This window comes from Hoplias malabaricus, chromosome X2, assembly GCF_029633855.1.
Source record: "Hoplias malabaricus isolate fHopMal1 chromosome X2, fHopMal1.hap1, whole genome shotgun sequence".
Taxonomy (NCBI): domain Eukaryota; kingdom Metazoa; phylum Chordata; class Actinopteri; order Characiformes; family Erythrinidae; genus Hoplias; species Hoplias malabaricus.
Window position 1 is genome coordinate 3,816,932 of NC_089819.1, and position 72,089 is coordinate 3,889,020.

Sequence of the window (72,089 nt, forward strand, 5' to 3'; positions counted from 1 at the left end):
TGCAACAGGAATCTTCCTTAAGTCTTTTTCTTGTCAAGTGTCATAAATTTCATGTGATGTCACTTCCAATCAGGAGCAAGAGATGCTCCAATCCTCAATCCCTGAGGAACAATCAGGCCTTCAAACGAGTTTCCTAAAATCTGATCAAAAACCAGTGGCGCGAATTTGAATGCTCAGTCAGTTAGAGTTAGAGTTCAAGGAGAATTCTCAGTTAAGGGAGAGCCCCAGCTCTCTTGAGAGCTCTCAGTTCAGAGAGAACTGGAGCGAGAACTCAGAACTTTCAAGCAGGACTCTTCAGAACTTCTTCTCAGTCTCTTCTAACAGACTCCACTCTCTTATGGCTCCCTCCTAAAACTCTTCAAGCAGGATCCAGGCCAGAACATAGAAATAAAATTTAGAGAGAGAAGAAAAGCGGAGTGGTGGAATGAAGGAGAATTTTCTCCAAGCTCAGCTAAGAGAGCCCAGACGTTCCATCCTGAAGTTTTTGTTTTATTTCTAGTAGAAAAAGCTATAGTTAAGGAAAGGTATAGTTTAAATCCAGCAAAGTTCAGGAGACCTCAGACCTTTGATCTTTGAGTTTTAGGATCAGCAACGGAGAAGACCACATGCTCCCTCAGAATGATCTTCTGAGCAAAGGCCCAGGAAAGACCTGCATGGACATGTCTCTCACAAGGAGGCAGATCATCGATGACAGAGAATCCCCACAGAAACCTTCAGAACGCCACCAGCTCCGATGGCGTGGTCACTGTATCTAAGACCGTGTTTCTTAACAAAGCCAAATGGGAGAAGAGGAATGGCTGCTGCTGCAATGCTACAAGGCCATCAAGACATCCTACAAGCTATCTCCACTCCTCCAAAGGTTTATCCAAAGGTTTGCCCTAAAATAACCAGACGTTATCTTGCATTAGTTTTTGTCAGCTGGAAATGTGTTCTTTCCAGTAATCTTTTTGTCACTACTGTGCTTTTGTTGAAATAGACCCACTTCTACTCATTGTGCCCTTCCAAGATCCTTAGAAATGTTCTGGTCCAGGAAGTCTTGCAAACTGTCTTAAGCCAACATTGTGGATTGGATAGTGATTATATTCTACCTTTTGAAATCATCAGCAAAAAGAAAAATCCAGCTCCAGGTTGAAGATTATTATTGGTCATTCACTATATAAATATACATAAATATCAAATTATCTGGAGAACATAGCATTAACACACAACCGATTCATGTGAATGATCCACCACTTAAATCCCTGCTATATAGTGGTTATGTGGGGCCCTGAACATTGAAGAACAAGATGACCTGATTTTTATTTATTTATTTTATTTTACTAAAGAATTAAGCCCTTTCAGTGTTTCTCCAACAGTCCACCTCCTACCTCCTTTCAGTACCTTCTTAACGTTTTTCTTGTTTTCTTTGCTGAATGCACTTCAACTGTAAAGAAAAGACACACTGAGAAGGAGTCTGCGTGCCAAGTTTGCTGTTCATTGGCTTTTATTCTCAAAGCATTCCATGGTATGTGTTCTGATGTGTATATTGCCTAGAGCCAAGAGTGTTAGTTGAACTGAAAAGGCCTAGGCAGCCACAAACCTTACTCTTTGTTCCACCCACATTAAATCTGGATAAAGTAGAAAGGTTTGTTCCAGCTCAGCTTCATTTCAGTCTGATAAGACATCATTTAGAACATGAAGGACTGTGGTTGTTTTATATAGAGATTTGCTGAATGCTGTATTTGCTCGCAAATTTTAATGATACTGTGCTCACTTAAAATTACATAAACTGTACATTGCTAGTTTAGAAGATATCACCATTAAAAAAATGATTTTTTTTTACATGAAGGAGCAGATATTTTGGCTCATATTTTAGATTAATTTTGTGTTGTCAATTGATATTTTTTTAACTATTTCTTCAGTTTTCTGAAATTAATCACAATTAATTGCATTGTCCTTAAGACTAATGCATTTAATAATGGATAATTAAATGTAAAATATAAGAATCAATGTAAGATCACCACAGTGAAATTATCATTTATTTGTGTTATGTCATTTGTCTAATGATTAAAATAATATAATAACAGCAATAAATCTGAAATGCTAGTACTTCGTTGTAATTATGGGAGGGAATAAAAATCTCTTAATTTGCTGATTAAAAATTTCAGGGATTGCTTTAGCATCGCACATAGAATCTTTAATGGAGAAGGTTAACACTCCAGAGCAGCTTGTGGCCTAAACATAGAAAGATTACGTGACAGAAGATTAAAGAAGGCCTGTGTGTGTTTGTGCATGTGTTTTTGCAAGAGAGAAAGAGTGAAAGGGACATATACAGATGATATTTCATCCATATTTCAGCATAAATTAATAGGAGTATATATATATATATATATATATATATATATATATATATATATATATATATATATATATATAAAACCCCTAATAGGCTATTGTAGTGTACTATGATGAATATATATTACCCTTCCTGGATCAGGGCCTTGTCGTGGTGGAAGGGCTTGTGTGGTCTCATAACATCCAGGGCTATGTTGTTGGGAGCTGTTAGCTCCCAGTAGGGTCTCCCTTGGCGAACCTACCCCTGGAGCCAGGCCTGGGGGTAGTGTCCAATGGCGAGCGCCTGGTGGCCGGGCAGCCCACTTAACCCGGCCGGGCTCAGCCCGAAATGGCAACGTGGGAGGATCATGTGGGCTCACCACCCGCAAGATCCAGAGTAGGGGTGCGGTGCAATGCCCATCGGGCACAGAGCGGAGGCGAAGGGGCGTCCCCTGGCGTCGTGGAACTTGTCAGCGGAAACTGGTTCTTGGTACGTGGAACATAACCTCACTGGGGCGAAAGAGCCAGAGCTGGTGCGTGTGGTTGAGAGATTCCAGCTAGATATAGTTGGGCTCACCTCTACACACAGTGTAGGTTCTGGAACCAAACTCCTTGATAGGGGTCTCTCTCCTACTCAGGAGTTGCACAAGGTGAGAGGCACCGGGCGGGTGTGGGGATACTCACAAGTCCCCGGCTGGTGCCTGTACAGCTGGAATTTGTCCCAGTAAACGAGAGGGTCGCTTCAATGCAGCTCCGGCTTGCAGAGAGGAAAACTTTGACTGTTGTGTGTGCGTATGCACTGAACAGCAGCTCAGAGTATTCGGCCTTCTTGGAGGCAGTGAGTGGAGTTCTAGAGGGGATTCTATGCACTGACTCTATTGTTTTGCTGGGGGACTTTAATGCTCACGCTGGCAATGACTGGGAAACCTGGAGAGGAGTGGTTGAGAGGAACGGACTGTCTGATCTAAACCCAAGTGGTGTGATGTTGTTGGACTTCTGTGCTAGCCATGGTTTGTCCATAACGAACACCATGTTCGAACATAAGATTGCTCATAAGTGTACTTGGTACCAGAGCACTCTGGGCCAAAGGTCAATAATCGACTTTGTGTTTGTGTCTTCTGACCTGAGGCCATATGTTTTGGACACTTGGGTAAAGTGAGGGGCTGAGCTGTCAACCGATCACCATCTGGTGGTGAGTTGGATCCGATGGCGGGGAAAGCTGCCAGACAAACCTGGTAAACTCAAACGTATAGTGAGGGTGTGCTGGGAAAAGCTGGCAGATGACTCTGTCCGGATGGATTTCAACTCTCACCTCCGAGAGAACTTCTCATATGTTCCGGAGGAGGTAGGGGGAATGGAGTCTGAATGGACACTGTTACGGACCTCCATCGTGGAAGTGGCTGCATGTAGTTGTGGTCAAAAGCTCGTCGGTGCCTGTTATGGCGGCAACCCAAGAACCCGTTGGTGGACACCGGGGGTGAGGGAAGCTGTCAAGCGGAAGAAAGAGGCTTTTTCTGTCCGATAGTCAAACCTAGGATTTTGGAGGAACAATGCAGATTTCGTCCTGGCCATGGAACTATGGACCAACTCTTTACCTTTTCACAGATGATTGAGGGGGCGTGGGAATTTGCTACTCCACTCTACACATGCTTTGTGGATTTGGATAAGGCATATGACCGTGGTCCCTGAGAGATTCTGTGGGAGGTGCTCCGGGAATATGGGGTGCCAGGGTCACTCCAGCGAGCCGTACGGTCCTTGTACTCTCAGAGTTTGAATTGTGTTCACATCCTTGGTTGTAAGTCAAACTTGTTCAGTGTGGACATTGGACTCCGTCAGGGCTGTGCTTTATCTCCACTCCTGTTCCTGATATTCATGGACAGGGTGGCACGGCGTAGCCTGGGGCAGGAGGGCTTCCGTTGAGAAGCTCAGGAGGTGGTATCTCTGCTTTTTGCGGACGATGTTGTTCTTCTGGCTTCTTCGCACGGAGGCCTCCAGTGTTCACTTGAGCAGTTTGCAGCCGAGTGTGAAGCGGTCGGTATGCAGATCAGCACCTCCAAGTCTGAGGCCATGGTTATCTCCCGGAAACAGATGGCATGCTCCCTTCAGGTAAGGGGTGAGAACCTGCCCCAAGTGAAGGAGTTCATGTATCTCGGGTTCTTGTTCACGAGTGACGGGAAGAGGGATAGTGAGATTGACCGTAGGATAGGTGCAGCATCTGCAGTAATGCGATCACTGTACCGCACCGTTGTGGTGAAGAGAGAGCTGAGCCATAAAGCAAAGCTCTCAATTTACCGGTCAATCTACGTCCCCACTCTCACCTATGGTCATGAGCTCTGGGTAATGACCGAAAGAACAAGTTCGCGGATACAAGTGGCCGAAATTAGCTTTCTCCGACGGGTTGCTGGGCATACTCTCCGTGATCGGGTGAGGAGCTCAGTGACTAGGGAGGAGCTTGGAGTAGAGTCGCTGCTCCTTCACGTTGAGAGAAGTCAGTTGAGGTGGTTTGGACATCTGATCAGGATGCCTCCTGGACGCCTCCCACTGGAAGTATACCAGGCACGTCCAACTGGAAGGAGGCCCCGGGGTAGACCCAGGACACGCTGGAGGGATTATATCTCCCGGCTGGCCTGGGAACGCCTTGGGATCCCCCAGGAGGAATTGGTGGATGTTGCGAGGGACAGAGACGTCTGGGCTTCTTTGCTCACCCTGTTGCCACCGCGACCCTGAAATGGAAAAGCGGAAAAGAAGAAGGTGATGATGATATATATTAATTTTTAATAAAATAAATTTAATTAAAATCTATATGGTCAAGTTCAGAGACCTTGCCTCTTCACACAAGCCCAGATTGGAATCTGAGATAACACCCAGGATCGTAAACCACACTACAGGCCACTCCAGGATGGTTTATGACCCAAGGTCTCATAGAGTCAAGAGAGGAATCTTTGGTGATGGCAGAGACACTCCAAGGATCAGTTTATGCTCTCTGTAAAACTGCCTAATCAAGAACTTCTCAAACCATAGAATTAAACCTTAATCCCCATTGGTTTAAAACAGTTTGAAGTGGTTAGACAATCAAAACGGGTTGAATTAATTTACATGTGTTTAAAATCATCTTTTTATATGAACTTATGTAGGAACCAAGGTTGCCACATACTTTGTGTGTTATTTGGTTAAGAATTATGAATTAAGGATTATCAGGGGCAGAGTTATGGCGATGTGCACCCAAGGAGGCGGGACAAACATGCAGCAGAGCGCATATGTTTTCAGCGCCTAACAGACTCAGGCACCAGGAGAGAGACTCAAACGGTTATGTTTCACAGCCACAAGCTCCACAAACAATAATCAAGTCAATAAACATGTTTTAAAGCTTAGATGTCTTTTGCTAGTTACATTTCCCCCACTGAGGGCATTTAAATGCATCAGGGGGTGTGGGGGAAGTTGCCTTGCTTTACAGCCAATCAGAGTGCAGCTCTCACCTTTTAACACGTCAGTCATTTAAAGGAACACTGTACTCGCTGAGAAACGTGTAAACATCAGAAATAAAATCAGTATATTGGAATAAAACACACCATACCTGAGGGTTTTTACTGTTTGGTGAGGGGTAAATGGCCACTTGGTGAGGGACAGGAGACACAATTTTAAAAAGAAAAAAGTAATGGGACTCATGAACTCTTCAGTTCATAGTCACTAACATTTTTTTTTTCAAAAATAAGACAAGCGCCTACATTTTTACTTGTGGTTTTCATAAGCTTTTGACCACTTCATATATATTTCAGGACCTCTAAATGGTTTCTTTTACAAATTTGAAGGGAAATGCCACTAGTTTATTCACTGCCTGAGGAATGGGAATATTGGCTTTACATATCGGCCATCGGCCACTACTGCTGTCTAAAAATCGGCCATCAAAAGACCCATATTGGTCGATCACTTTTTAAACCCTGCAGAGCGGTGATTGGCCAGAGCCATCATTCACCAAAAAATGAAAAGCTCATTCAAATCCAGCACAAACATGCTGCTTGTTAAATCTCTTAAGTTACAGCAGCTTTCACATTTGTTTTTATTGGACTCACAACAGCAGCTCATAACTGTACCTTGAGGTGTTTTGAAAAGGTTTATTGTCCTTGAGCCGATGGCCGACAAAAATTTCCAATGAAAGCTGAACGTTCAACAAGTACAATTGATCTATGTTTAGTCCAAAAACTAAAACAGCATGCGAATACATGATGAGTAAACAGCACCTACATTTACTGTTGTCATTTTTGTGGTTTTCAAAGCCAGCGATTCCTGTTAGAGACGCGAAATGCGACAAGCTTTAAGCAGGCCAAGCCATGCCGAGTCGAGGCGAGTCGTGTAAAGCCGGACCCATGAAGTGGAAAAGCACCATTATTCGCAGACTGGTTAGCTCCTTATTCACAGATGCAGATTCAGTGAACCATGGTAAATGAAAGGGAGTGTTCGATGTGTACATAATGCTGCGCACATTTCTTTTAATGTTTCATTAACAAATGAATAGCACTAAATATAGGAAGTCACTAACTGTTTACCCTCCCAACACAAAAACAAGCCAAAAACATGTATAAAATCTTTTCTTTCTTCCTTTACTTAATCACTGACTAGATACAAGATTTTGTATGTGTGGCATTTGAGCTGTATTTAGGATGAAAGAATTATGGTGTCCGAGCCTGATAGGACACCACATATTTATTTAACCTACCTGCTATTTTTTATTTTATTTAATTTTTTATTTATTTTGTTTAAAAAAATAAATCTAAATTAATCAATTTAAATTTTTAAATCTTATATCCCATACAATATATTAAAGTATTTTAAACTGCCAAGACATTCTCCATCAAATAAACAAAATAAACAGCGATTAAATTCACTGAATCTACATATGCAAATAACGAGCTGATTTCAGTCTGCGAATAAGGAGCCACATGAATGGGGAGCTGCAAATAAGGAACCAACTTTAGTGTCATAAACCCTTGTAATTTTCCACATTCATCACTATGTAGTGAGAGAATGAAGGGAGTGACGGTGAGTGTACAAGTGTAAATGGTGTGGAACAGTGTAAGGGGATGGTGCCACTAATGGATGAGTGGCTGGACTGGTGTTTGAGAGGTGGGAAAGTTGAAAATGTGACTGAGAGGGAGAGAAGGGACTTTTTTGTTTGCTGTTGGTGTGTGAAGAGACGGGGGCTTGAGATGTGCGGCTGTAACAGAATGGGAGGTGTTGCTCATGGTTGTTTCTGGCTGCTGATTGTGGCATTTGCCCTTGTGCCTGATCTTCTCCCTCTTGCGAATATTTTAATAATAAAGTGAATTATATTCTATTTCTTTGTGTGTGGTTGCTGTAGTCTCTCTCCAGACTGTACTGGGTAAACAAAGGTGGTGGCAGCATTGCTCTATCTAAGTTTGGTATAACTGCACCCAAAGTTTTTTGTTTTGGGAAGAGTTATTACACTATCAGTGATGCCATTTTGACATGAACATAGTGAGAAAGAAGTGTTAGTCTTGGTGCTTACATGATTAAGTTCTGCACTAACTGCCTGCTACCGAATGCTCAGTTCAGAAGAGCATAATTCTTCGGTTGTGGTGAGAAGAGAAATGTTTCACATAGTCATCATTGTTGAGGTTATGTGACCTCCTTGGCTCAACACAGAGTTATCTGCAGGTGCCATAAGATGTAACATAATTTTAACGTTATATTGATACTCGTGGGTGAACCGGCATATCACTTTGTAACATTAGCAAATTTAAATTACAAAAAATAAAAAATAAATCTCATATCTAAACATAAAGGTAAATTTAACAAATAAAATAAAATGTTTTGTTGTCAGACATTAAGCCAACTACGTTCCGGATGGTCAGTGCCTGTCAGTAGCCCTTTTAAACAATAGCAAAGCAGAATCTGCCTGTATATTATGCAAACATTTTATTACAAGTTTAAAATAACTATTATTTATTGTTCATTAAATATAATAAGATCTGAAGTGAAAGAGTGCAAGTCTTTAGTACATATGTCCAGTCAAAATGTCATAGAATTAATTGCTTATTTAGACGTATATTTGTCTTAAACTCTAATAATAGTTTGTTAATCTTATGGTTAATCTATATATTAATTATATAGTCCCTGGTACACTAGTGTGTGTGTGTGTGTGTGTGTGCTCACTGCCACAAATGGCTTAAATGCAGAAGACACGTCATTGTACAATGACAAATAATTGCACGTTACGTTATATAATGTGATTTTTATGTATAAATAATTACTTTGAAAAATTCATCTGTGATGTGTTGAGAATTAAATGTAATTTCTCCAGGACACGGTACTAACATAAATTCTATCTGAACGCAGGGTCGTAGTTCCCTGTGTTTCAACACTGACCTGTTGCTGTCAGCACGGCTGCAAAACAAACCACTGGAGGAGGGACTATGACTCCATTGGCTGCAACACTGAATGATGAACAGATTATCTGGCTGCTGATTGGCTAAATAAAGGTAACGGCCAAAAGGTGAAAAGTGTGTTCTCCGTTTAGGAGCCATGCAGAATCTGGCCCTTACTCCGGCTGAGAGAGGGGTGCTTCTGTCAAACCATCGTGTGACCTCAAATGTACACAACAAAATGTGTCCCGTATCGGTTCAAAATGGAACAAATCTTTTAGTGTGCAAATATGGGACGATACCGTGTATTACAGGACGGTTACCAACACTATTCATGATCCATCAACAAGTATGCTCCTGTTCTCTCTGCCGCGATATCTCTCCTGAACCTCGACTCTCTTCTTCTCCTCCCCATGTCACTAATGTTGCCCCACACTTGTAGACGTCTTTTAATATTGTGTTCTCAGCTTTTGCTAACTTCGTACATGTTTTTGTCATATGACTCAGTGGCCCACTGCACATTTTATGAACTAAGTCTACCTCTCCTTTTGTACACTAATGATCTACAAATAGTAAATTCTCTTGGAACATCAAGGAGAAGGCAAATTTTAATGCTGTATAGTGGGTATGTATTGATCTCCCTAGTTAATACACAAATTTGCATTTTTTGCATAATTTCATTTAGGGTGCAGTGGGTCGCTTACCCTCTGTGGGATATTATCCGTTTGGTGTTATTCGTATTAAGGACGCAATGAGGAACTCTAGCACATTAGGTGAGAATATGAGTAGAGAGAGGGGAGCAGAGAAGTGTCAGATAGCTGGTGGTGGCATGTCAAGCTGAATTAAGGAAGTTCAAATACTCTACAACAGCCCTTGACTCACTCACTAATAGAAATATGACACCAGCCGATGCTCCATCAATGAGAAATGTTCATACGTTTATTTACATGTCAGGGACTGGGGGAAATACAGAAAAAATCTACAACGCTGAAGTTGGCTTCTTATTCACCAGATTTTTATTCTGATTATCTGTTCCACTTTAAATGGAAAAAAGCAACCCACGACTACCAATATATGTAAGTATCTTTACTGAAAATGTAAAACCAAAATCTCCTATAACATGCAGACCTGGCAACTTTTACATGGCATGAAAATGTGAATGTAAATCAGCTACTTTTTGACTAGTCATAATAATAATTTAAGATATCTACAATCACATTCTGACTAATCAGAATTATCATTGAAGATATCAGAAGTACAAAAGGCAAATAAGTTCAAGAAATTCTTAATTTATTTGAAGATAACTTAAAAGGAATTTTGACTAGTCAAAAATACAATTTTGTGTTTATATCTAACTTAGTTTTGATTATTCATTACTTTCATCCAAGATATCTAGAATTTAATTTCAGTTACACTTTAGTTTCAGATATCTTAAAATATATCATCAGTAAGGAGGAGCTCACACATTGTTTTGGGCCACTCTGACTTGGACATCAACTGCTGACAACAAGTTTTCAAGCTGACAACATGGTGTTTCAAAGACGTTGTTCAAGGCCAAACAAAACACAGTTTCCTGTAGTGATTATGTAGGAATGTTTGTGCCTGTGGCACAGGAGTACAACAGCCTCTGATTGCCAAACTGAACAGGTTCTTCTTGTTAAAAAACATTTTTTTTTTTTTTTTGACAAGATGACACATTATACTGCATTGAACTCCTGCAGTCTTTTGAATGTTCAGCAGGGAATAAGACACACAAAAAGGGGAAATTAAACGATGTTATGTATAATTCTATAGGCACATTGTCAGAAAAACTGTCATTTTGGTGGAACCCCCTCAAGGATACATATACAGTCCTTTAGGGAGGGAATATTATTTGTAATGTGCAATTGCAGAGAGAAAAAAATATCTGCTAAAGTAGTGGAGTAAATGAAGCATTGGTAAGAATTCCTGCTTGCGTTTGCTTTATTCTGTCACTGACACAACATATTGGTGACAAGGAATGGCTTTTCTCTTACCCTCGCAACCCCCAGCTTTATTGGAATCTCCAGGTGAGCCTATGTTGTATACATTATGGATCATTCAGTTAGCTAATGACAGACATCAAGGGATTGTTTGGACAAAACAGACCTCTCCACAATGCACCCCCTGTCTGCCATTTTGCTATAACTCTCATTGAATACTAGTCTTTGGTTTCTGTTCTGCCACTGCCTTAGCAACAGTCATGAACTTCTTTGTTACTTTGTTCAGTCGAGAGGGTAACCCTCTTGAAATTGTATCTTGAGATTGAACTTTGAAAAATACAACAGTGCATTCAATATTTAAAAAAGTGTAGGATGTGAAGGATCTGACACTGAAAAAAAGGATCTGAAAGTGAAAACTAAAAAAACAAAGATTTTAATCTGAAAACCTAAAATTTGCAATTGAAAAATATAAAACTTCAAAAATCAAAATATATATGTCACTGTGTTTGTATCAGTCCCAGTTAATGTCATGGTCCCTTGTCCTCTGCCCAGTCCTATCCCATCTCTGTCTCAGGATCTCTACTCCAATCCTGCCAAGTTCGTTGCAGTCTCTGTACCAGACTAGTGTTTGTCACCAGTCCCATTTAATATTTCGGACCCTGTCTTCTCCCGAGTCCCATCTCCTGTTTCTGCTCCAGGTTTTGTTCCATTATGGAGTTTTATCTCCTGTTCAGTCTCTTGTCTAATTTCCTTTCTAGTCCAGTGTTTTTGTCTTCTGTTTATGCCTCAGTCCTGTCACATTTGTCCTTTGGTATGTCCTTTGTTTTCCATGTTCCTCCCCTTCACCAGCTCCAGATTTGATGTCTGCCATGTGCTCGTTTTGTTTACAGTCTCCTGCCTGTGTTTAATTTGTGATCCTTCTCAGGTGTTCCTTGTCTGTGGCCATATACCCCCATGTTCTCAGTGCTCCTTTGTCTGGTCTTGTGTAGATGTACAGGGGTTGGACAATGAAACTGAAACACCTGGTTTTAGACCACCATCATATATTAGTATGGTGTAGGGCCTCCTTTTGCAGCCAATACAGCGTCACTTCATCTTGGGAATGACATATACAAGTCATGCACAGTGGTCAGAGGGATTTTAAGCCATTCTTCTTGCAGGATAGTGGCCAGGTCATTACATGATGCTGGTGGAGGAAAACGATTCCTGACACATGGTCCTCCAGAATGGTTCGGTAGTCCTTGGCAGTTACACTTCCATCTAGCACAAGTATTGGGCCAAGGGAATGCCATAATATAGCAGCCCAAACCATCACTGATCCACCCCCATGCTTTACTCTGGGCATGCAAAAGTCTGGGTGGTACGCTGTCTGCAAAAGTCTGGGTGGTACGCTGTCTGCAAAAGTCTGGGTGGTACAGTAAAGGTGGACTCATCAGAGAACAATACATGTTTCACATTGTCTACAGCCCAAGATTTGCACTCCTTGCACCATTGAAACCGACGTTTGGCATTGGCATGAGTGACCAAAGGTTTGGCTACAGCAGCCCGGCTGTGTATATTGACTGTGTGGAGCTCCCGAGGGACAATTCTGGTGGAAACAGGAGAGTTGAGGTACACATTTAATTCTGCCGTGATTTGGGCTGCCATGGTTTTATGTTTTTTGGATACAATCCGGGTTAGCATCTGAACATTCCTTTTAGACAGCTTCCCCTTGTGTTCACAGTTAATCCTGTTGGATGTGTTTCGTCCTTCTTGGTGGTATGCTGACATTACCCTGGATACCGTGGCTCTTGATACATCACAAAGACTTGCTGCCTTGGTCACAGATGCGCCAGCAATTTGTCCTCTTTTGAACATAATGTTGTGTGCATTGCAATATTTTGAGCAAAACTGTGCTCTTACCCTCTGCTAATTGAACCTTCACACACTGCTCTTACTGGTGCAATGTGTAATTAATGAAGATTGGCCACAAGGCAGGTCCAATTTAGCCCTGAAACCTCCCACACTAAAATGACAGGTGTTTCAGTTTCATTGTCCAACCCCTGTATGTTTCTCTGTCTGAGTGTTTTACGTGTGTGTACACCAGTTCATGGTTGTTTCCTTTTTAGTTCGGTTTATTTCTAGTTAACATTTCTATGTCATTCTCTTGTTTATTGTCAGAGTTTGTGCTTAGTGTTACCTTTGGTGTTAAAAAAAACAGTTCTTTGCATGTACGTCCACTGCCTTGTCCTCCCTCAACTGTGACAGATACATTTATTAACAACAATTAACATGTACCACACATTTTTTCTGACAGTGTATAGCTTACTTTTACTTTGCCAAAGCTTGTGTGTGAATCTGTTAATACAACTGTGTTAATATTTTACTGGTGAGTAAAACAGACCTTGGCATGAAAAAAGATGAATGTTTGCTTTGTGTATATTTTGCCACAGATATTGCTCTGAGTCAGTAGAACTGCTGAAGTGTGTAATGCAAAAGATGTTCACACCAACTAGACTTCAACTTGCAGCATGATAATTCTACCTTGCTTGACAACTTTGCATACTTCTGGACATGGAGGAGTTTCCTGAGAACAGCACAGTACAGAGTAAACAGATGAGAAAGTGGTGACACACTAACTGCCAGTTCCAGCCTAAACAAATTAGTTTAACACAGCAGAACTAAAAGTTGCCCAAAACATTTGTTCGGCCAACATTTGCTTTGAACTGGAAAGTAAACTTGAAATAGGAAAATAGTGGTTTGATAGGTCTGGAAATCACAATATCCTTAATATTATGATTGGAATGATGCACAGACTCAAACCATACACAAATTACAGGATGGGAATGGAGAGACTTTCTTATTATTGCATGTCAATGACTCAGGCTGCTGGAAGTGAAAGTGAATGATCAGGAAGGATGATTAAAGGAGCTGAAAGTTGATAGTAGGTAATCATCATGTCTATCAGTCAATGCTGGCACGAGGAACAAAAACAACCTTGATTCTGAGCACAAACATTGATCAGCCATAACATTTAAACCATCCTAATGTTTCTACACTCACTGTTCATTCTCTGAACTAGTGATCGACCGATATATCGGCCGGCTGATTAATCGAGCAGATTTTTGGCATTTTTTATAAAATCTTCATCGGCCGATATATTAGCGCAAGAGGCCGATATTTACACAATGCACACAGGCAATGCTGTGGGCAGCTCCGTCATTCTGGCTGTTAGAGCGCCCCTTGCGTCCATTTTGCCATCTTACAGACAGACATCATTGAGCACAAGTACAGGAGTACAAGCCTCAAACCTGTAGCTGCATGCCGTCTCATCTTTGTAAGGGGGCGGCACAGTGGCGCAGCAGGTAGTGTCGCAGTCACACAGCTCCAGGGACCTGGGGGTTCGATTCCCACTCCAGGTGACTGTTTGTGAGCAGTTGGTGTGTTCTCTGCGTGGGAGCTCCGGTTTCCTCCCACAGTCCAAAAACACACGTTGGTAGGTGGATTGGCGACACAAAACTGTCCGTAGGTGTGAATGTGTGTGTGTCTGTGTTGCCCTGTGAAGAACTGGCGCCCCCTCCAGGGTGTATTCCTGCCTTGCGCCCAATGATTCCAGGTAGGCTCTGGACCCACTGCGACCCTGAACTGGATAAGCGCTTACAGATAATGAATGAATGACCTTTGTAACATACACTCAATAATCTGCATCATAAACGACTGAGCTGATAGTCGTAACCTAGAAACCCAGCGTTATTTAGCATCTTATTTCGTTCATTGGTCGGCGGCGCCTATAAAAAAGAAATCACTCATTGTTATATCCGTCAGTATATCTCAAGTATTACAGGTCCAAAGTCGACAGTTAATGTACCAAATTAAAGCTTAAAGTCACTGATTTTCATTGATTTAATCATTTTATATATAATCCCACTCGATAAATAAGTATTTTTGCTGTTATTGGAAATTGTTATGAAAAAATATTAGTGACAGTACAGATTTTCAGATTTTTCACGGCGCCATATTTGTGTATATGTGTACATATCATACACCAATCGAACGGGCAGACTCTCAGGATCATGAGGATATACACTAAAATGTAGGTCTAAAGCATTAAAGCCAAAAAAACAAGATAATCCAAACTTCAGGTTTCTTCCTCATCAATGACAAAACCGCTGCTTCTCGAAGCCTGAAGAGCCCACAAGCGGCTCACACACAAAGTTAGCACAGCAGCGCTTACCTTAGATAGCCCCTTTAAAACGAGACTAAATTTGAGTCTCTCTGTCTAACCTTTCGTGAGTAATCCTCATGTTTGTGTCAAGAGTACTGGCCGAAAAAAAATCCTGAAAAAATAGTACACACTTTCAAAAAATTATTAAAATATGATCCCTATGGACCCATGTCACACCTACTGCCGCCTACCTTAGGCTCTCAGCTTTTCAACGACATGTCAATCAAGTCTGCAGACCAATCAGGGGCAGAGTAATGGTGATGTGCACCCAAGGAGGAGGGACAAACATGCAGCAGAGCGCGTATGTTTTCAACGCCTAACAGACCCAGGCACCACGAGAGAGACTCAAACGGTTCTGTTTGGCAGCCACAAGCTCCACAAACAATAATCAAGTCAATAAACACGTTTCAAAGCTTAGATGTCTTTTACTAGTTACATTTCCCCTCACCGAGGACATTTAAATGCAGCAGGGGTGTGGGGGAAGTTGCCTTGCTCTACAGCCAATCAGAGTGCATCTCTCGCCTTTTAACACGTTAGTCATTTAAAGGAACACTGTACTCTGTGAGAAACAAGTGTAAACATCAGAAAGAAATTCAGTACATCAGAATAAAACACACCATACCTAAGGGTTTTTCCTGTTTGGTGAGGGGTAAATGGCCACTTGATGAGTGACAGGAGACTAGTTTCTCATGGAAAGTAAAGAAAAACACTAAGATGTTGACCTTAGGTCTAGACAAGATATATACACTGTATTTTTTGCAGTAAAAGTAATCATTTTCCTTATGGAGAGCTTGGGGTCTAAAGAGACACTGTTCCAGCTTGAATAACTTTAAACCAGTAGGAGGTATCAACTCCAAATTTTACCTGATGAAAATAGACCTCTGGCGACACAATTTTAAAAACAAAAAAAAGTAATGGGTCTCATGAACTCTTCAGTTTATAGTCACTAACATTTTTTTTTTAAAAATAAGACAAGCGCCTACATTTTTTTGTGGTTTTCATAAGCTTTTGACCACTTCATATATATTTCAGGACCTCTAAATTGTTTTACAAATTTGAATGGTTTTCTGTAAAAATAAATCATGGTAATGCCTCTAGTTTATTCACTGCCTGAGGAATGGGAATATCGGCTTTACATATCGGCCATCGACCACTACTGCTGTCTAAAAATTGGCATCTGCAATCAAAAAACCCATATCGGTCTATCACAACTCTGAATTCCACTGACCATACAGGAGCACTTTTTAGTACAGTTAAAGTTTGTAGTCCATATGTTGCTCTACATACTTTAGCTCAATTTCATCCCAAACCTTAGTGGTCAGAACCCTCACTGGACCATCACAGAGAAGGTATGATTAGGATGATGGATCATTCTCAGCATTGCAGTGACACTGACATGGCGGTGGTGTTTTGTTGTTTCAGACACAGCAGCGCTGCTTGAGTTTTTAAGACTGTCCTCTCATTATCCACTCTGTTAGACACAGCTACCTTGTCAGAGAGAGTCACTCATTTGTTCCCGCACAGTGTGTGTTCTATTCTAAACTATTCTCAGTCCAGCACTAGACTGACAACAGAGGGCTTTATAAACTTCAGCAGCACTGGTGTGTCTGATCGACTCAAATAATCATAACACACGCTAACACCACCGCCACATCAGTGTCACTGCAGTGCTGAGAATGATCCATCACACAAATCTCTGTGGTGGTCTTTTTGGGGTGAATAGGTGTGATGATGGTTGAATTGAACTGTGAAGAGCACAGATGAAAAGGTGAGGGTTCACTCAGCAAGAAGCAGACAGCACTCAAAAGTAACTCAGTGATAATTTATTCAAAATAGCACATGTGATGATATCACAATAAGAGAGTTACCAGAAAAAGAAAAGAAAATAATTAAAAACACCAGGTTAGGACTAAACAGACTTTGTTTGTCCGTACCACAGTCCCATCTACCTTCCCTGGCTACAGCAGCCAATTACTTTATCTGAGAGCCTGTTAAGTCTCAGACAACCCGGACTACCCCACTGTGGGTGTACCACCCCCATTTTAATAATTTCACCGCACCCCTCTTCTAATTGGAGTAACCCAACTCTGGCATAGGGGAAACAAAGTTAACTGCAGGAGGATATTCATGCACAACAATACAACCGCTGACATATTAAATGCACATCTTGTTCCTGCTTCACAGGTGAGTATTTACATATGTACATAGTTTTTTTTTACTTGCTTACTTTTTCTCTTTTACAAGTTCCCGGATCCATTCCATTCCCCCAGGAACAGGACCAGAGACAAAAAGTAAGTAGGAATAGAAGCATGCTTTCATTAATGTAAATTCCACAGTCTTGGTGATGTGGCAGATTAACTGACCTCATCACAAAGGTGCAAATAAAATATGCAAAGCAATAAATGGACTACAGTGTGTAATTCTAGAACTACAAAGTGCTACTGGACTTTGGAGCTAAGAGAATGTACAATGAGTGTAGAAACAAGGAGGTGCTGTAACTTATACATGTGTATGTGTGCATGCAAGTGTGTCTGCAGGAGACCTTTAGGATTTTTATCTCTCTGTATGCTTTGGATGAACTTTGCCCCAACCACAACACTGATCACATTTTGTGCAGATATTTCAGATTACTGCAGCACAAACCAGATCAGGGAACTGACTACAAATTGAATAACATAAAACAAGGAGCAGAGTTTAATCAAATCTCATCTTGCAAGTTTTGTACATTCCATGGCAAAACGGAGACAAACAAGTCCAGATGTCTCTGTGTCCTGCAACCTTCTCAAGCCTGTCCTGGGGAATCAAGTGTTTCCAGGCCAGCCGGGAGGTATTATCTCTCCAGTGAGTCCTGCTTCAACCCCAGGGCCTCCTCCAATTTGGCTCTGCCAGGTGAATCTCCAGTAGAAGTCGTCCAGGGGTCATCCTTACCAGAGGCCAGAACCACCTCAACATATCACAAATTTTAACTGTATGTTTTATGCACATAATATCATTGTATGAATAATTTTATGAATGGGTTTATTGTACACTGTTGGATTTTCATGGTATTACCACATTTTACTGAACTAACGTTCAGCATATCTTCAACTGACCAGAGTCCAGTTATCATGCACACCAAATTCAACTGTGTGTTAAAACAACCTGTTACTGTTAAATTAACACTGAGTGTTACAATTTAACAATCATTAACACTCCTTAATGTTAATTTAACACTAGTGAATTTGCTGTGTCTGATAGATTACATGGGAAGACTAAATATCTGTTTAATGATTATACACATTAGACTTCCAGAACCAGTCAAATGTTTGGACACACCCATTCAGGGAGGGTTTCCTTTGTTTTGGGCCATTTTCCACATATTGTTGCATGTACAGAATCAGTCAAAAGTTTTGACATCTTCTTGTTCAATTTCATTTCTTTGTAAATGAATATGTAATTTTCAGTGAACTGCTGTGGCCTTGTCAAGAGTTAGTTTGTAGAACCACTTGCCTTCTTAACGTGTTTGAGACTATAACTTGAGTTGTGCAGAGGTAGGGCTGGTACACAGTTCTGTTCAGAGAATAGCCCTATTTCACCAATAACTAATGAGAAGATGTGTCCAAACTTTTTTAATTGGTACTGTATATTTAAAACAATTGGCCAATTGGCGTAGGCAGCAGGATTGAACAGGTATGATAAAACTCATAACAATTTATGGCAACCAAGGCTGCTGAACTGGCGAAGGGCTGAAGAGCAAGCTGTGCCCACTTGTGGTTCTCTACATGCATGTGAATAACATCTGATGATCCAGTCTCCCGATTCTTCCTGCTGAAACATTCCTGGTGGGATGACCATCTGTTCACTAACCTTGGTAAATAAGACCTTCCAATCAAAGGAAATGTATTATAATCTGCATTCTTCTCAGCTGCTGGATCAGGTGAGGAAGAACACTCTAGAAAAATAACTGAAGTAAGACAAGCTGCCAGAGAAGAAAAGAGACAATTTGTTTGTTTGTTTGTTTTGTTAAAGGGTGAAATGGGACCTCAGATGTTACTTTTCTCTTAAGCAATTCAGAAATGAGCCTGAGGTACAGTCAACTTCCACTGACAGCAACAGTGGAAGTAAAACATAGGAAAAGAAAAGGGGAAAAATTACCATTAAGCATGTTCCCGTAAGTCCAGAACAAATAAATTGTCTATTAAAAGAATTTAATTATTCACATGAAATGGGTGCTAGTCCCAATGTACCCGGAGGAAACCCACGCGGACACGGGGAGAACACACCAACTCCTCACAGACAGTCACCCGGAGCGGGAATGGAACCCACAACCTCCAGGTCCCTGGAGCTGTGTGACTGCGACACTACCTGCTGCGCCACTGTGCCGCCCGTCATGTCAATATGTTTGCATATATTGATGTCAGATGAAATGACAAAGATGAAAACATATTATGAAAGTTTTTCACTGTAACATGGGTCTACTTACAAACTTACAGGAAGCTTTGCTGTTTGTAGACAAAAAATTGTGGAAAGTCACCAAAAAAGGGTGAACATGTGAGACAGAATGCGCACCACTTTGCATAAATGTTTCTGATTGATGGTGCTCAAACAATCTGCAATCAACAATCAATAAACCGAGATAGTTTGCCACCTGTGCAACAAGTCCAGTCGTGAAATGTCCTTGCAACTAAATATTCCACAATCAACTGTCAGAGGTATTATAAAAAAAGTGGATGTGATTGGGAATTGGCCAACTTTCTGCAGTCAATCACTATAGATCTCCAAACATAATGTGGCCTTCAGATTAGCTCAAGATCAGGTTGTAGAAAGCTTAATGGAATGGGTTCCCATGGCCAAGCAGCTGCTTTCAAGCCTTACATCACCAAGTGCAACGAAAATCGTCAGATGCAATGTTGTAAAGCATGCCTGGACTGGACTCTAGAGCAGTGGAAATCAGGTTTCTGCTTCTCTGCTGGCAATTCGATGAACGCGTCTGGGTTTGGCAGTTGTCAGGAGGGCGGTACTTGTCTGCCAGCATTGTTCCAAGTTTGGTGGAGAGACGGTGGATTATGGTGTGGGGTTTTCAGGATCTGCGCTCTGTGAAAGGAACTCTTAATGCTTCTGAATACCAAGAGATTTTGGACAATTTCATGCTCCCTTTGTGGGAAGCCTCTGGTACTTAACCAGGAGGTTAACAACGAACTATTGAGATATTGTCAGACTGCTTGGGTTGAGACTTAAACAGCTTGAAGACAAGGTATGATGTTAAGGAGATACTGTGTACTTCTTTTCTATTAAACATTTCTTCTGCTTACAACCCAGCTTCTCCTGACTCATTACTTTGCCAGGGAAAGACCTAACTACTATATATTCATAACAACTAGTCGGTGGAATGGCATGGTGTGTATATAAATTCTCAGCAGTTGCAAACTGTTTGAGTCTCAGTTGTTCTTAACAGCATTTTTCAAGCTTGATTGATTGTTTCAAACTTGAATGACTGTCACATCTTGGCACTTTCTTGTTTGTTTTCCCCTTCCATGTGACTCTGTCTGTTTGTTGTTATTCCTATCTCTGCCCTCGTTCCACTCTAGCTCCACCTTTGTTCCGCCTCTTTGTCATTGTCCCTCATTATCTGTGTCAGGTGCCTCTTGTTAGTTCGTGTATTTAAGTCCTCTTCCCTCACTTCCTGTGATCGGTCATTTGTGATTGTGTTTGTGTTGTTGTTTTGCTCTGTTCTAGTCAAGTCATGTCGTTTCCTTCTGTTTCCTTCCTTCTCCCTGTAAAGCCGTGCCGTAGTCATTCATACTGATTTGTGTTGTTATTGTTATTGGAGTGTTTGTTTCTCTAGCTCGTTTCTCGTTCTCGTTCGGTCTCTTGCCTGTTTCATACCCCAATCCTAAGTAGTTTTATTTCGTGTTTCTCGTCAAGTTCGTTTGTTGTGTTATCTCTTTATTAAACTGTCTGTGTTGTAGCGAGTGTGTCCGCCTCCGTAAGTCCACCCTTCACGTCCCTGTGACAATGACTGTTAATACTAGTTACATTTATATGTTTGTGAATGAAATGCTTAAACCCCGATGTATAATAAATTATATTAGATAGATTTGATTATATGTTTTCCTCAAATTCATATTCATTATCTGTAACCGCTTATCCAGTTCAGGGTCGCGGTGAGTCCAGATACAGTCCAATACACCCTGGAGGGTGCGCCAGTCCTTCACAGGGCAACACAGACACACACACATTCACACCTACGGACACTTTGGAGTCACCAATCCACCTACCAACATGTGTTTTTGGACTGTGGGAGGAAACCAGAGCCCCCGGAGGAAACCCACGCGGACACAGGGAGAACACACCAACTCCTCACAGACAGTCACCTGGAGCAGGAATTGAACCCACAACCTCCAGGCCCCTGGAGTTGTGTGATTGCGACACTACCTGCTGCGCCACCGTGCCGCCCAAATTCATATTATAAATGAAAAAAAAAAATGTCTTAATCTTGATTTAGAAACAATATCTTGTCTTACATCCCCTCGCGTTAGGAAATGCTAAACTGACAACTTCCAGAAATGTATTCATGGGTTGCATACACATGGCTTTTTCGGTATGGGTGCCCTATTGGGGCTAAAACATGTCTGAATCCGAGTTATACATACACAGGTTATATACAAGCTTCACTAATTTTCTTATTTCACACAGTAATTTTTAGTGAGATATAAGGTTCAAGTTTCCCGGAGCTTATCTACTGAGTGACAGATGTCAGTGACACTAATATTTCTCTACTTTTAATGTCTAAATGAGGACTACAAATCTTGAGAGAAACAATAAAACAATTTAAACACCACATTTTATTTATTTGAATTCTTTTGAATAATGTGTATGTCCCCAATATGGAGGCTAATCTACACAGTGATGTCAGCTGTCACCCATGAATTTAATGGGGCTCCATCACTCCATATTTCCTGTGCTCCTCAAACCAAGGCTTTATACACCCCTTGCCACGGTACTGCCAGCCTCAGGTTTTGGGCCTGGTGATCTTATTGTCTTGTTGTATACTTCTGGGTGAACCTTAAAAGATCTGAACTTACTTATTGTAAAAATAAAATAAAGGTGAATAAAAATATTTGGAAATGGTACATATAGATATGAGTTAATATTTTTTATTCAGAAATGAGACCAAAACACTCAAGACTCCAAAGTTCTCCAGTGCGGTAATACTTTTTGACTGGCTATCTAATGAAAAGAAAATGTTATCTGTTACAACATTTGACTTGTTTTTAAAGGTCAGGCAGATGAAGCCACCATATCTTGGCTCTATCTGCCTCTGATCAAAAGGCACATTCTGTTGAATGTTGTCTGTTTATGTTAAAGTTATTTCCTACAGAGAATTACTTTCCTTACAATTTATTGCACCATTACTCTTTATTTGGTGATTTTATTATGGGAAAATATTAGTAAAACCTAAAATGTGGCTGCCATGGCTGAATGCAATCAAATCAAAATCAAAGTGTGTCAAAATCTAAGAAATATTGAATGAGAAAGAGGAAAAGGTGTTCATACACTCTTGGATATGTAATCTACAAGGTGTCAGTGTAACAATAACATTTGTGATGTTCTAGATCCAAGACAAGTCAAAAGTGGTCAGAGTAGTTTTTCATGTCTTACTAGTTTGAGAACATTGCATAACTTTTAGCAGCAACTTTAGCTTGAGTTTGAGTTTTATATTTTTTGTAGGTTGCTTTCATTCATTCATTGTCTGTAACCACTTATCCAGTTCAGGGTTGCGGTGGGTCCAGAGCCTACCTGGAATCACTGGTCACAAGGTGGGAACACATCAGTCCTTTGCAGGGCAACACACACTCACTCTCGCCTAGGGACATTTCTTTTGTGTAAGTTTTTGCAACTTATAAAAACCTGAATAGAAAAGGCTCAAAATTCAAAATGCACCTAAATATTACTGATAAACGAGGTGGAAAAGTTACAATACCAAAGTGATGAAATGCAAAAAAGAGTAATGGAAATTGTTGGTGAGGGGGAGTGGGGTTTGGGTGTCTAAATGAACAATATTTCGGCTGGTTGTTCATGTAGCACAGTGTGCGTCAGAGTGCTGGATTGTGCCGCTGTCCCTGCACCGCAGACTTTTAACAGACTCCCCTGACTCTCCGTCCCTTTCTCTTCTCTTGACACATTAGATCCACTCATAGCACGACCTGAGCTTCATATTTTAGTGCGTATGTACAGCACTGTGCAAAACTCAAGACCACACAACTTATATTTACTTCCTTGTCAAAAAATTAAGAACAGAAACAAATATATATATGACAGAAACAAATAAATAGTACATCAAAGGTTTTGATAAAATTGTGTTTTTAATATAGACTTCTGGAAAAATTCTGATCAAAGCAAAACCTCACTCAAATATCTTCTTGTCCCTCATTTTGATGAAGCCCCTATTCATGGAGCTGTCATCTGATACTTATTCCAAAAAGTTTGTCGATTAAACCATTCTGACAATGGATGTAGTGGACTTGGCTTACCCCAAGGTACTCCGTATGCTTACATGGCCAATCTGAGTTTGAGATAGAAATGTTTTCTTTTATAGTTAAGTATGTACACAAACCAGAATCATCAGACAAATCGCTAAGATATTCCTCCTGAGGGGATTTATGAAGGGCTGTAAAGTTACAGTTATGCCATAATGGGTAAAATTAAACTTACAAGACACATTACATTTAATGTAGTTTAATATTTAATATTCCCAATTTTTTTTATTGAAATTTGTATTCTTTTTACCAATACCAGGACAAAACAAGTCTTGAAGCCTGTGAGTTTTAACCAAAGCCTCCTCAACAGGTCTACAAGGAACACATGAGTCCATATTCAAGCCAGGGCCCTTATCTGAAAGGACAGAAAATACAGTTTCAGATTAGGCAAAGAAAGACGACCATGTTTTTCCACTGTTGTAGGGTGGGCTGTCTGATTCTGGCATGCTTCCCATTCCATAGGAATGTAGATATCAAAGAATTTAGTTTGTCAATAAATTTAGGGGAATCATTAAAAATAGAAAATCGTTTCAGGGAGAATGTTTTCACATTTTCACTACTGAAATTTGTCCAGCAAGTGAATCAAAGGTTCCATCTTATTCCATATAACTCCATAAGGTTCAGAGGGACTACCCCTCTACACTTCTAAGCTCCTCCAAAATCAAGCGTTGACCGAGCATTTTTTCTTGCTGAGATGATATTTTCTTGTTGAGCAACACCGCATCTCGGTCCAAGAGCAAATCAGGTTTGAATTATACTCCAAAGAAATTTATGAAAATTTTATTTAAAATATTTTGATTACTTGTTACGGATTGTGGCTTTAGATTCATTTTCTTTCAATCTAAGTGCTAATCATTTGCTGATTCTTTCCCAATGAATATAGTGTTTTTGCTTGGTGTACTGAATGGAAAACACAGCTTGAAACAGAATGAAATTCTCTTCTCAAAGAGGCAAGTTTTTTCCTCAGATGGAAATTTTCCTCAGATGGAATACATAATTGTTCTGCTTCCATTGTTTTAATGTCAATCTCCAATTCTATAGCTCTGAAGCATCAATATCTCATAGCATTTAGCATGGATTAATAGGCAGTGCAGTTACCCTTTTAAAAATATACAAAAAAAGTAGTCTCCCATAATATTTGGGGGTTATCAAATGTTGCTTTATTAATGCACAGAATTTCCTGTAGACCCTGCTTGAGTTGCTCTAAAAATCCCGGATGAGTTGAAAGACTATCATTAAATCTCCATCTTCAGGCCTGTGGTCTAGCTGGAAGGAAAGTGTATTTGCACCAGAGAGAAGAGTGGTCTGAAATGAGGATCAGAACCACCTAGCATGTCATGTGAGACCAACATATAATCAATCCTTGAACAGTATTTGTGTTGCGAAGAGTAAAAAGAATACTTTCTAAGATTTGGATTAAAAGAACACCATAAATCCACTGGATTAAGATCAGACATAAAGGTATTAATGGACCATGAATAATGTGGTTGAACATATCACACCCTATAAATAGATAGTGACCAGGAAATTTCAATAAAGCTGCAAATAATTGGAATTTTTTTTAATAAATGTTTTTTAAAAACGTTTGATAAACTTTAACCACTATGTATGTAAAATGGCCCTGGTCATCCCCTCCTGAGATCACAGCAGTAAAGTTGGCTTATGGTTAGCGATTCAACCTTCTAGCTGCTGTAACTCCTTAATGTAGTCACATACATCCGTAATCACTGGTGCATTTTGCTGTTCCTGATTTGTGAATTCTCATGACATCGCTTTCCATGCCATAATTCACCTATATTACACACCAGCGTTTAATTTTCTAAAGCTTATTACTTCAGAAGTAAAGCATTCATATGAATGAAACCAGGTTCAAACCAACCAGGCTGATTTGTGAAAACTCACAGTTCTTATTTTGTCCGTCAGTGGCTTTTGTACCACGAGCAAGGAAAGTGAAACAAAATGTAAAATAAACATATTTCATTTTGGCACGTGATGTTCAATACAAATGACATCCAAAATTCATAAAACTTTGTTTGATTAAGCAGTGCTCAATTTGTGAAAATTTCACAAACACAGTTTGGTGTATTTTACTGTGTTTTATGCTTCTACTCATGTTTTCATGTGTCACAATACAGAACTTCAATATTTAGGGCAAATATTGGGAATTATTGCCATGTATTAAAATTAAAGCTGACACAAAAAAACATTTTTCTGATTTGTGAAATTTTTCACAAATGTCTGTCAGAACTTTATTTATAATTGTGGCACGATAATATAATTATATAATTATAATATAATATAATGTATAATAATATAATTATAAGTGGTTGTCACATATTTAGCCAGAGTTAGCTGTCCATCATTTAGTGCTGCAGCCAAAAAAGTCAAAGGCCAGGAGTCAAAGGCCCTTCCTAGACAAACTGCACTGGGCTACTCTTTTAACCTTACTTTAATAAGTGATGTTATGTCTGAGAGAACTTCAGTTTATTTGTAGTGTGTTTGTTACAAATCATTTTGACAAGCACCATTAATTACGCAGTGTTCTGTTTAAAAAAACTCCATGTTATGTATGTTTGTGAGGGTAAATAGGATAAAACCATATAACAATGTAACAGATTGCACATGTTTATCCATTTTATATGTTGAAATTGTGAATTACCATGCACCCTGTGGATAAATTGAAACAAATAAAGGAGTTGCTGATATGCTATTCATTAAAGCTTTTGTGGTCCAGCCCATAACTGACTTTGACTGAGTGTAATTCCCCCGTGGTTTATTGTATTTAACACAAATGCAAGGTACTGCAGTTTTTTTTCTGAATGCGACAAAAATGCCCTGTGTTTTTGTTGCCATTATGTTATTGTGAGTGTATTAGTTAAGCACTCACATAAAGTAATCTCATAATAAATTTTCATGTGCACCCAACATATTAATTTATATATTTTTAGTAGGCTTGTCCTATTAAAGCAAATCCCCTCATAGTAAGCTGTGATTTCTTGCTGGGTTTTATCTTACAAACATTTGGTAAAGATTTCATAAAGCAAAATTTTCTTGGGGCTAAGCACTGGGTCTCACAGTCTAGGCACGCCCCTGCTGTTCAGACCTCAAAGATTCTTGCTCATAACATTAAGATAAAATATTTAAATGTAAAATATACAGATAGTTTGCGACACTGGTCAAAAACACCTCCTGACATATTATGTATGGTTTTACTTTTCCAATTGGCACCAACTCAGCAAAACAACTAAAAAAAGAAAGAGAAAAGGAAAAATTATATATATAAAACTCCTACAATCCTCGGGGATGGAGACATCTTTCCCTAGGTTTGTGAAAACACAAATATATTTCAAGCAGTGACTGTTCCAAGTCAGCCCACACCCCTGTCAACAATACTACACATAGTGTAACAAAAGCCAACTGGCACCACTTTATAATTTATGGCAAATTTAACACAATATTTATTCTGTTCTGGTCTTAAGGCCTAAAAATAGGAGATATTGGTTGGTTGTACCTAGGTTACCCTAAGCCACAAGGTAATTTGATAAATCACTGTTGTTTTTCTGCTATTTGGGGTTTGTGTGTGTGTGTGTGTGAAATAATGTAATTACCAGAACACCTGCAGAGTATACATACAAGATTCCATTCCAAGCTTTAAATGGAAAGTGGTTTGTTTGATTTAGTTTGTCAATAAGATGGTCATTTTTGTCTGCCCAAATTGCCAGAATTGTTTCTATATGGGTCTATAGAGCTTGAATTCTCCAAAAAGCCTGTTGTACAAATTTGCTATTGGTGTAATTACACTGACATTCACTCGATATCACGTCATTTGCTCATTTTTTGAAATCTAATATATAAGAAAATCTAATTTATTTCTGAAAGCCATGCAGTCTGCCCCGGGCCAACTTTTCATTTCCTGTTTGTCCTTATTTCTGCCTGTAACCACATTATTTAAATAGCTTGTGTTCAGACCTCTTTAACAATCTTGAGTAGATTGAGTAGAGAGATCTGGCTGAATCTGAAGGAAGCAGGAATCCTGTGCTGATTAAACAATAGTAATTGTCAGGTCTATACTGCACCTCTACCTGATTCTTTGCACTTACTGTAAAGTGTAAAGCTTCTCAAACTGTGGTACATGAAGCAACAAAAGGTGACCTTGAAAAATGTACTTCTTAAAGAAAGAATTTATTAATAAAAGAAAATCTAAAGTTTTCATATGTAGAATACATAATGTTTCACAGGTTTTATGATTATGCCATGAAGAAATTCCTATACATCCTAGTTCATTACGTCTGTTAGTGAATACAGGAGCAGGCTGAGCAGGGTCGGGGGTAGTCCCCTGCTATCTTAGAGGGAGAGAACAAGATCCCTCAGTATTTTGCAAAATCCGTGTTAAGAATGCCTAAAGTTTCAGCTGCTTACTGGACGTAGGCAAAAGCTAGAGCCAGTCCACCTACCAAAATGTGTTTCTGGACCCTGGGACAAAACCGGAGCACATGGAGGAAACCGACGTGAACACGGGGTTAACACACCAATATCCACAGTGCCACCCTAATTAGATAAATACTTTCATATAATCCATTAATTTCACCAATGTAACTGTATTCTGAATACAATTTTTTTCTCTGTAACTGTACAATACAGTTACTTATGTTTTGTATTCTAAATATTTAATGCCTTTACAATGCCCCCCAGCACTGATCAGGCCCAACATTGCAGGCATTACTTTACTGTGCAAAATACAGTATTGGATTTCCAGTCAAAACAACCATTTAATAGGGTGGCATGGGACACGTAGTGTTGCTGTAACACAACTCAGTTGTCCTGGGGGTGTGTGATTCAACCCTGGATCAAGATACTGTCTATGAGGAGTTTGGTGTGTTCTCCCTGTATCTGCATGGGTTTCCTCCAGCTGCTCAGGTTTGCTCCTACAGTCCAAAAACACAAGTTGCTAGGTTGGTTGACTATTCAAAAGTGTCCATAGGTGTGAATAAAATAGAAAATGAATAAATCAATAAAATTCATTTATTATTATGTACAACATGCTCATGTTTTTCAGGATATACTTCAAAAGACATGTAACATATAATGAAGAAAAGATAAATGGTTTAAACAAGTCTTTGCAAGGAAATATGTTTTGTGCACAACTTTGTGCCAAACTTAAATAAAATTGTCAAACAGCTAAAAAAGAACTTTTTTAATGCAAGATAGTAAGGAAATGAGGTCTGTCCCAATGTATGGCACATAATATAGTGAAAAGTTTCTGAAGGGCAAAGCAGGAAACAAAAGTGGATTGTGACCTTTGAGCCTTTAATTAGCATTGCCTGAGAATCGCATGAGAATGTTACTCTGATAAACATAGCCACATGGGCCTAGGAATACTTCAGTTAACCATTTTCACTACAGTCCACTGCTGCAGCATGAAAAGCAAAGTCTAACTCGTATACACAAGGAGAATAACAAATGTCAGGGCTGTGTAGAAGTGCTGCAGTTTTTTCTGGGTGAACGCACATCTCATATGATCCAGAAGTCAGTGGGAATGTGTATTGTGGTCAGATATGTCTGTGTTTCATCCTTGCTTTTAAAAACAAACAAACAAACAAACAAACACTGAGTTATTTGTGTAAAATATGAAAGGGGTATTAAAGGCTTATCAGTGCAAGGCATGTCAGTGCCCAGAGCAGGGGGTAATTTGCATATATGTGAAGGTGCTATTGATGTTGAGGTGTATGTTGAGATTTTAAAAAGACACGTGCTGCCATCTAGTCCAGACCTTTTGCAAATGGCACAGCATGTAGAGAAGAATCAGACAACAGGTGCTACATATTGTTGATCAGCTGATGTCTTATATCAATGAAGAATGAATAAAAATTCAACATTTATAATCTTAGGATCTTCAGTTCCCAAAAGACTAAAATGTGTTATTATATAAAATATTAAGTAAAACAATGGTGAACATGCCTCTGTCCCAAATTGTCCCAATTGAACCATGTATTAAATTAAAAATATGTTTATATATACAAAATACAATGAACAAGAGAATGAGCAAGCTGCAGATTTTTGTTTAATTATGTTTTACAAAATGTGTCAATTTACAAATGGTTTTATTTGTAAGTAACCAAATTCAGTTGTTGATTACAATGTCACATTCTAAGTTGTTTTAGTATTAATTTAAGGTGTTAGACCTTCAGAAACTGCCACAGATGAAGGACTAATGGTTGTATTGCACAAAATCCTTTTTGCCAAACGATGGGCTACACCTAGTGTTGCATAATATGGGATTAGGAAACAGTAAAAGATGAAACGTCAAAAAAGACAAGGGGTACACCATGATGGTCAGTTTTAGTGAAAGATACTTAAAGGCAATGTTTTAATCAAAAAACAAAAAAGAGGATATTTCTTTGTTTACACATTGGAAAAAGCTCCAGTGTTTGTACATAGGCCTAGCTCAGTAAATGGGGAACAATCTAAAGGTCTCGGACAGTATGGGTCAGGCCGTTTCTTTGTGTGTCGCATGAGAAATGGCTGGGTGCCTTTGGATGGTGGAGAGACTTCTGAATGTTGAAAAGCATGAAAAGTGATGAGCATATTGCTCTATTCCTGCTCCATAAGTGGGTATATTTATATATTTTTGCTGTTGCAGATATTAATTTGGAGTCAGTCCCATGTTATAAGTCATGTACTAATATTGTAAATTTAATTTACTCAGCATTACCTAATGCATGTACCAATGTATAAATATAAAGGTAATAAAAACTTTCTTTAATTAATAAATATTTACTAGGAATTAACATATTAATTATGTTGTTTTATATAGCCACTGCTCACAGCATTTTGGAATATTCAGCCCTATTATGCCAGTCTCCTGTTCCATCCTGTCATCTTATTTCCAAAGGGTTACCATATTTATCTATCCAAAATTAGACTTTATAACACTGAAATATTTGAAACTGTTGTAGAATACAGAACATACACATACCAGTATATGTATTTGATACTGAAGTAATGCCTGGCAACTGTGTTTGTCTAACAAACTATAGATATTCACAGGAGAATTGAGTAAATATTAATAGTTACAGTTATTAATATATGACTTAGTAATTTTTTTCCTGCTTGATACTTTATTGTTTCTTGATGAGTAATATCTTAATAACTGTCAGTTTATGCACCCTTAATATGAAGTGTTACACAAAAATTATAGAATGGGTGCTGTACACTCTTTTGGGAAAAGAGTATTGACGCTCTACTCTCACTATTGGATTTCTAGGTTAGGGTTAGGTTTAAGGGTAGTTTTTCATGCTGGTTAAGGCTGATTTTTCCTTTTCAGCAAACATCACACTAGCATTAATACAAATGGATGAATTATATATTGTACAAATCCTGGATATTGTCACATATATATGAACCCATCTTAATCAGGCTGGGTGAATGCCTTACATTGATGTTTTTTTCAGAATTAATTTGGAATTGAAACACACACACACACACACACACACACACACACATATATATATATATGGCATTTTTTTTTTTTTTTTTTTTTTTTTTTTTTGAGGAATTATTCAGAAGTACATGGAATAAATCCCTTCTTTATTAAGGTTCATTAAATCTACCAATTTCTAATTTTACAGATTTTGCACAGTCTAAAGTCAAGAAGGTTTTCATTTAGTTCTCTGCTAGCTAGTCAAAGTTTTTTATGCTGACAGTGACAATGTATTTGAGTAATTATTCTGGTCATCTGAGGCCATTGAATCTGTTGATTTAATCTAAGAAGCATTTGTGATTGTGGATGTGTCTATAAACCTCATAGGAGCAACAGCAACATACATGTCAGCATATATGTGTCAAAAAATAAGTGATCAAATATATACTGTTGTGTGTACATATCATTGAATAAATATGCACTACAACGCGCTCAACTTTTGTTCAGAATCAGCTTCTTATCACTGGTAAAGACACGGCTTTCCTCTCAATCATTCCTGCAGTTTCACTGTGCTTTAAACAGTGAGGACGCTGAGCGCCCACAGAGTTCAATAGCGAAGCAGCGAAGTGCAGGGAAACGAGATGAGTCATTGGATAAATGCTGGGCTTTGTCCCGCCCATCGGACGCTCAGCGTCTCTGGGGGTCTATGGGGCAGTGGGCTGGCCTCGGCTGGCCCGGACGCTCAGCTTCTGCATGATGATTGGATGATCTGTCTGAGGCTGAATCCCTTTTTGATTGACAGAAATGAGCAAATCAGCGATTCGTTGGTGTAAAGGTCCGTGGGCGCATTACATTTTCATTCTGTTCTGAGTTGAACCGGAGACTTTCTTAAACCTCTTAGCGGCATTTTCTTTGTTAAAAACGACTAGTGACAAATCGAGCTTCTATTTCTGGTGGGTTTTTTGTAGCTGCTTGTGTTTGGAGACTGACTTCTATCACTCTTTCTGACTTGTATCGCAGTTTCTGTCCAGCGGGTGCTGCTGAGCCCCTCCACCGTCACAAAGCACTCACAGGCGGACACACTTCACATGGGCCAAGGCCGTTTAAGCAGCCTAGCTCTGCTGGACATTGAGAGGACACTAGTCAAGTCCCTGGAAAAGACGCCTTGTTGGTACGACAGGGTACAGATCATTTTCTTGAAAAGGAACGGAGGGTAGAATCTATGTATAAATAAACCGACACATTTTATGATGTAGGCCAAAACTGAGCTTCCCCTCCTTGAAAGACCAGCATCCGCCACTGGTGCTGTACCCCTGGGATGAGCTGGGCTAGTGTCATCCAACCTTACTAAAGAACCCGGATCTGAATTATATCAAATGCACACAGAAATGTCTCAAGCTCTTCCCAGAGGAGCAGAGGCCATTATTTCAGCAACGTGGGCACAGACTCAACATTGATACCAAAACCATTTTTAACACTTTTAAATATAATCCCAATGAGCATTAAAAACTTACCAGATTTTTTAAATAATAAATAAAGGTGTGGTTTGTGAGAATATATGTCATACAAAGACCTCACTAAGGTCTATAATAAACTAATTTTAGTGTTTAGAATAAAAGTCTTTTAAAGATATGTTTCATTAGGTAATACTCTTGAATAAACAGAAATGTGCAATTAGAATAAACAGAAGTGGTCATTAGCCATGTGCTCCCTACATCCTTGTGTTACCTTAACCATGTTCTTTGTTTATTGTGCAAGGGTTAATCCCCATTTTAAGCCCTTATCCTGTGTCCAGTATTTTGAGTGCTTGTCCTCTCGTGTTTGCTCCTAGTGTTGATGAACAAGAGGGTGCAGTGACATGGAGAGACAGGCTCCAGCACATCCAAGCTGGAATTTTCCAGTGTATTTGGGTGCAGCCAGAGTTCTGCCAAAAAATGAGGGGAAGGAGGGTTTGTTTGAGTGTGTCTTCCAGGCCCATTTCCAGTGCAGTCCCCTGGCCACTTTTTAAACAAATTTATAGGCTTGTCCCTAGCTACAGTGACCAGCCAGCCATACATTAAGCTGATTGGTGTCTCTGTGAGACAGCCCAGCCAGCCCTTAGTAGGGTGATCTGCTCAGGCTTTCATGCATTTACCCAGCCAAATCACCCTATGCATATTAAATCTGGTCCCCAACTCTCATTCTGCCTTATTTGGGAACAGATTTGTTCCCCACCTGTGTTTGGAAATATAGTTGATTGACTTGTCTCATGTATTCCCAAGTTTGTACATTTTCATGTGTACCTATGTCTTCATAGTGTTTCTCTGACTGTTTATTCATTTAATTTTGTTCTGTCTTTTAATTTATGTATTTAATATCTCTTTTCCTGTTTGTTTGGCTTTTTGGTTTTCAGGCTTCTATTTTTGTTACTTTTAGGTGAGGGCCGTCACTAGAGACTAATTAACTTGGGGGGTCTGGGGTAATTGTCTCATAGCAGCTAATTTCTTTGATGAGGTAAAACTTAGGCCAAGCCATTTGGTTAATTAAAGGTTGTAACAGGCATTGAATTGATGTTTTTTCTTTATTTTTGTCTTGAAATGACACGCTCCATCAGGAAACTCACTACACCTTCTACCCACATACACCATGTTCGTATTCAAGAGTCAAGTCAAGTCAAGAGTTTTATTGTCAATTCTGCATATGTACAGGACATAAAAAGGACTGAAATTACATTACTCTCCTCTCCAAGATGCAGTAACATTTAACAAAAAATAGACTTAATTCAACTAAGCTAAGTATATAAATATATGAAAGCCAACAAACAGAAGACACGTGAAGGACAACAGAAGACAAGTGCAGGACATACGATACCAGCAGCTCACTGATAGACATACATGAGACAATGGAACACTGACTGAAGACAATAACCTGATTTGGAGGTAGGATAATGGATGTACAAGGCAATCTAAACAATAGTGCAAAAAAATTGTAATAGAAGGAGGTAGGATACTGGATGTACAGGGCAGAGTGAACAGTAGTGCAAAATAATCGTAATAGGAGGAGGTAGGATGCTGGATGTACAAGGCAGAGTAGACAATAGTGCAAGATAATCGTATAACAATTAAATAAAGTGAACAAGTGCATACCTACTGAAAAAGTCACAGATAGGTCTGATGGGGAGCTTAAGTGACAGTACCAATATAAACAGACCCGGTGCCAACAATAGTGCAAATACAGGGATATGAATCCTGGAGGCTGGTTAAAATGGGTATTGGTGGTAATTGATTAGGTTGCTGAGTAGTGTGTGTGTGTGTGGGGGGGGGCAGCAGTGGGAGTGGGGGGAGAGCAGGGAGAGAGTTCAGCATTCTCACAGCCTGATGGATGGAGCTATCCCTCAGTCTCCTGGTCCTAGCCCTGAGACTACGCAGTCTCCGTCCTGATGGCAGCAGGCTGAAGAAGCTGTGTAGTGGGTGTGTGGGATCACCTGTCAAGCAGAGGGCTTTTCGTAGGAGATGGGAGCTGTATAATTCCTGAAGGCAGGGGAGAGAGGTACCAATGATTCCTTTAAGGAAGCAAGCAAGTTAAGTGAATGTGTGTGAATGATCTTCTGGTTTGTTTATGGCTGTATGTCATGTAGAACAGACAGCAGAGGCTATAGGGGAGAGGTTACTAGCACTATACTCCTGTAGTATATTTCCTAATGCAAGGAACTAAGAGTAGATCATTAGACAGGTTCTCCCCATCATCCTTGAGTTTACTTAGCCATGACCCTTGTCTCGTTTGTCATTCATTTTGAGTGCTTGTCTTTTTGAGTCCTTTGTTTTACAGTAAAATCATCCCCGCATTTGCATCCGCCTTCTCTTGTTCCTTTCTGTGTTTCCAGCCTTACGAGAGCCCTTAAAATATGTTTCCTAATGTAATACTCTTTTAAAAAAAAAACTTACATAGGCCTAAACATGTTAAACTGTGAGTAATCATTTTAAGAACAGTAAATGAAAAGCAGAAGGTTTTCTTTTTTTAAATGGCACTAAAAAAAGAAAGCATTTCTGAGCATTTTTGGTAACACAGGGTTGGTTGGTTGGTTGGTTATTTGGTTGGTTCATTCACTCATTCATTCAATCATTCATACATTTATTCATTCATCCCACATTTCTCCCCAAACTTGAAAGAAACCGGTCCTTTGAAAATCATGCTTTATCTTTGTTGATGTCCATGTTGTTTTGGCTACCAGCTGGAAGATAGATCATGAGAGAAATAAGCAGTCACCACCATGGCTGAGCATTCATTTTCATGAATACTAAATAACAATATCTCTTAAAGCAGATCAACACCCAAGCAGACAGAGTGAATACAATTGTGAATACTGGCCTCACATGACTGAGGCATCACCAGGGATTGAAACATATCTCCCAGACGTAGAGCCAGTGCTTAGACTACTGCACTAATCTGCACTAAGTTTTGGCCGCCTGATCCCTGAGTTTTGCGAGCAGTTTTGGCACAAAGCTCTCGCGTGGGCGGGACTTCAGTGGTGCCTTCCCATTGGCTGATGAGTTTTTGAGTGACAACTCAGTGCCCAAGGCATTCGTTGCAACCCAGTAGTGGAGAGACAGCAAAGATTTCAACATAGTGAGTAATTTTACACAAACACGAATTCTCTTTGTACTTTACAGTTTAAAAACTATGAAATACCTGCAAACTCTGACAATAAATGTAGATATTGAGGTAATGTTCTGTCTAAAACAAAACATTAAAGATTTTACTGTGAAAACAAACCTGTTTGTCTCTCGTTACCAGATACTGATCTGAGCAGAGGCGATTGCTCTAAGACTGCAAGGGAAGCTCAGCTAAATTCCCCCGAGGCCGACCCACTGCCCCATAGACCCCCAGAGACGCTGAGCGTCCGATGGGCGGGACAAAGCCCAGCATTTATCCAATGACTCGTCTCGTTTCGCTGCACTTCGCTGCTTCGCTATTGATCTCTGTGGACGCTCAGCGTCCTCACTGTTTAAAGCATTGTGAAGCTGCGGGAATGATTGAGAGGAAAGCCGCATCTTTACCAGTGATAAGAAGCTGATTCTGAACAAAAGTTGAGTGTGTTGTAGTGCATATTTATTCAATGACATGTACACACAACAGTATATATTTGATCACTTATTTTTTGACATTTTAGGGGAAGCTGAGCTTCCCTTGCAGTCTTAGAGTATTCGCCTCTGAGATATATATATATGGTTGGTCCGGAGCCTACTCAAAATCACTGGGCGCAAGGCAGAAACACACCCTGGAGGGGGCAGTCCTTCACAGGGGAGACACACACTCACACATTTATTCATACACTCACACCTCAGACTTTTAAGTAATCAATCCACCTATCAAAATGTGTTTTGGACTGTTGGAGGAAACGGACACGGGGAGGACACACCAAACTCCTCGCAGACAGTGAGCTGACCACAATGGTGACATTTTGTCTGGCAGCGTATGGATAAGTTTAAACTTATAATATAGACACTGCTGCAGTAGGACTGAAGGGTTAACCATATGTCATGTTAGCAGGAAATCAGCTTCTAAACATTTTGGCTAAGTTAAGCCCTTAGGTTCCGCAAACTCATGAAACCACAAAGCTTTAAATAACAGAACACAAGTCCAGAGCTCCCAGCAATTTTTAATGCTATGCATCAAAGCCACTAAAGCCAAACCTTTGTACACATCCTCATTGTCTTCTATAATGTTTCAACAAAGGGTGTTAATGAGAAATTTGGTGGTGATGCAGGAGAAATACACTGTTAAAAATAAAGGTGTTTCTAAAGGTAAAGGAGCGATGCCATAAAAAAAAACACGTTTTCTTCCATAAAGAGTCATTGTTTAAGAGATGTGTGAGTGTGTTCTCTACTCTTTTAAACATATTAGGACAAAGGGTTCATTGCGATTAACAAAAGTGGTTACATCTCAGAAATATGAAATGGAGTTATAAAACTCCAGAGAACAGTTATACAGCACACTGCTTGGTGCCTAAAGACCTTAGGCTCAGGTGCATCTGCTGTAGAATTTAACAGCCTGTATTGAAATGACTCATTAGAGCCAGAGCATAATTTTAGACTGATATCACACTTGAAATGTGTAATACATGCCAAGTTGGAGCAATATACCATTGTCAGTTTTTTGGGTGATTTGATTATGAAATGCACCCATAAGTGCTACTAAAGCCACCTGTAAGAGGGTTAGTACAATGCCCAGTGTTAAATGAACACTGTAGTATTTCTACCTTAAAATTACAGCTTCTAAATGATGTTCCACGAAGCTCTAATAGGGAGAATAGAGCCTCTGTAGTGGCTACACCATGTCCTCTGCTGGTTTATGCAGTAGAGTGAGCTGAAACAGACAGGAGTACACAAGTTGGAGCAGTAAATATTTGTTGCCATTTTTTCATGTGTTGTGGTGCTAGTTAGTATGACAGTTTTTGGGCCACGGCATTGAAAGTAAAATAGACAAATATGATTCTGAGAATTATAAACTCTTATCATCAATTTCTGAGAATTACTGAGCAGTGAGCCTGGGTTTGCAGCTGCTGACTTTAGCATTAGCTCACTTTTTGCTTTAGACAACTTGGTAACAAGTGCTTTTTGACTATCTCTATGTGGATTAAATTACTGAAGTTACACTTTGTGTCAGTGGAACCCAAGCTTTGTTGAGGATAGTGTTATAATAAGGTTTATAGAGTTACTGACATAGGGCGAGTGGTAGCGCCTGCTTACTTTAGCTGGATTAGCTCAGTTTTTAGCATTGAACATCAATTCTGGCAATAAGTGCTTTACTGCTGGTTGCTGTGGTTATAACAGCTATTGTAATAACACAGTCCAGTGTGTATTATGAGCGATATACGGATTTTATCGTGTAGTCAACATTACTTTATTCCATTACACACATTCCTCAACATTGGTTGGAGCCCGGGGGGCCATTCGCTACTTTGGTAACATCACTCGATGAGTAAATGAGTGAGAAAGAGAGAGAGAGTGGTGTGTGTTTGTCTGTGAGAGCAAGACAGGGAGAGTTTATGCAAAAGCCAGTCGTGAGTGAGTGAGTGAGCAAGGGAGAGAGAGATGTGTGTGAGACTTCATTTAAGGACAGTATTGATTTCAGTGAATTACACTTAGCAGCAGGTAGGAGGTGCCCAGGAGACAACAAAAGCCAATTCTTACATTGAATTCCTTTAAGGTAAGCAGTTGGATTTGGATAGTTTTAGGCTCAGGGAGGCATTTAAACGTATGTTGCAATAATGGTGGCAGAAATACCGGACAATGACTTGTTGGAATACCAGGTGTGTATTACAGGTTTTGCAATAACACTAGGTCGAAATTTTTAGAAAAAGATGGAATTATTGACGTGTTTATAAAAATAAATATTTGTCATTTCAATTGAGAGCTGGATTGGGAGAATATTGTAAAAGGCTGATCCCCTGAACCCTGATCCCAAGGGATCCCTTGACCAGAATTACACTAGTTTTAATAAGTTTTAATTGTTTTAATAGTATTAAAAGGTGTCCTCACAAGAAAAAAGACAAATGCAATTTAAAGCTCCTGATAAGAAAACAAACAAACAAACAAACATCAGTGGTCACTGCAGCGCTAAGAAGTACCCACCACCCAAATCACACTGTAGTGGTTCTGTGGGGTCCCGAACACTGAAGAACAGGATGAAAGTGGGGGCTAACAAATTTTGCAAAACCACATATATGTAGACTGCAGTCTGTAATAAAAGGAGGGGCATAGAGAGGGGTGGACTGACATCTGCCATAGCCTACCCCCCTCTGTGACAAAGACTGTCCTTTGTGCACATTGCCTGGAGTCAGATTCAGAGTGGGAGGTACATGAGATGCTGCTTTTTCTGCACTGCTTAAAAGAGGGCGTCGTGCTCACAGTAAGCAATTCTTGTTTCAATATTTTTAATGATTGTTTATGTTTTTGCTGTTATTCCTGTCTCCTATTGATAGAAGTAGTTTTATGACACCTAGGCATTTTAATTTCTATTCAGAGCAATAGCCTGGGCTAATACTATTTCCTGATGTGATGTATGTTTATTAGTGTATGAAAGACTTATAAAAAGGACTGAAAAAACACTGAGACCCAGTGCTTGATGAGGGTGAGGACTAAGATGACAAAATACAGCTTTTTTTTTTTTTAAGTTTGGTATATTTCATGTGCTGGATGGCACGTGGCTTGGCTGACCACCAACCTCATATTTTGTATTAGATTCTCCACCTGAGTTTCTGTTAGGAGATGTCACATTCTTTTAAGCCTAATGTTTTTTATCTCATGCTTGATATATTCATTCAGTATCTGTCTTCATGTGCTTCTTTGTTTTTTTACCCTCCCCATGTCCCTGTGTTCATACAGCCACTCCCTCTATCCAGCTCTGTTCTCAGTCTCCCTCTATGTTAGTTTGTTTTGTTTCTCTTAGTTTCAGTAAGTATCTTTGTCTGTTGTGAGTTTTCAAGCCCCTCGATTTATGTTCCTCTCACTCTTTTTTTTCCCCTTTGTCCGCATTTAGAATTAGCTTATGCCAAGTTCCTGTTTGCTGGGTTTCCTCTGTTAGTCTCTGTTCATTTTCTTTGATTTGTCTGTTTGCATTTTCAGGATATTTTTAGTTTACATGTTTAGTTCCTGTTTGCTTGTTTATTTATTTATTTATTTATTTTGTAGATTTTTAACAATGTGTTTTTATTAAAAATTCCACCACTCTCTACTTACCCCTGTGCCTCATTTCTTTTTTTTTTTGTTTTTATTTGTGATCAGTTTACAGTTTTGATCATGGCCTAACCACGGGTTTTCCTTCTGTAACCTTCCATTTTTTTTATACTTGCATCAAATTCTACTCATAGATGATACGAAACATTCAAGATATTTGCCTCACTGCAACAAATTTCTTTGACGAGGTACAAATTAAGCAAAGCCATAAGTAGCTCCTGCCTTTAAAAAAAAAATATATATATATATATATATATATATATATATCTCCATCAACAGGTAGAAAATTAAACATAACATCAATTCAGTCTGCCCTAAATACTGCAGTGTTTAATGCATGAACATTTTAATCAGACTTACTTTACATTCATCAATAATCAGGTTTCCTCTGCTACCATAATGCTATTTTAACTAGTGCATCACTGACCTTTCAATTTGGCTAATTAAAGATTATAACAAAAATGTATTTTTATTTATTTTTGTCTTGAAATGACACTCACTATCAGGAAATTCACTACACCTTGTTGTGGGGAGGGTTGCCAACTTTCTGAAATCAAAATAAGAAATGCAGCAATTTAGTATGCACTGTCCTATTTGACTGTAGTAAATAAAGTACAGCATTTTTGTTGTCAAACATTTATTAAGCCAGCTGCCATCAGGACTGTCACTGCCTGTCAGTATCCTTTTTGAACAATGGCAATGTAGAATCTGTCCATGTAATTTGTAAATACTTTACTACTAGTTTAAAATAACGATTAGTTTAAACTGTTCTTTAATTACAATAAGATCTGAAGTAAATGAATCTTATTGGTCTAAGAGTCTAAAAGACAGTCTCGTCTGCATTACGTTATCAGATGTGCAGTCAAAATGTCATAGAATTAATTTAATTAGGATATTTGTCTTACACTCTAATTAATGTTAATCTATAGAAAAATATCTATGCCATTCTAATGCATAAAAATTACTTTAATTCAAAAATGTATCTGTAATGCTATGAGGTAGAATTAAATGTAGTTTCTCCAGGACAGAGTGCTAACATTAGCTCTATCTAATATCACTTTTCCACCGCATGGGTCCGGCTCTAATCGACTCCACTCGGCTCGGCACATTTAAAGCTTGTCGCTTTTCCAGTGGCAGGGCTCCCCGCGGAATGGGCCCAGTGACATTGCAAAACCCTGTCTGTAACAAGAATTGTTGGTTCAAAAACCACAGCAATGGCAGCGGAACAGTTAGGCACTGTTTACTCATCAGGTATTAGCGTGTTGTTTTAGTTTTTTGGCCTGAACACGGCTCCCATCAGTTTTACTTGTTGCACGTTCGGCTTTCACTGGAAATTTTTGTCGGCCACCGACTAAAGGAGCATGTAAACCTCTTCAAAACACCTCAAGGTAAAGTTATGAGCTGCTGTTGTGAGTAATTTAAGATATTTTACAAGCGGCAATTTATGCTGTATTTGAATGAACTCTGCATTTTGTGGTGATGGGACTGAAAACCTATCCGGGACCAGGTACCAGATTTGGCCGGTAGAAAAGCGAAAAAGCCGTGCCGAGTCGAGTAGAGTCGTGTAGGTTCTATGAAGTGGAAAAGCGCCATAAACGCAGAGCTGTATGTAGTTCCCAGTGTTTCAACACGGACCTGCTGCTCACAGCGTGGCTACAAAACAACCCCCTGTAGGAGGGAATGTGACTCCATTGGCTGCACACTGAATGATGGGCAGATAAATCTGGCTGCTGATTGGATATATAAATATCACGACATATGAAAAGCGTGTTCTCTGTTTAGGAACCGTAGAGAATCCTCCCCTCGCTGCGTGTTTTTTTTGTCTATCGCCATAACATGTGACGTATAAAATACGGAAAAAAGCAAGTATCGGTTAAAAAAGAAACATAATTTAGTGTCAAAATACAGGACGATTCCGTATTTTGGAACGGGGCGCTTGGCAACACTACGTGTGTGTATTCTGCTGAGAAAGCAATACAGACCGATTCTGGTAAAGAACATTTAGCCCCACTAAAACGACGTCCATGGTAAGATACCCAATAATCACGTATTTCTATTATCATACGTACGTACGTACTTAACAGGTTACTCTGTACTTACGGCATGCTTTATTTGTAAAAAATGTAAGGTCAGTTTTAACAGTGTCATATCCTTTACTTTCTCACTTTTATTACTCCTTTACCTTAACAGGTACTTACTCTCTCTTACCCAGTAGAGAGTAATTTAAAGTGTTACCAGGACAGCTCTTGTGTTCTATGATGACAATTTAAGGCCACGGCATTGAAAAAAAAAATTAAGAGAATGAAGTCAATGGAACACTTAAGGTGGAATAGCATAGCTTTTCATTCACCAGCTTGCAGCTTTATGTCATCTTAAATGATGCAGGCACATTTAATCACTGTTTATCTTTTCACATCTGTTAAAAAAAAAGTTGGGACAGCCAAAAATGCTGCAGCATGCCTGGTCTTCAACCAACCAAAAAGAGCACATGTCACGCCCCTATTAGTTGGCCTGCATTGGCTACCCTTAGCTGCTCGCATCAAATTTAAATCACTAATGATGGCCTTCAGAGTATTCACTGGTTCTGCTCCCATCTACCTCAATAGACTCTTAAAACCATACGTTAGCGCCCGCCCTCTCCGTTCCTCAAAGGAGCGCCAACTAACACGACCAACCCCCCGTACAGGTCAGTCGAGGCTATTCTCATCCCTGGTACCACACTGGTGGAACGAGCTTCCAAGCACTATCAGAGCAACAGAAACCCTCTCTGCATTCAAGAAATCATTGAAAACCCAGCTCTTCTGAGAGTATCTTTTGCACTGAATGTCTTTCTTTAATGCACTTATTTATTTCCTGGCATATTGCACTCAATGTAAGGTATTTTGTATAATTTGTGCTGTAGTTTGAATGTTAGATCCTCTTTTGTAAGTCGCTTTGGTTAAAAGCGTCTGCCAAATGCATAAATGTAAATGTAAATGTAAAAAAGTTTGGACAGGGACAAAATAAGAATCCCACAAGCAAAAACAGACTGTTGCTTAATATTTTATGTTAAAGTTGGGAGTCCTTCAAAGCTGTTTCCAGAGTCTGCCACTAGCCCAGGAAATGTAACCAGAAACTTTATTACGCAAGTAGAAAGCCACACATGAATTATTTTCAGAACCACTTATGAATCCTGTGGGCTCATGCTCATCTCAGATGGTGCATAGAGCAGCAGAAATGTTGTGGTATGAGGAGTCCATGTTCCAGCTTGTTTTTATTAAAAATACGGACTGTTATCATTGATAACTGCAAAAGCCAGCATCTCTTATGGTAAGGGATACATCAGTAACCACGTCATGAGGGATTTGCATATATGAGACTTATTGGACAAACAAACATAATCTTTACCATAATCTAAATAGGCAAATCTACATTTGCCTATAAAGTCAGCCTGTTATTCCCAGCAGTGGGAAAAGGCACTAGCTGTCCTTTGTGCCTAGAGCTTTTAAAGTACTAAAATAAAATATTTGATATTTGATGACTGTTTGGAATCATTTGTTTTGTTATATTTGCTACTTGATAAGTGTAGATTACTACATATATGATACAAGCATTATATTTCATGCACTTATGTTATGCCGGGATGTGTATTAAGAAACTTGATATTACTTGTGATTAGATACGTTACAAAAACTAATTCTTGCAAACTGCTATAAACCCAAATAAGTTTGTGTTCAGACTTGTCAGCTTTTGTTTGATTAAAACAAACACTGGTGTGATTGCAGTTCGTTAGAGAAAACATGAATGCAGTGCTGCTAACCCAAGCAGGTGGGGCTTAGTCTGTTTCTAAGCAAACTCTGGTGCAGTTCATTTAAAATGTGAATGTAATACAAACCAAAGGCATCTTAACAAACCAAACACAGGACACAACATGTTAAGCTGTAAGAATAATTGCGCTACAAGTGTGACGGAGTGCATTGAAAAACAAACAATGAACCCATGACAAACTTCCTAATGTCTTCTCTGTCTAGCAGAGCTGCTCTTGTTCATACAGTGGAGGAATTTCTGCCACTCTTTTGATGACTTAATCCATTTTACCACTTCTTTGTAAAAGTACCTCCAGGTAAATGCACACCGCCTCAGTAAATGCATTAAGCCCAGCTCACAACTCTGACCACTGGCTCTAAAAATAAGAGTCATAAATGCATCACACGTCACTTTTACACTTACACTGGTTCGATTGTAAATGTATCAGTGTGAACTTGAACCAACCCAAGACTAATATGTAATTATGTTTAATTTTTTTTATTGGTCAGGACCAAGGGAACTGAACTACAAATCTGAACACACCCAGACAGTTACATAAACTGTGTTGTAAACTTCTGTTAGAGAGCCTTCAAGCCTGTTCCCATGGATGAGTATATTTAAAAAGAAAAGAGAGGTTTTCCTCTCTGTGTTATTAAAATCCCAGTCACCAGCCACGTGACGGTGCAACAACAAAAGACGATGGGGGGGCGGTGCAGCTCCGTGCTGTGTAACACAGCGCAGCACCTCTCTTACAGACAGATATTAAACTTTTTACATGATTATTGCTCAATATCAATACAAGCATTGGTATCGATATTATAGATATTTGGATCGATCCGCCCACCTCTACCTGTAACAGCCTCATTCACTTCAGGGTCATGGTGGGTCCAAAGCCTACCTGGTATCATTGGGCACCAGGAAGGAACACACCCTGTCCATCACAGGGCATCAGAAGGTCAAATCCCTGAAACTCTGTTGCTGGGTTGCAACACTACTCCATGTTACACAGCCATGCCATTAATACAATAATCATTTGAGTAAGCTTTTGGAAAAGCCTGGAGCAAGTCTTATTTTTTCCAGATTTAATCAAGATATTTCTGCTTTCTGTTTGCTTGTAATCTGTGTGTGTGTGTGTGTGTGTGTGTGTGTGTATCCAGTGCTGCCACTGATGTTGTTGAACTACAAACCATAGGGAAGGCAAAACAATTACTTAAGGATCAGCAGGAGAAGATATTTAAACTTTCTAAAACAGGAAAGGGATATAAAAAGATATCCAAGGATTTGAGAATGTCAATCAGCAGTGTTCAAACAGTAATGGGACGCAGTAATGGGAAATGAGGGATTATGTTCAAACCAAACCAAGGTCAGGTACACCAACAAAAATTTCAGCTACGACTGCCAGGATGCAAAGAAAACCTCTCAAATAGTGTACAGGACTCACTGAAAAAAATGGTGTGTCTGTTTCAAGATGCACTTGAAGAATAATGAGTTGCATTGTTGAGTCACCAGAAGGAAGCCCTTGCTATGCCAGTGTCAAAAAGCAGCCTGCTTACAATTGGCCAAACACCATAGAGACTAGCCTTATAATTTCTGGAATGTTATTTGATGAGACCAAAATTGAACTTTTACATTTGGAGAGGAGTCAGCAAGGCCTATGATGAAAAGTACACCATCCCTACTGTGAAATTCGGAGGTGGGTCGCTGATGTTTTGGGGATGTTTGAGCTGCACCGCGAACTTTGTCAAAATGGATGGCAGGATGAATGCAGCATTTTATCAGACAATACTGGAGGAAAATTTGCACTCATCAACCCGGAGGCAAGGCATGGGACACACTTGTATGTTCCAACATAACAATGATCCAAAATGCAAGGCCAAGTCCTAGGCTACAGCAGGAAAACTGAAGATTCTGGAGTGACCACCTCAGTTTCCTGACTTCAGCATCATTGAGCCTCGCTGGGGAGATCTTGAATGTGCAGTTCAAGACAGACCAGGAATCTGTGGATCAAAAGTACCTGATCCATAACTACCACTCCTCAAAGGATACACTGTATTAAGGACTAGGGTATATAAACTTTTGATCGAGGTCATTTGTTTGGTTAGTTTCTGTTGTTATTATAGTGTAAAAAGGGCAAACACAGTTGTCTGAAAATGGCTTCACTCAACCAATAACCATGAATAAAAGAAAAGTTGTTGTTTTCTCTGAAAAAAGGCCAAAAAATCAAAAACTTCTGCCAGGGTATGTAAACATATGAGCACAGCTATATTGCTTGTATTTCACTGAACCTTGTGGGCAATATTGACTAAAAGTATAAATTAATTAAATAATAAAAATAATACATTTCACTTGATTTTATTGCAAAGTAACAACATTTTGTTTAACTTTAATTTCTTAACAGTTAAAAGGAATACATAATTAAATTACTCACATACACACTCATTAACATGCCACTTTTATCCCATGGCTGACATGCGTTCTCCTATCAGTCTTTGTTTCCCTGGCTACGATAAGTGGTACGTTCAAATAATTCCTTACAGAAACCTTAGGCTGTTGCCTAGTGTTCAGAACATTGGGCGTTGCATCTGGAGCCCTCTAACTCATCCCATATGTGTCACATTGTGGTCATTCATTCCAGAGAAGACAGTTTCACTTCTTCAGATTTTTGTAATTCTTCCTCTGACACAAAGCATTGAGCATTGTGAACTCTGTTCAGCTGCTCCAGTCAAGCTTTTCTGAGATTATTCAAGCAGTGTATACATGCAAGCATGCACTCATTAAAGATGTCTCCAAGTGTTTGGACAAATATTTCTCAGCAAATTGTTATTCCCCAATTTTGTCTTTTGATTGGGGGTGCTTGTAATTTTACACTGGCTATGGTTTGTGAAATTGTGAATGGGAAATCTGAGATTGTTTAGGCTAGAACACAGGCTTGGCATACAGTACAACTTCACACTGGTATCTCTTGAACAGGTTTGTTGATGACATTAAAAGTAAAATAGTTTTCTCTTGTTCATTGATAAATATGTTTCTCATTTAATAATTAGGACATGTTTTTCAGGAGAACATAATCATGGACAGTGACAGGTAAACTATTTGCCCCTAAGCAGAAATTTACAAGGAGTGGCTGGGAATGTGGGAGGAGCAGTTTAACAGTTCTAAGTAAATGCTCAAGATCCTTGGAAAATGAGGTCACATACAGTGAAATGTGCAGCAACAGTTTAACAACTAATAATGCATTCACTTATGAATTGTAGGTAACAGGTTATAACGGAAACAATTATAATAATCACAAGAATAGCAAATCACCTCTTCAAAATGGAAGTCCCCTGGTTCATATAAGGTAATCTAGCCTACTGCCAAGTTTTGTGTTTTCTTTTTAAGATCAGGCTCACAGTAGAGGGGGCTGGACTCACACTGAGTAGGAGGTTTTGCTGAGTGTCTCAGTCTGCAAGCAATTTAAACTTACTACTGTCTGTTTTTCCTGCAGAGTTGCTGGGTCTGTTTGAGGTAAGAATATCTTTTGCTTGGTTTGGTACAAAAGCTTTTTTATAGCAGCACACAGCTCAGTATTGAAACTCAGTGCTAGGCAAAGTACAAGAAATAGCAACAGGAGATTTGCATTCAATTACTGTTCAGTGGAGTATGTTTGTTTTATATTGACAGACATTGATAGTCTCATTATATCTGTTTATTATATTTACTGTTACAGATGGACTATTCTAGTATGGCTTATGTAAATACACAACTACAGTTGACATAAACCCAGACCTGTTTTTGTCAAGAGGGTTTGAAATGCAAACAGACAGCTACTATTTAAAGAGAGGGACAAGTTGCAAAGCATGTTGTACCATTGTTATACTGATTTAAATATTAGCTCGAACTTGAACTATGGCACTAGACAGAGTCATCAAGAAGGTTCACCTTGTTTTTGTAGAGATTTACCAGTATCTAACAATTGTTAATGCAGGTAGAAAAAAATAGAAACTATTATTCTAAAATCTATTTTACATGCATATTTATATGAATTCAAACAACTAAATGAGTTCACATAACATCAAAGGTTTCAAATAACATTTAATTCCGTGTTAAGAAAAAATTAAATAGATGATGCCATGTGACGGTTTTTTTTTGTTTTTTTTTCGATAAAAATAAATAAATAAATAAATAAAAATAAATAGTAATAAAGAAATCCAGGGAAGATTTTCTGTTTCGTGAACAAGGATGAGCAGTTTAGCATCAACACTTCTGTCTCTGTCCAATAAATTAGATCACTACATCAATTGAACACAGGTTTTTGTGTAAAAATGTCCTGTTGTATGGACCAATATATATTCTCCAAAATTACCTGGGCTACAATACTATTACATTGATTTCAACTGATATTTAAAAGTTTTTTTCCTTCTGCTTTAATATTGTTATTTTGGAGATAGAATGTTTTTTCACGATATAAAAATGGATTTGTCAACACAAGGTGGTACCTTATGTAATATCTAGAAACAATGCCAATATGAAATGTCTTTCTACCGTGTTCAACTAATAGTAAAAAAAAATGTTACACAGCCAATATACACCGAACCAAGTCTGGTGAACTTCGTTAAAAATAATATCTGGCCAATATTATGAGGTGGCGACTAACTGGTCCTGTCTGTAATCCAATGTACTCTGAGAACTACAATTCTCATAATTAACCAATCACAACAGTCTACAGAGCTCTGCCTCGCCTGTGCTGCTGTTCTGGGTGTATATCTGGTCTGATTCTTTGAAAAAAGTTGCTCATGTCATGTTTAGAGCATGCCATGTATTTGTGCTGTTTCCATTTTTGTGTGTAGACAAAAACGAGTGGCAAAAGCGAGACAAAATCATATGGCAAATAAATAACTGGGTGGCCTTTTAGTGCTGTTTCTTGAAATAAATTATGATGATGTGCCCTCTAGAGCAAGAATAATAATGTGTTCATAATGTGTTCTAAGAAGTTTCCTTATATCTTTACATCAGGTTGTGGCGCGCTAGTGTGGGCCCGTGTCATGCACTATAGGTATCCTTTGATATTTTCGCCCCTGCCCTTCAAACAGTCTGAGTCCACCACTAACTGGAGGTTTCATACGGCAGAGTAGAACACACACATATATATAGATATTACATTAGAATAAAACCAAATAACATTATTCCAGTAAGTGTGATATTCTGTGTGAATGTGTTGGTTTAAATTTTTCCAAATATCTCCTTGTGGTAGTTCATATAATTTGAGGTTATCCTCCAATACAGTTTTAGCGGTTAACAAATAATGATTTTAAATCATGTGTGCTGTTGATTTAACCAATTCATACAATCAAGGAGAATCTGAACAAAAAATCTGAGTGTGTTCTTCAAACTCACTCATATCTACCACTTTATAGGAAAAAAATAGTTTATTTTTTGTATTTATTGTGACTATATATATAACTTTATACAAGCACCACGCTTACTGAGAAGGCACTAGTTTAAATAAATATAATTATCTTAGGTGCCTAAGACTTCTTCACAGTACTTATGTGTTATATATATATATAACTATTTCTGGCCTTATCTATATTCATTATATAGATATAGACTATATAGAGAATATATAGATATTGACTAAATTCCTTATATACTATATCCTATAAGTCATTTATCTCAAACAGTGGTACATGAAAATGGTTAAATTTACCATGACATCACCTGGTTTATATCACAAATACAATTTTTAAAAACCTTTGTGAAATCTTATGAATAAAGAACTCATAAAATAATTTTCCTACAATAAACCATTTAATATTGAAACCACACTGAGTGACATCTCACTGACTGATGCAGGAGGAGGAGACATAATTGGTTTAACTGTTCATTATCTCAATACATTTGTAGCTTTAAATACTGACAAAAATACACTCTGCACTGAGACTGAGACTGACTCTAAGAATTTTCATATTAAGATGTTGATTGTTATATAATAAAGATATCATACATTCTTCTTCACAGACTTCCCAAGATGGCCTCCAACAACACTGAGGTTGATTATGATTATAACGAGCGGAGTCCACAGACAGAGACACCCATAGAGGATACATTGCTCCTGAAAAACATCAGAATGCTATACATCATTGGATACCTTGTCATCTGTGGCCTGGGTGTGACCCTCAACCTTTATGTGATTATTGTGGTTTGCCGTGTATGCCACAAGAAGCCGCCCCCAACTAGCGTATGGATTCTGGCACTGGCTGTGACACATGTGATCTTCTCTGCGTTCCTGGTTCTGCAGTTCCTCTATGCCTGGCATCACTTCAACTGGCGATATGGAGCTTCTCTTTGCAAGATTTCATCTTTTGTTATTTACTCCAGCATGTTCTCCACAGCTGCTATGCTCAGCATGTGGAGCATCAGCAGATGCATCTGCAGCAGCAATTTCTGTGAAGCGATATGCGGTCCAATTTGTGGCCGTGGCACATCCATGATCATGATCCTGGTATCAAGCTCCTGGACCTTTGGAGTGCTCCTTGGCCTTCCATCCCTTTTTTCCAGAGAGCTTCGATACACTAATATTGGGGAGCAGTGCATCGATGATTTTGATTATGATGATAATATCGCCACAGACATTGGTTGGAAATACCTAATGGCTGTTGTTCTTAGCAGGTTCCTCCTGGGGGTCTTACTTCCAATGTTCCTTATACTCATTAGTGCCTGTCTGGAAGGGCGGCAAAATCATGATCTACACCAGAATTGTAAACGTATCATGTGTGCAATAAAGGTGGCTTACTTCATCTGCTGGACACCCCTGCTTTTTATGGGGCTGGTCCAAGTCACTTCTGGAAACAATACATTTTTTAAATATGGATTACCAGCAGCCACCGTGCTGGCAGCAGCTCATTCTTTGGTCAATCCAGTGATCTACCTGTTGGTGGGACGTAGAATTAATATGGGGTGGATGTTATTAAATTATAATTAATAATATAACTAGTGTTTGTGAAGGAGGTGGATGTAGTAGGTGTTTGATTGTTTACTGTAACAATTAGAAAGGAACTTTGTGTCTCTAAAAATATTAATTTACAAGATTAGGTCAAAACATTCTTAAATTCAATTCCGTTTCCACGGAATGTGAGATAATTTGCGAGTGTGAGAGTCTCTTTGCTGAGAAATCTGTACAAAATATACATACAACTTAAAGAAGCAATCTGTAACATTGATATCAAATTTAAAGTTTAAAATGGGTACTGCAATCTAACCTGGCATCTGGGTTGCCAGGTCGAGGACACTAAACATCCATGAATGAGAGCAAGAAAAGTGTAAGCAATGTGGACCGTCATAGCTAAAATTAAAATGCCATAATCAACCCATTGCAAGAATATTGTACATAATTTCACTAAAATATCTACCTACATTAGAACTACAAAAAAGAGCAGCAGTTTTTCCTGCATTTACCAGTGTTATTGCGGACTTTCCATTTCCACATTAAACGTGTAATTTTATCCAACATTTTATTCCACCTATAAATGGGTCAGTTTATGAGGCTATTTTTGTTATTTACTTATTTCTTATTTGAATTTTCGCTTCCACCTCAAATAGATGACTGTGCGAGGCCAGGAAGGTAGCTTTCAAAATACAACACAGTTTTCAAATCACAACACTTCTTTTAAAACACAAATTACAGAGTTTACACTTTTAATCCATGCAAATGCTTCTGTACTTTTATAGTATTGTGACATGCTGTTTCCCGTTCAGGAGAATAATGGCCAACTCAAGATCTGTCTTGTTGTCTTGCTGGTCTCTAAGCTGCCTCCATCTTTAAAACACATGGCCATTATTTACACTTTTTTTTAGAAGGATGCAGAGGCATTGCTCTACAATACCTGGCAACCCAGTGTGTGGAAACTGTACTGGGATTGGGCAGTCGGCAGGATAATATTTGAAAACACAGAAAAAAAAACAATACTCAAGAATGGACGTCCTCTAATAGAAATACCCTAACTGCACCACAGCAGAGATGCCAGTGCTTCAAGTTAGCATAGATTCTTAATCTTTGATGACACACCCTGGTCATTTTATGGTTTAGTATCTTGGTTTATGTTTAGAAATTGCTTCTCTGCATTTGACCTATCCATGGTAGTGAACAGGCAGTGAACACACACACAGAACCAGAGCAGGGGGCTGCCAACCACCTCAGCACAGTTTGGGTGTTAGCCATCTTGCTGCCATTTAGCCATGAATGAATTATTCCTTGCTGGTCCCAGGAATAGAACTGGCGACACTCTAGCCTCAAGCTCACTGGTGGTAACCTCAAATGGTACATATTCTGTACCTTCTAGTTAGTGGACAACATTTTACCCATTTCTATGTTAACTATATTTTAATCTTCAATTAAATCTATATTTCAAACTTATATTTTGTTCTTTTATTTTACACAGTTCTACAATGAACACTTACAAATATTCACCTCTGCATCTGAAGAAGAAAATGTAATGTAGCTTTACAGGATTTAAACCACTGTTGTACCTCTAAAAGGTACATTATATTGTTTGTTGTACCTGTATGGTACCTTTTTTCTGAGAGTGTAGAATTTCTGAATACAAATAAATAATCTTCAAAACCAATCTTTACTCCCAGATTGTTAAGTATTCAAAAGGAGATAGTAAAGTAATAGAGTGGTAAATATTTTACTGTCACAATTTTTTGAATGAGTTGTAGACAATACATTTGGATTAAACAAATATTAAAAAAATATCAAAGTTCATAAAGTAAAACACTGAATTTAAAAATAGTATTTAACAACAAATTAAACAAATTCTTTCTGTTTTTACCACTGATTTAACTACTTTCACAGCATTTTTGGAGCTGGGCGTTTGTACACGACAATGTTCATGAGTTTGAAAGTTCAAAGAGTTGATGGTCATTTTCTGTCCAATTCTGTTAAATGAGAACAAACAGAAATGGATCAGGTTTTTGTGAGGCTCCAGTTTATGTTCTCCAGACTTTTGGATGATTTTCCAGATGTAGAACAATTGGAGCCAATCAATATCAAGCATGGGATTTGTTTGTACATAGTTGTATTCATAAAAGCATGAAAATATGCCACTGAAATACTTTCACTTTGAAAACGTGTTCAGATTTATAGAGATTTAACTTCACTAGCATAATGCTAATTTCTGCTAGTGCATAACTTGGATGTTATTTACAAAGTTATGTTAGCATCAATGTATTGTTGGTGTTTCTACACCTTAGTGGTAGACGTGATAAAATATACAAGTAGTATCTTAGTTTGTATGTGTTTATGTTAATATGCTTAAGCCTGTTATGTACACAACACGTCCAAAAATTCTTAGTCACATAATATAGGTGAAATCAGCTTCTTTTTTGGGCATCAATGTTAAATTATACTCACATCCAACTTGCATTATCTCTGTGCAACTCCCAGCATTGTGCTATGGAACAGTAGAATCGTTTTCTCTAATAGAACATAATGGAAGACCATTCAATATATATGAAAAATGGATAGGTGTTTGTGATTCAGAACTGATCACCAGAAATGTTCTGGACCTCGGTTATGTTGTCATGGCTGAATCCCATCAAGTACTCACAGATATCAGAACACATGGAGTGAAGTTATTGAATGTGCAATTAAATTAAGGGCATACCCACCCTGTAAAATTGGAATGGGGAGTATATTAAGAGCACCTTATGTAATTCGGGGTAGAACTTATAGAAATTGTGGACAAATCCGTCCTGCGCATTCGTTGATGCAAATAAGTGGAACAGAAGAGATTGACACAGAGTTTGAGTGAACAATCAAAACAGTTTTATTAAACAGAATTCTGGAGAGCACAGTACATAAAATACAACCTAACCTAATACCTCCTGTGCTCCGAAGATCTTGCTTTCTGACTCCTTCCTTTATACCCTGTTTTCTGTCTGTCTCTGCCGATCGTATGAGCTAGTGAGTGGTTCCTTCTTCTGTCTTCGTCAGTGTTGCCAGGTAGGTTTGTATCTTGTGTGTCAGCTGCAGTAGACGATTATGAGTTTTCTACGTATTTGGCTATGTTCCCGTTAGGATGTGTATCTGTTACATAACATTCAGTTCTGCTTCAATTCCTGTTATTCTGCGTCTTTGACCTTTTACACCTCCCACACCCTGTCTATGTTGTCTTATGATTACTTGTTCATCCTTTGCTTATCCCTTGCTCAATATTCCGCCTGGTAACTGACAGATAATATTTTACAACAAAATCTATGTTGAAAGATAGATATATTGTTGTTTCTTGTAATCTTCTGTAGTTGCTGCTGTTGCCGTTGTTGTTTAGTTTTTTTGACCATGTTAACTTAACATCAGAAATGAATTCATACTATAATATAGCATTGACTCCTTCTTTGATGACAACCTTCTTTGATGGACCAAAATAAATACATAATGGCATGAACCAACTTCTGTTGTATTTTTTCCCACAGCACTTTGTAAAGCCAAAAGTTGTGTTTCATTCAATATTTATAAATAAGAGTGATGACATATAATTATTTAGTAATGGATTTGGTGCACCACACAAAAGGATCATTTCTAACAAATTGCAAACAATGGTGGTAGTGTCAGTTTTGAGGGTGTAAAACAACTGTGTTTAAAGAACAGCATTATAATTCTGATTATAAAAATTGTTTTTCTCGCTTTCATTCTTCACACGCTTTGAATTTTCCTAGTTTTCCTTTGTAATTTTTTATGTTATATCCATCACAAAGCAAATATAAATTCCGTGATTTTGAACTTTCTTCATCCTGGATAAGTTTGAAGGTATTTCACCAGACATTCTAGATATTTTCTAGATAGTTCATGTGAGTAGAAGAGAGTCCGTTTACCCTCATTATGTCCCATGTTCATGTTCCACCAGGTTTGAAAGGCTGTTTACAAGTGTTATTGTTCTGCCCAAGGTCCTTTTAAATCTATTCCTCTGCTGCCATACTACTATAATATGATTTTGCTTTAATATGTTTATGCCCAGGTATAAACAATCTGAAAACTCAGTGAGTCCTTAAGAGCATGCCAGGATTCCACAGTAAGTGTGGTACTATATAAGTTTTTAGACCATGTAGAGCATTTTGCTATGCTGCTCTGTGTATGTGTAGGCTTTTTCTCTTTCTGTCCCTCTCTGTCTCTGTAAAATTCTAGGTTCTGCAGTCTGTTCCAGGCCATGTGTTTGTTCATCCATTCGTTCCAGGCCCCAGTCCATGTGCATGAAGTGAATTTTTATGTCAAAAGATTTACAAAAGCAAAAATAAAATCTGCAAGCAAAATAGAATCCTAGAATCAAGAGCAGAAAGTTATTTAATGTGCTCCTGCTTTGTTTTTGTTTTTCTGCTATGTGCTAAAGGAGCATGGCTCTGTTGTTTTGGTTCCTTATCATGTGATTACTCTTCCCTCTGTTTCTAGTGTCACGTCTTGATTAGTTTCCAGGTGTTTCTTATCTGTGGTGTACTTTTATAGCCCGTGTATGCGGGTCATTGTCTGCTGTCAGTCTTTGACTATGGTACTTGGTGTTCTCTTTGTTCTGCTCTTTAGCTTCTTTGTCTGTACAGTGTGTTCAGTTTCTGTATCTTGTTTAGCCCCTTGCTTTTTGTTTAGTGTTTCTGTTTCAAGGTCTCTGTGTTGTATCTTTTTCTATGTTGAAAGTCTTCTAGTCCAGTGTTTAGTCTATCATGTTTGGTCTCTTGTTCACGGTGTCTAGCTCCTTGAGTTTAGTTACTTATGGTGTTTCCCTAGCCTTTGTGTTTAGCCCCTCTGATCTATGTTAGTAACCTTGCTCATTGTTTAGCCCCTAGCCTTTGTGTGTTAAGCCTCTCTGTCCCTTTTCCCCGGAACTGTCACTTATAGCTACATTAAATTCTTGAAATCAATCATGAACTCACGTTTGATTTCTCCTGCATTTCAAAAATGTAATTCTATTTTCTGACAGCAGGTGTCGCAAACGTCTGCTCATTCTAAACCTTTGTTATTCAGATACGTGCACGATTTTAAACACACACTAAAACAGATAAATTCAGCAACCGTTCACAGCCTGACACAACTGAGCGAGTGACAAAATCCGCCAAGCGACGGAGAACATTAATTCCTGTGGGAACCCAGACAGCGAGCATATATCGGTCCACTGGCACACCACCGACTGGACCACTCAGATTACTGCCCTGTACAGGATATTACTCATTTTTAATCCCCTCAAACAGATTTTAAATTCAGAGACTTTTATTCTGGAAAACAAACTAATACAAATAAACAACTATGAGAGATATAAAGTGTATAGCCTGATATAAAATGATTATGCTAAAAATGTTGACTGAATTTAAATTATTTATAAAAGATAATGAAAGAACCTAATGAATGAAAATTATGTAATTGGACTGTGAATGGAAAAGTGCTAAAATGTAACATTTTGTCTGAAATTCTGTTTAATCACCAGTGGTCCGCCCGGAAAACGCTGTGCAAAACACTAGTGGAACAACTAGTGGCTGATTTATTTATTTATTTGTTTGTCCTAGTCCTCCCCTAGTGACAAGGGAACAACAGCTACAGATTTCCAAGTGAGCAAACAAGGTGTGTGAGTGAGCAAACATCCATGGAATCAGATTTGTGACAAAAACAATCGCACAAAAATACAATAATCTCAAACGTAAAACTTCCAGCAAAAAATATCCAGCTCTGATTGTGATCCATGACTTTTGTGCATAAGCTCTCAGAATTGTGTGCAGTGGATCCTGAGTTTTGCAAGCAGTTTTTACACTAGCATCTCGAGTAGGCCACTTTTCTCAGGGTGCAGCAAGCCTTTGCATTTCAGCTTTGGGATTCTGCATGTGCCGAATGGCGGCACGGTGGCGCAGCAGGTAGGTGTCGCAGTCACACAGCTCCAGGGACCTGGAGGTTGTGGGTTCGATTCCCGCTCCGGGTGACTGTCTGTGAGGAGTTGGTGTGTTCTCCCCGTGTCCGCGTGGGTTTCCTCCGGGTGCTCCGGTTTCCTCCCACAGTCCAAAAACACACGTTGCAGGTGGATTGGCGACTCAAAAGTGTCCGTAGGTGTGAGTGAATGTGTCTGTGTTGCCCTGTTGTCCCCTCCAGGGTGTATTCCCGCCTTGCGCCCAATGATTCCAGGTAGGCTCTGGACCCCCTGCGACCCTAAATTGGATAAGCGGTTACAGATAATGGATGGATGAATGGTCTGGAGTTCACTGGTTTTAGTGAATGTGGACTGGTTCATGTGTTAATTTCAGGGTGAGGGGCAGTGGAGCAACAATTAGAATCAGTCACATAGCACATAGAGTTTGGTGTGTTTCCCCACAGTGCAAAAGCACACGTTGGTAGGTGGACTGGCTGTGCAAGAGTGTCCATGTGTGTGAATGTGTGGTGCCCTGTGATGGACTGGCACCTTGGTTGCAGACAATTAATTAATTTATTTTTAGATAAGTTAATAGTACTTAATAGTACTGAGCACCAGAAATGCATTTTTTTTTTGTTTGAGTTATTTTAAGTATTAAATGATGGTGTAGACAGTTAAAGTAAATGTGTATGCATACTTCTGACATTTGAGTTTATGAACTTAAAAATTTTATGGCAACTTATTGCCATAAACCTTTTAATCAAAGGGCCAGCTTACAGTTTTCAGTCTTTTGGGGGGCCGGACTGCAGCCAGAGAAGAAAACAGATAGAAAAAAATCTACATACCATGTCATAAATATTTTTAGGTTTAATTGGTTTTTATTTTGAGACTAAAGTCCTAATATTTATAAAACGTGGAGTACAGGATGACACTTCGTTCCACTTACGAATCTTCATTGAGTTTTTACGGCAAGTGCACCAGGAAAATTTCTTGCTGAAAAGCACAGATATCGAATTTCCAGAAGAGCTGGATTGAAGTGGCCCTAACATGATGCTAGCAGGTGGCACTGTCCCTTAATCAATACGAGACAGGATGTGTACATCATTTCTAACGCAGCCATGTGTTTACAGCGTTTGTCTCCTTACAGTCACAGCCTCTCACACATTACAGAGAAAAGGTGTGGGTTCGGGAGGAAACAGTTCCGATTGTGAGGGACAATTTGCTGATTTAGTACAGAGACATGTCCATGGTGTCTACCCAACTCTACACTTGGCCAGATGCCGTTTTTTAAAGAAGCAGGTCATATGAAAGCAGAGGGCCATATATGGGCCATGGGCTGTAGTTTGAACACCCCTGCTGTAAGGGGTCAGGCAACCCCACACAGAACAGAAAACAAACCAAAAAGGAAAAAGAGACCAGACAAAAAAATAATAATAAATAAATCAGAAAAGTAAAAATAGAGAAAAAAGAGATATAAAACAGCTTCTAGCTTAAGATAAATATGCGCAGAGTGAAAAAAGAGAAAAAACTGCTCCAAAGAATAGATCAAATAAAATAAAAAAGAGAAGGATTTGAAGGGTAAATTACTTTTTTAAACAGGAGCTGATTTTTGTATTTGTTAAAGTTGAACTTTCAGTTTTAGTGTCCTCTTTGTTTAACCATTCTTGCCTTTTTTGTCCTTGGCTTTTAAAAAGTAACTCTAGCTCTCACCAGCAACAGTTTTGGTGTGGTGTTAATATACCTTCTTATGGCACTGGAGGTTGCTGGTTCAAGTCCAGCTCAGGGCGACACATTAATGCACAAACACCATTTCCAAATATTTACTTCATTCCTATACTGCATTTAAATTTTGTACAACATTTCAACCTTTTTTATTTGTTTAAATTCGAGCAGATGAAGCACATTTGTGTTTGTGCAAGAAATGCATACTTTTGATCTAGCTTTGATCTTGCTGTCCACTCTGTAGATATCACACCCTGCAAAATCTAATTTCAGGGAAGTAGGATTAAAACACCACCCTCCACTGGGCAAAATACCCCCAAATCCAGAGATGGTGACTCATATATGAGGGACCCATGGTGGACACCCTCCGATCATGGCATTTTCTTATATATAATTGATTTTTTCCGATATGATTACTGGCATATTTTGAATGTCACATATATTACAGTTCTGTAGTCAGTAGATTACATAACACTACCAAAATCAACATCTTGTATGGTTTGTAGTAGACTACACCGTCTGCTGTGAGTTCAGCCATATGTCACACAAAGCTTTTCCACCAACGAGGAATGGGAGCAGTTCCAGTTCATTAACTAAATTCAGAACAATTTGGCATGCTTCCACCACTGTAAACTGTTTCGTGAACCAGAAAAATGAGTTCCCAGCGCAAACGGTGTCTTTGTCTGTGGGTGTGTCGAAGTTCAGTAACTCAAGAAAGAGCTCAGAGCCTTACACACAGCATTATCGCCCAGAGGAGCTGAATGGGGTCATTTACAAAGTTTGTGTGTGTGTGTGTGTGTGTGTGTGTGTGTGTGTGTATATATATATATATATATATATATATATATATATATATATATATATATATATATATAAAGGCTAACATTTAGTGTGTTATACCAGTTTACCTGGAGTCCACCATTATAGCCCAGGGTGGGATCAAAGCTAATTGAGTGGGACATCTATAAATCATGCATGGACATAGGGGGATTAATGGCATAATGTCAATGCATCAAAAAAATATGACATTTGTTTAAAACACAAGCAGTATCTAAGCGGCACGTGATATTTCTCAGCCATGTTTTACAAAGCAGTTGACAAGCACATGAAACTAATTTAATTTTCATATGGCTTTTGTTGCCTATTGCTTGTGAATCATGTAAATAGTGGTCTGTTTCATGGGGCAGACTTGGGAAAGTGTTGTTTATAGCTTGACTCGCGTATCAGAATGTCTATGAGATATAAGATGCAAGGACCTACTACCTTTATGCTTGTCTATACATGTCAGGTTCTGCTAGTGCTAGTAAAAACAAAGCACATATGACAGGGAAAGTTTAATAACCTGCTTAGCTGAAAAACAAAAAAATCTAGTACACTGCCTTCCCCAAAGCTGACAGGGGTTCATTGGGTTGCGCCCTGGTCTTCCTCCTCCACTGCGTTCTCAATCTTGGACCAAAGAGCACAACATTTATTCTTTGAGCCCTTCCCTATGAGCGCATAAATGAAAGGGTTCATACAGCTGTTGGCGGTGGCAAAAATGGCACCTAATACTTGTCCAGTTTGGAGAATCCTCTTGTTTTCGTAATTGTTCAGTTCCATCAGAGCGATAATGTTAAACGGCAGCCAGCAGATGAAGAAAGTAACAATGAGTGCCGTCATGATCTTAAATGGCTTTTTGGAATTCGCTGATTGGTTGATCTTCAGCTTCAGTATGATGACAAGGTAACAGGAGATAATGATCAGGAACGGTACCAGAAACCCCACAATGAATCTGAAGGAGACTATGACAGACTGGCTGCCTTCAGGGTAATTGTTGTAGCAGACATTTTTCCCTTGATGAAATGTTACTTCACGAATAAACACAGAGGGTGAGCCACACACTGCTGAGATGATCCAGGCTAACACGATGATCACAGAGGCCTTTCTTATGCTGCGCTGATTCTGAGCCCAAACAGGAAACATAACAACCACGCAACGGTCCACAATCCAGACTCACTCGACAATCCAGATCACCACACCATTTCCAGCAGCTCCCAAAATGAAGACGATAACGTTGATTACTGCCAAGTAAATATAGGATGAATCTCTATCAGTTAGTGGAGGTGTAACTGGGTCATCAATGTATGTGTAATTATTATAGTCATAGTCAGGATATTCTGGGTCTATCTCTTGGGTTGAATTCGTGATTTTTATTCTGTGAACCAAACAAAACAGAAAGGTATTAGCACTGCAGATTTAAAACAGATTTTATTCAGGTATAAATATATAGGTCAGGTTAAATACAACAAATCAGCCAAGGCAGTTAACAGACATCCATATGCAGCTTTGAAATTTTGCCTAAAAATGCAATATTCCTATATTCCTACAGGGTGGCATTGTGGCGCAACAGGACGTTTCGCTGTCACACAGCTCCAGAGTCCTGGGGTTGTGGGTTCTAGCCCTGCTCCGGGTGACTATCTGTGAAGAGTTCAGTGTTTCCTCCGGGTGCTCAGATTTCCTCCCTTAGTCCAAAAACACACCTTGGTAGGTGGATTGGTGACTCAAAAGTGTCCGTAGCTGAGAAAGTGTATATTCCTGCCTTACATCCAGGGTGTATTCCTGCCTTACATAGGTGGATTGGCTCCTACCTAAATGTGTGCATAGTCTTTTATTTGTTTTATGAGCAACGATTGTTACGCTACTTAGTATGTAGTTCAATTTCCTCCATGATAATTATAATAAACATAAAAAAAGAGAGGGGCGGCACGGTGGTGCAGCAGGTAGGTGTCGCAGTCACACAGCTCCAGGGACCTGGAGGTTGTGGGTACGAGTCCTGCTCCGGGTAACTGTCTGTGAGGAGTTTGGTGTGTTCTCCCGATGTCCGCATGAGTTTCGTCCCACAGTCCAAAAACACATGTTGGTAGGTGGATTGCCGACTCAAAGGTGTCCAGAAGTGTGACTGTGTGAGTGAATGTGTGTACACCTCCTGCCTTACGCCCAATGATTCCAGGTAGGCTCTGGATCCACCATGACCCTGAACTGGATAAGGGTTACAGATAATGAATGAATTAATAAAAAGAGAAAATAAAACCTTACAGAAATGTAAAAGTCTGTTTCCCTGCAGGTGTATTTAATTTACTTTCTCTCAATTTTTTTTTGTTTTTATATATATTTTTGTTATTTATTTGTATTATTATTCTTTATGTATTGATTTTATTATTTATTAATTATTTTTTTTTTAACAAATTAATTATTGTTTTATTAATAACAGTCTTATTGCTTGATCGATGCCCAAAGCCGCAGATCAACTGTACGTGTCTTGCTCCATCAGCAGTTTTTGGTGGTATAGTAATGGAGGCTTAAATATACCCATAGCACAACTCGATGGAACACAGTGACTGACCATGTGCAGGAGAGACAGCTCTCTCCCCACGGTTATTCTGCTCCCAGGGATGGAGCTGCGGGAGACATTGCTCTCCTTATGTGGCCCCTCTTCTCCCAGAGACGGAGCAGCACTCTCAGTCCGCCCGGTAGCTCACACACATTAGAATGAGCTGTGAATGTGCACAATAGTGCTGCCAAAGACAGGTTTGCTTCCTTTTACTTTGAATTTATTCATGTTTTCTGAACTCCTGAACTGAGATCACATGATTATTTAAGGCATTTAGCTTTATTCAGACAGTAAACATGTCTATGAAGGCGCGACTGTACCCTTGAAAAGGCATGGCATCACACTTAACAAGCGGATACATACATTGCTCCATTTCATTGAGGCGAGCAGCTGCCTCTCTGAGCAGATCCGACATCAAACTTCACCCTGACATTTGCCCTCTCTGACACTTCTATTAGAATCAACTGCTCTGTTCTGGACTTGATTGCTAAGCCTGAACATGAGAAACATGCCCCCTTCATTAGCATATCTTGAGGAGGAAATAAGGAATAAATAAATGAATAAGTAAATCAAACAAAAGTTAAAAAAAATATGAATACAGAAAAAAACATAAATTAATAAAAATAGTAAATAATAAGAAATAATGATACTGAGTAATAAATAAATACATACAATTAATAAATATGCATAAATATACAAATTATAAATTATATTAATTCCACTTTTTTATTTTTAGGCGGGTTTGGCCCTCCATACAAGTTAAGGTCAGTGAATAATACCATCCTTTGGGGAAAACTAATTCACTAATTGTCTGCCCTTTTTCACCCTTGCAGCTTTCTGTTGCTTCTTCTTGCGTTTTTGGTAAACAGACTTCCGGTGAACTGGAGTTCCCCTCACCACCACCATCAGTCTTGATTAGTAACAGCTAAAATGTGTACCTGTGTTTTCAATTCTGAGAAGCACTACTTCATAAATCAACAAAACTGAAAAGCCTGCAACATCCTGCTGCAGCAGCAGCCAGCAGGTAAGTCATGTGTTTTATGTAGATGTAAACAGGGTCCTGTATTTTGGCAGAATACAAAGAACACTCAGTTACTTTTAATTGTTTGAGTTTTCTTGTTGTGTTTCTTTATGGATGTTAAGCCATTCCTTATTAGGCCTAAATAGGTACAAAACCAGGGTCCCACAGCAAGCATTATATTTATGTGCATTTATCTGATGTACTTTCCCTCATGTACTTTCTCCCTCTACAACCCCCACACACTGAGTGCACTCACAGAACTAAACAGAGCAGACATGCAAACCACACAATCTCACATACAGTGTCTGTGAGGGGCTGGCGTGTAAAATCTGATGATCAGCAAAATATTACTTACATCATAAAGCCATTACACTTAATTTGTGGCTGAGTGTGAAGGCCTCTGCAGAAAGAAGGAAACATACAGCAGAAAGGGTTCTTTAAAACGTTATTCTGCAAAAGCAGTGGTTCTATGTAGAATTCTAAACCATTAAATTATGAACAATACTCTTTCAGTACCATATAGATCCATAAATTAAATCCTAACTAAAGACTATTGTTTGTTATTTGGTGTCTATGTGAGTTTGATAATATAGACACTAGAGATCTGTAGTTAAAAAATTATGAATTACATTTTTTTTCTGAAATTAATAACAGTTCACAATTTAATTGCATATTTTAGTGGTAAAACGGAGTTAATGAGTCACATTTCATTGTTAAACATTTTCTTTCAGCAACTGTAAAAGAAAAAAGTATTCTTACAGCTCAAACCTTAAACAATTCATTTAAATTTATTTTCATGAACAATAAAATCATTTCGGCACTAATAAAAAAATTTTGTTTCAGATGCATCAACGCCTACTTTATTTATTTGTAAATTTTGATATAGCTATTTGCCCAAAATATCTTTTGAAATCAAGGGGAGACATGTTGAGATATGGATGTTGCTTATAACAGCAGAAATCACTCAGTAGAATAGGCGTCTTCTATCTTGTGGATATATATTTCACAACATATTTGGGCATATTTCCCATCAAAATTCAACTCTGCTGTGGTTTGTGTCAGATTTCTCCTCATTCATTTGTCCATAAGCCATGTACAAGTGCAGCTCTGCACAGTCTGAAGATACTAAAGTTATCACTTTAAAAGGCACTTAAAAGCTTTGTTTGTAACAGACGGCTAGAGTCAGGGAGAATGTCACGCTAACATTGCCCTATTAGAAACCAAAAGATCTGAATTATTATGGAAAGAGATTAGTCTCAAAATACTTTACAAATGCGTAAATATTAATCCACAAATTAAACACAAGTCACAAATATGTTTCACTATTCACAAATGAATACATCCCAATCTGTGTCTCACAGTCTGCAATTTGTACAAACACAGTTACATTCATAAATACATGTTTTTGTTTTTCATAGATATATCACAATTTTATGTGAAAATAAATACATTTGTTTAAATTTACATTGGAAATATTTGTAAATAAAATAAAATATATATGTATATAAAATGATATATAGTATCAATTACTTAAAATGACAGCTTTTCCTTTTTAATTACCTTTGTATGAAAGGTGCTATACAAATTAAGCTTATTGTGGCTGATTTTATTATTATTCCTTGCTTGTTTTTTGTTTGCTAAATGTTGGAGAGAAACCCTGGTTTGGACCTTTTTTTATTATTGAAGTATGGACCTAAAGGTGACTGGCATACCCTGAACTCAGCATTATTATCATAAAAAAGTGTAAACCTGTGTGTCTCTCACTGTGAATTTCCTGGCACCTGACTCAGAATAGTGTGCGGGTTTGGAACTTCTGGTGCTTGAGCATGAATAGCCTTGTTAACTGCTTGTAAGTCTTGAACAAATAACCACTACTCCGGTTTTTCTGGAGCCATTGAATTTTTTACAGGCCAAATTGGAGATCTACACGGTGAGTCTGGACATTCAATAATAATCCCTTTTTCCAGCAAACTGTTCAAAACGGGTTATTCCATCGATGGCATCCTTTTTCAGAGGATATTGATTTGTGCACAGCCTGTAATCACTTTATGGAGTGATTATTAATTCTGGAGCTCCTTTCATAAGACCCACATCAAATTTTCCTTTGGACCACAGCCAAGGTTCAATGGCATCTGCTTCATGTGTGATGCTGATTTGTTGAGACAAAAATGACACTTCAGCTTGGGCTGAGAATGACAAATTTATTGTTTTTCTATATGTTTTGGATGTCTTTGAATATTCCCAATTTTCAATTTCACTCGGCTGCCAATCAGTGAGTGTTAAACAAGTTAAAATGAAATTTGACATGTCTTTTCATTGTTTATTTTTGTCCTTTTACTAAGGAAATGTGAGGTACGTCCCCTCAAAACTATTGACTCTGATCTGAGGTTAAACTTACTGCGCAGCCCGCCCATTGCTCTCCAGCAAATAGAGTGGTTAAAGAGACTAACTCACAACCTCTACCTTGAAACACACACATTTGTTCCATATCAACAGGCCAGGTTTCCACACTAACACTGCAATGCAAGTACCCTGAGGTTTTGACATTGTCCTAATTTTTCCCCATAGATTATTTAAAAAGTGTAACCATAGGTTTGATGTTTCTAACTGCCATCCCATTCACAAGCGTAGGATTGGATGGAATTTGTGGCAAATTTAACATGCTTATCTCAATACCCTCCTTCGTGCATGACAATTTCATTCCTAATTTACACATTAGGTCCCTAACTAAAAGATTCACAGGGCAATTTGATGATAGAAGGAAAGCATGTTTTAGGGTTGTGTCACTTCCTGCATGGTGACACCAAAGCTCGTCAGTGTAAGATTCCATTAAAGGAACTCCACCCGCCCCCAATATAGATGTTTTCCTCCCTGATAAACATGGTTCGGGGTGTAAGGCCCCTGTTTTTAGAACAGAAATTGTAGCCCCAGTGTCAAATACAAAAAGTTACAATTTGGCCTCCTTAAAATTCATGCCTCCCCTCCCTCAAACTGTGTGTCTCTTGCTGACAATTAACAGCAATGTGTCCCATTTCGTTACAATTGTAACTCCTGCATTGAGAGAAGTCTCTGAAGCCATTGCAACCTCTTCCACTTCTTCTGTCTCCTCTAAAACCAGCTTTTGCCTCCTCTAGCACAGCACACTGCAGTTGGTGCTGCTCCTTTTCTCTCTTTTGTTGTCCTTTCTTCACCTTCTCATTGTTTTTTTTTTTTTTTTGACATTCACTGCAAAGGCCAGGACTGTCTGTAGTCTTCCTGTGTCAACTTCCACACAATCATCTCTCACCTTTTGTCTGAATGTCAGGTTTCAAACCACATAGGAAGCATTATTTTAAGTGGCTTTCCCACAGGCTCATGTCGTTTCCGGGATAGACAGCGGGTTTCTGAAGTCTGGAGTGAGCTTTGTGGATTTGTTCCAGTTCTTGTAGATAATCAGCGACTGTCTGTCCTTTTTCTGCTTGCACTGAGACAGTTTGTCCAGATTCAGTCTAACTGGAAACGCTGTTTCGATTCTTGTATAGAGGGCAGCCACTGCGACTTTATAGGGTGATCCAGGGTGCCCCGTATACTGTATGTCTTTGGCAAAAGGAAAATTCCCTTGTACTTTAATCCATTCCAGTTTAATCTTGTGTGAACATGCCTTTGTCAGTTCATTCACAGGTTTCCACCCATTCACAAAAAGCCTCAGCTTGACTAAAAACTTCGGTCCTCCCTCTGAAATTAAAACTTGGCAGAAGCGAAGTGCTCGGTCCCTCTGGGTGGTGCAGTGGGAGGAGGTCTTGCTGCTTTCTTTTTTCTGCTTCTTTCTTCCAGCTCTCTGATTTGCTCCTCCAGGATTTTAGCACATTGCTGCAAACGTTCAAACCTTTTGCTGACAGAGGAGTGGAGTTTGGTGTTGGGTTGAGCTTTTGATGGCTGGGGAGTAGCTGAGCTTAGAGGAGGTTTGATAACGATTTCATTGCCAGCATTCTCTTCTCCCTCTTCTTCTGTTTCATCTGTGTCATTATTTGGCTCGGGAGGAGGGGGAGGGATTCTTTGTGCATTTTATTTTTTTCCCTTTGTGAGCTGTCTGATGTGTGCTTACACACCTGGGCTTCATTATCCTCATCTGTCTCATAAGTATGCCAATTTGTTTTCATGGTAAATTCTCTGGTTTGTTTTTTATTTTGTTACTATTACATTGGTCTTTATCATACGGATGGTAGCTTTATCATACCCATCTTGTTGAGCTTGTAATTGTTGTTTAAAGTTGACTAGTTCATTTATATTTAATGTCCCCTTGGGGGAAAGTGACAGTATTTTACCCACTCATAGTGTAATGTGGCTGAGGCTGACAAGTTGGTAGGATCCATATGCAGGCTTTAATAACACAAATCCAAAAAGCAAAGTCAAGGGCAGAGCAAAGAGTTCAAAAACCAGGGACAGGAATCAGAGAAAACCAGGCAAACTGTTCCAAAACAAAGTCCAAAATCTAGATTCAAGAAGACAGGCTGAGATCAAAAAACAAGAGGGCAAATAACTATGAACACTCGGCTTTGCAGAAAGAACTGGCAATGCTTCACACTGAATCTCTGTGTGAGGGGAGTATAAGTAGAGGGGTTAATGAGATATTGGAAACAGGTGCGTATAATGGATCCGTTGCTAAGGGTGACAGCTATTATTCTGGTGATGAGGACCTCTGGTGACCGGAGTGGGTATTGCACATGACACATATAATTGAACGCAGCAATCTGGTTCCCTTTGTTTCATGCCCTCTATTAATTCACCAAAAAGAGGTTCATTGCAATGCACTATTGGGGCTGGGAAAGGTTTCCCTTTCTCTCCCTTTGAATTGCCTTGACCCATTTCTGAGATTCTTGGAGCGATACCTTCACACAGACAGTATTCTACAGACATCAGACATATAAGCTACTAATAAAATGGAAGATACTCATCAAGGAATTTTGAGAACATTTTCAACCACCAGGTTCTTTCCCAAATTTCAGCCCATAATGGGCTGGGAGGTTGGTCCCTGTGTCGTTCCTCAAACAGGTGAGATGGGGTTCAATGGGTGATCAGTCACTTTCCACTGGAAACGGTCCACCCCTCCAAGACGGTGTGAAATCCTGCTGACTACGCCAAATTGTGGTGGAAAAAATAAATACAAGTGTTAAGAATTGAAATCTAACAGAGCATTTGGAATAAGAAAGTAGTTTATTTAACCTTAAAGTGGTCAACACACAATAGCACAGAGTACTATGTGAATGTGGACAAAAAAAAGATGTTTTCAAAGAGAGTTTATAGGTAGTTTATACGTCATAAGCATAAAATAATCACTCTTTGTTTCTGCAAGCGTAGTTATCTTAGAGACATCTGTGGTGGAAAATTATGACAGAAATAAGAAAGCTGAGTCTCTGAGTCGGCATCAAGTAAAACAACAATTTAATGGAGAGAGAATGCTACGCGTAGCACTGTTTCCTCTCTGTCTGACAGTTTCTCAAGCAGAATTTTTTATACCTGTAATTCCCTCACCCTCATTACCATGGTGCCCTTTTGAATTTACTATCTGCTCGATTTTTTACATTTGAATATATCCTGTTCTCATTATCTACCATTTTTTATTCTCTTTTGCATATATATATATATATATATATATATATATATATATATATCCTTCAAAGGGCAACACATTCACTCACACCTAAGGACAATTTTGAGTCGCCAATTTTTATTTTGCATTGTTTTATATGTTGTTCCATATTCTTTATTTTACCTAGAATAAATCATGAGTGGGCTTCTCATAAATCATGGAAGGGCAAAACAGGATTGATGGCATCATGTTCATGCATCAAAAATTAAACATTATTATTATTATATATACACATCTAAGCAGTTTAGAATTCTGTCTCAAATTTTACAAAGCAGCGAATGAGTGCACAAAATTATTTTTATTTTAATTTGAATTTTTGGCTGTTTGGGCATTGCTCTACTTAATGACCCCCTGCTCCAGATTCTTGGGTAAGCGTAGATTTTGACTAATGGATCAAAATGAATGACTTTGATGACCAAAGCTATGTCATTCTGGTAAAGTAACAAGGACCTACTTGCCTTATGTTTATCTATACATGTCAGGCTCTGCTGGTGCTAGTAAAAATAAAGCACTAATATGACTGGGGATGTTTTATAACCTGCTTAGCTAAAAAGTAGTTAATTAAAGGTCTGGTACACTGCCTTCCCCAAAGCTGACAGGGGTTCATTGGGTTGTGCCCTAGGCTTCCTCCTCCACTGCGTTCTCAATCTTGGACCAAAGAGCACAACATTTATTCTTTGAGTCCTTCCCTATGAGCGCATAAATGAAAGGGTTCATACAGCTGTTGGCGGTGGCAAAAATGGCACCTAATACTTGTCCAGTTTGGAGAATCCTCTTGTTTTCGTAATTGTTCAGTTCCATCAGAGCGATAATGTTAAACGGCAGCCAGCAGATGAAGAAAGTAAAAATGAGTGCCGTCATGACCTTGAATGGCTTTTTGGAATTCGCTGATTGGTTGATCTTCAGCTTCAGTATGATGACAAGGTAACAGGAGATAATGATCAGGAACGGTACCAGAAACCCCACAATGAATCTGAAGGAGACTATGACAGAGTGGCTGCCTTCAGGGTAACTGTTGTAGCAGACATTTTTCCCTTGATGAAATGTTACTTCTCGAATAAACACAGAGGGTGAGCTACACACTGCTGAGATGATCCAGGCTAACACGACGATCACAGAGGCCTTTCTTACGCTGCGCTGATTCTGAGCCCAAGCAGGAAACATAACAACCACGCAGCGGTCCACACTGATGATGACCAGCAGGAAGATGCTGCTGAACATGTTGAGGAACATCACAAAGGAAGTGAACTTGCACATGTGGAGCCCAAAGATCCAGTCGTCTTTCACCAACTTAACAACACCGAAGGGCAGAAAGGAGCAGAACAGGAAGTCAGACACAGCCAGACTCAGGTACCAAATGGTGTTGACTGACTTCCTTAGTTTAAAGCCTGCAATCCAGATCACCAAACCATTTCCAGCAACTCCCAGGATGAAGACGACAACGTTGATTATTGCCAAGTAAATATAGGATGAATCTCTATCAGGTAGTGGAGGTGTAACTGGGTCAGCAATGCTGTCTTGGTAATTATTATAATAATAGTCAGGATATTCTGTCTCCATCTCTTGGGTTGAATTCATGATTTGGTCTGTAAAGCAAACAGAAATCAGAAATGTTACTGTAGTGCTAATTTAAATTTAATTTAGTTATGAGTGCTTAGGTTAATAATGACAGCAGGTTATGAGCTTTCAGTGAAGACTGAGGTTTAGCTTCAGAACTCTGTGTTCTTGAATGAAATGCAGGTTTCAGTATTACACAAACTCCAGATTCTAGTTACATTAATAAAAGGTGAGACTTTCACATGCCCATGTTGGATTTAAATTTTTGGGATGGAAGTATTTTGAAGAAAGATTTTGTAAAAGGATTTGAGCTGTGCTTTGAAAGTGGGAAAAAGTGGGGCAAGAACAGTGAATGACCTGCCACACACAGTGGACACTTTGAACCAGGGGACAGCTAGATGACCTGATTAGAGGAGCTTAATTTTTTAAAATGACACATATGGATTGAGTAGTACTGAAATAAGTAGGTGCAATGTCATGTGTCATTTGACTTGTTTTTCTGTAGTAAAGTTTAGTTGCTCTCTGCTACTTTGAAGCAGTAATCTGAAGCTCATATTTATGGCTTTGATGCACCAGAGCAGTCTTTGTCATTGCTAAATAACTGAAATAACACTGTTTACAAACAAATGATTCAGTTGGTCTCATTGATGGGGTAGGACAGGGGCTAATGGGCCAGTATCTTTGACAGTGGGGAGGAGATTTCTCACCTGTGTTTCACACCTATCTCATGAATAGTCAATGTGTGAGCCAGAGAATAGTGAAAAATAATGTCACATCACATTCATAACAATATAGAAGAAAAACTAATAAAAATCTTGGAAAGCTGTTAACACCAGTGTGTAGCCAACACCCATGTCGACAAAGTTCAGAGCTCTAAAGAAAAAAAATCATATATGTCTCCGATATGTTCTTTCACTACATATAAGCACCTTTGAAAATTGATTTTTGGGAAGTCCATGTTGAACAAAAAAAAAATAGATGACTGGCATACATACTTCTGTCACATTATTGTTGCTGGGTTTGTTCTGAATATTAGCATGTGTAGCTTTTTGTGAACAAACCTTTTAAGATAGGTGAAATTTATTAAAATATCAAGGCATGTCAGATCACCTCAGACATGGGTGAAAGGCCTCAGACTCCAGGGTGATAAGAGAAAGCAAGTAAATTAACTTATCAGGTAATGAAAAATTAATACAGATTAATTAATCTAAATTTGCGGTTTACTTTTTTATAGCAGTAATTCTGAGGTGCAACTTAGTATGTGTTAATTTTTGTTCTTTATTTCTTCTCAACCTGTGACACTGAGGCCAAGTGAAGGAATTCATATTCCCCATCCACAGAGATATGCATTCTATTATCATGATGATCATTTAAAAGGAAGAATATTTTAGAATAAATACGTAGTCATGGCCTTGTTCTGGGTGTTCCTCAGAGCCTCCTCCCAATTGGATATGCACTAGGGAGGCATCCAAACAAGAAGTCCAATGCAGATGCATTATTACTGCCACACATAACCATCTCATCTTATTGTTGTAGAGTTTGGTGATATTTAGAGGTCTTAATTGTACATAAATGTTCAGGAAAGTATTTGATTATTTATGAATATTTTTATTTGGTGACATGCTTTTTCTAAATACGCAATCAGCAGAGTGTGTGAGGAAGTAGATGAAGTGGTGGAGGGTTTAACCAATTTGCAGGAGAGAGAAGAAGAGAAGAGCAATGGCAAGTGGAGCTTTGTGGCTGGATTTAAAGTGGAGTACAGTGTATTTCATTACTGTCTCTGAAGTTTTAAATCAGACTGAGAATCTTAAACATCTACTGAAAAGACAATTGTAGAGAAGTGGGACATTTCTGCTCAAAGTTTCTCACCCATTTTGTCTCCTGGACTGTTAATGAGTGGTTATAGCCAACTAATTAGTGAGTCAAAAGTTTATACATGGACTTTACTGGTGAGCTGATCTAGTTTTCTGAGCCAAAGTTTGCAGTGAAAATATTCCAGATAGTGGTCTGAGCTACATGAGATGTTCAGGCTTCCTCTGGCTCCATTGGACATGACACTTTTGACTCCTCAGCCTAAACCCCTACGTGACTACCAAAAAAATGATAATAATAATAATCATATTAACGACATATTTAAAATAAAAATATGTAAACCATGTTAATATATATAAGCAATACACAAGTAGCATATTTGTTTCAAAAAAGATGAATCTCCTGTGTGGTCCTCGCTCCCCCATTAGAAATGAGAAAATCCCAGTTAGAAAATGCCTCAATCCACCTGATCCACAATGTACCAGACCCGGATTACTACCTCTCCCAGGTGGTGGGTCCATGGGAGAGTGGACCCATGTTGCTCCTTCGGGCTGAGCCCGGCTGGACCCCATGAGTGAAAGTCGAACCACCAGGTGCTCACCAAGGAGCCCTTCTCCCAAGCCTGGCTCCAGGGTGGGGCCCTGGTAACCCTGCTCTGGGCGAGGGAAGCTGTGTCTCTGTTTTTTACTCTCTTCATCTAGGAATTTATGGATCACTCTTTGTCTGGCCCATCGCCTAGGACCAATTCGCCTTGGGAGCTTTTGCCCCCGACAACGGCACACAAACCTCTCCACCACGTTAAGTATTTGTTTATTACT

General features: G+C 39.0%; 3 protein-coding genes across 5 annotated transcripts in view; 1 reads left to right on the top strand and 2 right to left on the bottom strand.

Annotated features, from left to right (window-relative positions):
- Positions 1-19,871: 19,871 nt before the first annotated feature.
- Positions 19,872-53,714, top strand: LOC136676834 (chemerin-like receptor 1). 3 transcript variants are annotated; one of them, XM_066654085.1, is made up of 2 exons: positions 19,872-20,091; positions 49,301-53,714. In XM_066654085.1, the coding sequence occupies exon 2, from the start codon at positions 49,311-49,313 to the stop codon at positions 50,262-50,264; it is 954 nt and encodes a 317-aa protein (XP_066510182.1). In that variant the 5' UTR covers positions 19,872-20,091; positions 49,301-49,310; the 3' UTR covers positions 50,265-53,714. The 3 variants fall into 3 exon arrangements, with proteins under 3 accessions (XP_066510182.1, XP_066510183.1, XP_066510181.1); XM_066654086.1 differs by lacking the exon at positions 19,872-20,091 and adding an exon at positions 38,627-38,687; XM_066654084.1 differs by lacking the exon at positions 19,872-20,091 and adding an exon at positions 46,706-46,807.
- A 5,569-nt stretch (positions 53,715-59,283) lies between these two features.
- Positions 59,284-61,667, bottom strand: LOC136676544 (chemerin-like receptor 1). Its single transcript, XM_066653631.1, has 2 exons — positions 61,616-61,667; positions 59,284-59,873 (listed from the first exon to the last, which is right to left on the bottom strand). Exons 1-2 carry the CDS (start codon positions 61,665-61,667, stop codon positions 59,284-59,286), a joined length of 642 nt encoding a protein of 213 aa, XP_066509728.1.
- A 5,717-nt stretch (positions 61,668-67,384) lies between these two features.
- The window catches only part of LOC136676959 (chemerin-like receptor 1), a 16,638-nt gene continuing 11,933 nt past the window's right edge, over positions 67,385-72,089 (bottom strand). The window contains exon 2 of the mRNA XM_066654277.1: positions 67,385-69,488. Coding sequence (XP_066510374.1) covers positions 68,521-69,480 — 960 coding nt within the window. The 5' untranslated portion in view covers positions 69,481-69,488 and the 3' untranslated portion in view covers positions 67,385-68,520. The remainder of the gene's footprint in view (positions 69,489-72,089) is intronic.

What these genes read in the sequence shown, in the direction of transcription:
- LOC136676834 (XM_066654085.1), top strand. Translation starts at nt 49,311, where the DNA reads ATGGCCTCCAACAACACTGAGGTTGATTATGATTATAACGAGCGGAGT.
- LOC136676544 (XM_066653631.1), bottom strand. Translation starts at nt 61,667, where the DNA reads ATGTCGGATCTGCTCAGAGAGGCAGCTGCTCGCCTCAATGAAATGGAG. An exon ending in CCTCAATGAAATGGAGCAAT is followed by an intron (nt 59,874 to 61,615) that starts GTATGTATCCGC and finishes TTGTCGAGTGAG; the next exon opens with TCTGGATTGTGGACCGTTGC.